General features: G+C 44.4%; 2 protein-coding genes and 1 long non-coding RNA gene across 3 annotated transcripts; all 3 read right to left on the bottom strand.

Moving 5' to 3' along the window:
- Window positions 1–23247: 23247 nt before the first annotated feature.
- On the bottom strand, window positions 23248–34101 carry LOC115545771 (NACHT, LRR and PYD domains-containing protein 12-like; the record flags this gene model as incomplete). The annotated part of the gene is made up of 9 exons (XM_030359197.1): window positions 32547–34101; window positions 32195–32486; window positions 31545–31718; window positions 30375–30548; window positions 29842–30015; window positions 29308–29481; window positions 28638–28811; window positions 27351–27397; window positions 23248–23726 (listed from the first exon to the last, which is right to left on the bottom strand). Coding segments are annotated over exons 1-9 (3243 nt in total), but the record flags the coding sequence as incomplete, so codon positions are not given.
- Window positions 34102–34925: 824 nt separating this feature from the next.
- On the bottom strand, window positions 34926–35473 carry LOC115546113 (uncharacterized). Its single transcript, XR_003977197.1, has 3 exons — window positions 35437–35473; window positions 35151–35220; window positions 34926–34965 (listed from the first exon to the last, which is right to left on the bottom strand). It is a non-coding gene; the product is annotated as an uncharacterized LOC115546113 (long non-coding RNA).
- A 21734-nt stretch (window positions 35474–57207) lies between these two features.
- LOC115545770 (protein NLRC3-like) lies at window positions 57208–58498 on the bottom strand. The gene has a single exon (XM_030359196.1). It carries the CDS (start codon window positions 58441–58443, stop codon window positions 57208–57210), a length of 1236 nt encoding a protein of 411 aa, XP_030215056.1. The 5' UTR covers window positions 58444–58498.
- Window positions 58499–60948: the final 2450 nt, after the last annotated feature.

Genomic DNA, 60948 nt, shown 5'->3' with positions numbered 1-60948 from the left:
CGGACGTTGCAGAGCCTAAACAACGTCAATATTCATCCTAGAAACACGAAGTCAAGCCAACTCACATTGCACTACAGCTGCAGGAAATGCATTATATAGTTTTTATGTTATTTAATTTAAACTTTTTAGCGTTTAGTTGATCAATGTATTAATCCTGCAGTGTATTTTACACCAATACCACACCGGGTTTCATTAGCGTCATCATGCGCATGCCCAGAACCACTAGGTAGCAAAATCAGGAAGCAGAAATTGGCAGAACACGTGTTCGTCAAAAAGCTCTAGAATATTTAGTTGCAGGTAGATCTGGTCGGGATTTAGTTGTTGAGCGAACCTTGTATTGCAACGGAGATTTGTTAGTGAACATGTTATCTCTGCTCTATAAGGTGTCCGGCCGCCATCCCCTATTCACGTGCTTTTGTGCATTGGAGAACCTGCTCAGCAAGCTGCAGTCTGCAACTTCTGCGGGAGGTATGTAAGTATAACAAAAAATATTCTCTAACGATGCATAGCTTTCTGAGATGTATATAAAGCTTCATTGGTTGACTTGCTAACTACTAGTTAAAACGAGCAGTGTTGGTATGGAAACGGTGGTGCTATTATGTTTTCTCTGCAACAAGTTCTAGCTTGTTGCAGAAAGGTGTTTCGCCCAGAGTTGGTGTCGAGCCGCCTCAAAGGTTAGCCTTGTTTCGCTTGAAGAGTTGTAACCACGTCTTTAGGGGTGCAACGGATCAAAAAACTCACGGTTCGGATCGTTCCTCGGATCAGAGTCACGGATCGGATCATTTTTCGGATCAGCAAAAAAAATAAAAAAATAGCGTTTGTGATTGCTTTAGCCCGGTCTGATTGTGGAGGAAGGGGCTGCTTAAATGCCGCGGTGATGAGCGGTTGTTGAGCCGCTTTCGGTTTCACTCCTGTCAGTGAAACACCGGGGTGATGTCGCTGTAAATGCGTGGCCATGCTCTATGTGTTTTTCTTTATGTTAGCAATCGCTATGTCAGCTACGTGTTACGTCTGTGTGGTAACCTAGGCGACAGGTTTGTGTGGCAGCGCGAGTATATGGAAACAGACGTAGCACTGGAGGCAGCAGTTATCGCGTTACAGTAGTCACCGAAGTCTAGCCTACTTTTATTTTCCATGCCCACTGTTCTTCATGTTGTACGCTGAGGACAATAAATCACAACGAGCCATAGGACTGTTTGCTTATTGAAAAGGGAACTGTTGCAGACTTTTACCCAGAGCGTGTTAGCTCTGTCCCTGGAACTAGCAGGAATGGTTACGGCTGTGTGTGGACTGAACATGCGCACAATTTTTTTTTTTCATAAATCAATCCGCGGATCATGCGTGTGCCGAACCGAAATAGATGATCCGAACGGATCACGGATCAATGATGATCCGTTGCACCCCTACACGTCTTGTAAACAAGCTTAAAGAGTAGGACACAACTTTACCATCATTTTCTGTAAAAACGTCTCTTGCCGGTGAAGGAGGGGAGTAATCTACAGAAAGAACAAGATAAGAATTTAGGTTGTGTTTTTGTTTCGAACCATAGTGTCTTCTTGACTTCTATACAATTATTTGTTTTTAACCATCATTCCCTTGCAAAACGTTACCGTCATAGGTCACAGGGGGTGAAGATATTTGTAGTGGGCTACGCCGTGGAATGGGGGATTCTATCTGGGGTGGAGGAGGAAGGGAAGTCCTGAAATGTGGACCTTGTCCTGCCTTTTTCCCATTTCGTTTCTTTGTTTTCTTTTCACCTGAACAGAATCATATTAGCCGAAAGTAAATAACAGTGTTACATGTTTACACATTGTTTAGAATTGCTGCTTGCACTTTTAACACTAAGTTAATATAGTACACAAGGATGTGCAGATATACCGGTGTGAATACATTTTTGGGGTTTGACGATGATGCGCCTCCCATTGTCCTCATTTCCTGTCTCCACACAGGACTTTGTCTCCGCTCTCTTGTTCCTCCTGACGGCCTGATCCCAATCATCTAAACAGTCAGGTGGGCCAAAACAATTAGAAATTACACTCTTTTAAATGTGTTGCATATCACCACTTGTTATTTGTCGCCCATTAACACACCTGTTGAGGAAAATATTTTTATTGGCCTTTTTAGCCAGGTTTTAGGATCGGGCAAATCTTTGTCCTTTGCCCTCTGTGTGGGCTTGTGGAGTGGCCAGTAGCTGCATGTCTTCTGAAATGGAAAACAAAATAGTTTTGCAGAACTTGCATAGAATTTTTTACATGATTGACATAAAGGTTTTTCGCATGTACTTACATCTCCCTCTTTTAAAATCCAATTACTGGCCACTATGCCAACAGTCCTTTCCCCCAAAAATTCGACGATGCTATACATTCTGTAATCAAGAACAGAGAGGTTAATTTAAAACAGTAAAGAATTATTGTGTCTGTACAAGAAATTGCAATGATAATACACTGAGCAAATGACAACATACTGCAATGTCATGAAGAATGGCCATGAAGAGGATTTTTTCCCCAACAGGAATCTTGATTGCCTTTCTTTTCAGGTTGTCTTTTTGGATCCATCTCAAAACGGTGTCATTGTTCTTGTACTTCAGTATTCCGATTAATGTGGAGTCACAAGGGACACTGAAAAGTGGTTCTGGGTGCTGGTATACACGGCAAAGCTGGCTTCCATCCCTCTCCTCTATGACCTCGCAGCATTCGCGGCGATTCAAAATAAAAGAAGAACTGGACCTCTGCCTACCATGCTCCATTGGCTGTCCAGCGCATTCCTCCAGCCTTTTCACCACTTGTGACAGGGGGCATCATCCACTCCTTACCATCCTCTTTATTTTCTTGAGACAATTTTCAAATTTAAAAGCGCTACAATTGTCCAATCCTCCAAAGGTCACGGCATCCTCCACAATGTGCAACATTGAGTGCACGTTGTAGACCAGAAACTGGTTACCATAAAGTTCTCGGCCTCTCTCAACAAAGAATCGGAGGAGATCAGCAGCATATCTCCAGTGTTGCTCGACCAATGCTGGACTTACAAGTATGTTCATTGCCACACTGAATGTCATGAAGTGGCTGAAAAATTAATCTTTAAGAACCCCCTTCAGCACAATCTTTCCTGTATATAACATAAACTGCCTATGTTCCGTTGCCTTCCATCTCTCAAGCTCTTTAAGATCTCTCGGTTTGCGAGCGAAGCTGGAAGGGATGTGTGGACGGAGGTTGGTGAGCCTGCTGCTGACCTCCTCTATTTGGGTTGCCGACATCTTCAGGCCCTTCATTCCTCTGCACCACATGAAGAGAAGCCTCTTCATTACACCCAAGCATGCCTGGTGCATGTAATCGATGGGAAATGCACTGATCATGTTTATGGGTAAATCCAAAAGCGGGGTGCTGCCGTGATGATGCTTGCCCTGTGTCTGTTGGCGGAAGGAGTCGTCACTACGAGCCACCACCTCTGTGTCTTGGTAAGTAACCTTCTCATACCACTCACCCCTCTGCACACACCGGTCACACCCATAATAGCCTGTGCAAAGTTTTACATTCTTCACAAAGGCCTTTGCAGGAGCATCGCACACAAAACATAGAATGTTGAATTTTATTGTTTTGTTCCTATGTTGCAGGCCACTGGACAGGAGGTTGTTGACATCCATCACCATGTCTTCCAGGAATTCCAGATTCTGTGGCTTCGAACCTCCACAAGTCAGGGTGATGGGGAAGAATGACACTGGTTTTAAATGGACAGCACAAAGGATGGGCCACATTGTTCTTCCTGAGCTCTTAAACAGAGGTAGCCCATCTACGTTGAAGGAAAGGTCAACACAGTCCGGGACCTGGTCTGCTGGGTATCTCAATAGAGTCTGTTGCAATTTGTCCTTGATAGGAAAATGGACATACTCCATACCAGACTTTGAAGTGATCCTGACCTCCCTGGGTGTCTTCAGGAGTGTCCTGGTGGTGGAAGGCAGGTCAGTGTGTCCGTGACCTCTCAAAACTTTCAAAAGGTCATCAACAGCATTGTGTTTCACCTGAAACTGGCAAGCCCAGCTAGCGAGGTCAGATGCGAGCGATGCCGGACCCTGGTCGGACGCCTCCAGGTCATCCCCAAAAACCTCTTCCTCCTCATCATCAGAGGGATCAACATCCATCCAGTCATCGAGGTCATCCTCCAAAGCAGAACGATCCTCAAATGACTCATCCAAGTCCAAGGAGTTGTCCATGTCACCAACAGGCGCAAGAACAACGGATGGACTGCTGGACAAGCTGGCATCAGCCACATGGTGTTCTGTGACACAAACACTGGCAGTGCTTTCAGCTATCCTATTCATCACTTGTTTAGCAGATCTCCATGAACGGAGGTACTGCCTTGCCCATAACTGTTTCTCCTCACTCATCCTGTGAAATAAAATGTTTCACATTTTAACGTGTGATTGAGGTTTCAATACAATCTAGCCATAAACTGTCTTATAGCAGGCTACAGACCAAAGATTTGTGATGCAAATGCGGGCTTCAGACCAAAGATTTGCGATGAAAATACATGCAACAGGGTTCACACCCATGCAACTTCTATCAACATCACCACCGTTTCCATAACGACACCTTTACTATACCACTTGTTTTTACTAACTAGCTTCCTGGTAACGTTAACCAATAAAGCTGTAGCATACTTGGCATACTTGTTACGCGACTGATGTTTTGCAAACAGTAGCGTTTCATACGCAAAGTGGATAATTATTTTCTCCTACTCTCCTAATAATATCGTGAAGCCTCTGCTGGCCTTGACTGACGTGAGTGGCAAGACGTCATCAGCACTGAAGTAAAAGTGTTCTAAAACCTCATCTCATCTCATCATCTCATTTTCGTCCGCTTATCCGGGGTCGGGTCGCGGGGGGAGCAGCTCAAGCAGGGGGCCCCAGACTTCCCTTTCCCGGGCCACATTAACCAACTCTGACGGGGGGATCCCGAGGCGTTCCCAGGCCAGTGTTGAGATATAATCTCTCCACCTAGTCCTGGGTCTTCCCCGAGGCCTCCTCCCCACTGGACGTGCCTGAAACACCTCCCAAGGAAGGTGCCCAGTGGGCATCCTTACCAGATGCCCGAACCACCTCAGCTGACTCCTTTCTAAGTAAAGGAGCAGCGGCTCTAATCCGAGTTCCTCACGGATGGCTGAGCTTCTCACCCTATCCCTAAGGGAGACGCCAGCCACCCTTCTGAGAAAACTCATCTCGGCCGCTTGTACCCGCGATCTCGTCCTTTCGGTCATCACCCAGCCCTCATGACCATAGGTGAGGATAGGAACGAAGATCGACCGGTAGATCGAGAGCTTTGCCTTGCGGCTCAGCTCTCTTTTCGTTACAACGGTGCGGTAAAGCGAACGCAATACCGCCCCCGCAGCTCCGATTCTCCGGCCAATCTCACGCTCCATAGTACCCTCACTCGCGAACAAGACCCCGAGGTACTTAAACTCCTTCACTTGGGCTAAGGACTCGTTTCCTACCCGGAGTAAGCAATCCATCGGTTTCCTGCTAAGAGTCATGGCCTCAGATTTAGCGGTGCTGATCCTCATCCCAGCCGCTTCACACTCGGCCGCCAGCCGATCCAGTGAGTGCTGAAGGTCACAGGCCGATGATCCCATGAGGACCACATCATCTGCAAAAAGCAGTGACGAGATCCTCAGACCACCGAACTGCAACCCCTCCCCACCACGACTACGCCTCGATATCCTGTCCATGTATATCACAAACAGGATTGGTGACAAGGCGCAGCCCTGGCGGAGACCAGCACCCACTGAGAACGAAACTGACTGGCTGCCGAGGACACGAACACAGCTCTCGCTTTGGAAGTACAGGGATTGGATGGCCCTGAGGATAGACCCCCTTACCCCATACTCCCGCAGCACCTCCCACAGTTTCTCCCGGGGGACCCGGTCATACGCCTTCTCCAGATCCACAAAACACATGTAGACCGGATGGGCATACTCCCAGGCCCCCTCCAGGATCCTTGCGAGAGTGAAGAGCTGGTCCGTAGTTCCACGTCCGGGGCGAAAACCGCATTGTTCCTCTTCAATCTGAGGTTCGACGATCGGCCGAACCCTCCTTTCCAGCACCTTGGAGTAGACTTTACCAGGGAGGCTGAGAAGTGTGATACCCCGGTAATTGGCACACACTCTCTGGTCCCCCTTTTTGAACAGGGGAACCACCACCCCGGTTTGCCACTCCTTTGGCACTGTACCCGACTCCCACGCGATGTTGAATAGGCGTGTCAACCATGACAGCCCCTCAACACCCAGAGCCTTAAGCATTTCTGGCTGGATCTCATCAATCCCTGGGGCTTTGCCACTGCGGAGATGTTTGACTACCTCAGTGACCTCCACCAGGGAAATTGACGACGAAACACCATCAACCTCGAGCTCTGCCTCCAACATAGAGGGCGTGTTATTCGGATTCAGGAGTTCCTCAAAGTGTTCCTTCCAACGTCCGACGACCTCCTCAGTTGAGGTCAACAGAGTCCCAACCTTACTGTACACAGCTTGGATGGTTCCCCGTTTCCCCCTCCTGAGGTGCCGGATAGTCTTCCAGAAACACTTTGGTGCCGACCGAAAGTCCTTCTCCATGGCCTCTCCGAACTTCTCCCACACCCGCTGCTTAGCCTCCGACACGGCAGCAGCTGCAGCCCTTCGGGCCTGTCGGTACCCTGCAACCGAGTCAGGAGTCCTCCAGGATATCATATCCCGGAAGGCCTCCTTCTTCAATCGGACGGCTTCCCTGACCACCGGTGTCCACCACGGTGTCCGAGGGTTACCGCCCCTTGAGGAGCCTAAGACCCTGAGGCCACAGCTAGCCGCCGCAGCTTCAGCAATGGAGGCTTTGAACACCGCCCACTCCGGCTCAATGCCCCCAACCTCCACAGGAATTCCAGAAAAACTCCGCCAGAAGTGTGAGTTGAAGATACCTAGGACGGGGGCCTCCTCCAGACGTTCCCAGTTCACCCGCACTACTCGTTTGGGCTTACCAGGTCTATCCGGAAATTTCCCCCATTCCCTGATCCAACTCACAACCAGATGGTGGTCGGTTGACAGTTCCGCCCCGCTCTTTACCCGAGTGTCCAAAACATGCGGCCTCAGATCAGATGACACGATCACAAAATCGATCATTGATCTTCGGCCTAGGGTACTCTGGTACCAGGTACACTTATGAGCACCCTTATGTTCGAACATGCTGTTTGTTATGGATAATCCATGACTAGCACAGAAGTCCAATAACAAACGACCGCTCGGGTTTAGATCAGGGAGGCCGTTCCTCCCCACCACGCCTCTCCAGGTGTCTCCATCGTTGCCCACGTGGGCATTGAAGTCACCCAGCAGAACTACGGAGTCCCCTACTGGAGCCCCATACAGGACTCCATTCAGGGTCTCCAAGAAGGCCGAGTACTCTGAGCTGCTGTTTGGTGCATACGCACAAACAACAGTCAGAGTTTTCCCCCCTACAACCCTTAGGCGCAGGGAGGCGACCCTCTCGTCTACCGGGGTAAACTCCAACACCGCGGCGCTCAGCCGGGGATTTATGAGTAACCTCACACCCGCCCGGCGCCTCACGCCCTTGGCAACTCCGGAGAAGAATAGAGTCCAACCCTTATCCAGGAGTACGGTACCAGAGCTGAGACTGTGCGTGGAGGTAAGCCCCACCAGATCTAACTGATAGCGCTCCACCTCCCTCACAAGCTCCGGTTCCTTTCCCCACAGCGAGGTGACGTTCCACGTCCCCAGAGCCAGCTTCTGCCGCCCGGGTCTGGTCCGTCGAGACCCCTGACCTTCGCTGCCACCCATGTGGCTGCGCACCCGACCCCAACGGGTCTTCCCACAGGTGGTGGGCCCATGAGATGAAAAGAGGGGGGGTGCCACGTCGTTTGTTCGGGCTGTGCCCGACCGGGCTCCGTGGCAAACCCGGCCACCAGGCGCTCGCCATCGAGCCCTCCGTCTGGGCCTGGCTCCAGACGGGGGCCCCGGGCTTCCTCCGGGCCGGGTCACATCTCCTCTTATTCCGATATTCATTGAGGATTTTTGAACCATTCTTAGTCTAGCCCCTCACCTGAGACCACTCTGCCATGAGAGACCCTACCAGGAGCACAAGGCTCCAGACAACACAGCCCTCAGGTTCACAGGGACACGCAAACCTCTCCACCACGATAAGGTGACGGTTCCAGGAGAGGGTTCTAAAACCTTGTAACTGCAATTCAACTGTCTTATGACGACTTGCAACGTTCAATTCACACTGCTGCAACTTCTATCTACAACGGTTTTGTTACGTTGCATTGTGAATCTTTGTTCTGAATTGGCTTTTTAAGGCTGACAAGGCTTTATACACATACCGGACAAGAATGAGGTCAACGGGGACTGGAGGGAATGATCTATGATGCAAAAAGAAATGCATAGGAAATTAATGTAATTGTGTTAAACTTTTAAACAGTACAGTTCATGATACATATACAGTGTGAAACAGTACAGGACTAGGCCTAGGTTTTGTGCAGGTAAAGAAGATGGGAATGTGTAAATTCATCTTAAATCAAAACTGAAAGGTACTACAAAACATTGGGCCAGGTGGTTTAATGGCACCATATTCTGGATTTGCATGACCTTTATATTGCAATTGCAAATTGCATCTCTAGTTCAGGATTACTATTATTAGCCTATTATAGTGATTGGTGGATTTCTTTAAAATTGACTGACAACAAGTGATCTCTGGTCGATTTTTATTTCATTTTTTAGAACTTGACGTCACACAAGCGTCAATCGAGTACTCGTTCATATTTCCTCCTAGACTGGGTATGATATATTTTTTCGTTGGATAAGTCCCGGATTCTCGCCTCTGATTGGTTAGAAGGGCTCTCCTTTAAATCGTGTTTCGATTAGTCCTAGCTGTTTGCGGGAGTTTATTGTAAGGATTAGGGGTTAACCGATTTGAACTACGCCAGTTGATCGCGCCTCTTGTGCTGATTGAAGAAATTGACGGCAGCCTCCCCAGACCGACGCGCAATCTACGATTCCCAGGCTAATTTCCTCCTATTCCCGCCAACACTTCACGGTGGGGACCCAGACCTACTGATACGTGGTCGTTTTCGCTTGAAATTCTCAATAAGGTAAGTTAAGATTAGCATTGGTGGCATTTAGTCTGCAGACAGAGGGACACATAGCTAACCAAATGCTTATGAACTTCTTGCAGTTTGGTACAACACCTTCTGCCAACTGCTACCTATTAGATTTCGCTACCTACTTCGGCGCATGCGCATGACATGCGTAAAATTGTAAAATACACATACTATACCCCTGAAATCTCCAATAAAGGCATTTTAATACAGCATACAATTATGCTCCCCATATTCTTATGTGTCAGGTAGCGTATTTCATCTGTAGACCAACTGCCTCTATCAAACGATGCTCCCACTACAGAATCACGTTATTGTACACCACTAACCCCATGTACACTGTAAGAATATGGGGAGCATAATTTGATACTGTATTATAATAACGTCTTTATTGGAGATTTCAGGGGTACTGTATGTGTATTTTACACCAATACCACAACGCGGAATCAATAGCGTAATCATGCGCATGCGCAGAACAGACCAGGAAGCACAATATGATCGGTAGCAGAAATTGGCAGAACACCCTGCTTGACGGAGTAAAAGAAGACATGGCGAGGAACGGAAAGCTACGGTATGTAGATATCCTCTGCTTAGACAAAGCTGTTTTTTCGCGCCTTGTGGTACTAGCACTACCATTGCAAGCTCGTGCAACAGCATTATAGTTAAAACAAATAAATGCAACGTTACGACTGCACGCGACAGAGGCGAGTGCCTCTGCCTCTTTGTTGATTCCCGCCCGATTTCGTCGATATTAGCAAGTTGTGGTCATTGCACATCCAAAAGGCAACCAAAATTAATTCCATCTTAAAACTGTTAAAGCCCGTTAAATCATAATTTACCCTGAATGACAGGATAAATGTGACGTCAAGTTACAGAGGCTACAGCTGGCTCACAATGTCATTTTATAGCATTGCCGATAGCCCCATCGGCCTGTTAAGTTGGCTAAGTAGCCTGCTAAAGTTTACACTATTCTTGCTGTCTTCATCATACTTCGTGGTGTTGACTTAAACAATTACTACACTTGAGTATTAAGTGAAATTTGCCTCTGCCTATAAGCACTTATCATTTGAGTAACATTAGTGTTTAACTAGCTAGTTCATTAGCCATTAGCACCGCCTAGCTAACGTCTGGTTATCGTTGTCATGGTAGTACTATAGCTAATTTAAGATTTCGCGAATGTCATCGTTATTAGAATGGTCTATACTACTAACATTAAAAATATAAACATTGGAAATAAATAGCTACTTCAAATTAACTTACCTTACCTAATAATTCTAGTAATAATATATTTTCGAAATTCTTCTGTATTCTATCTCTTTTCTCTCCTGTCTCAAAACCCACAAAGACAAATTTGGAAGTACAGGGTATTTAACTGTCTTTATTGCACGAGACCTCTAACTTTGGAAATACTGGGTTTAACTGTCTTTATCGCACGAGACCTTTAATGCCTGGTTCTATAAACGCCATCACATTCGTGGGGACAGTATGGCCCCCTTACTTAGTTTTTATGGCATACCAACCAACAGTGAGTAAACGGGAAGGGACAGAACCTGAGGATTTGAGCCAGCGTTTCAACCTTGTTTCTGTTCCAGTGTTCCTTTTGCGTCACGTTGTGTGATGATATAATATACAAACCCAAGTATTTGGGTTTATAATACAGTAGGCCTATATAATAAATGATAGGGTCCTTCAGATGAGATTTAAAAGTATCGAGATATATATGGTATATTGTGAAAAAAAAATCCCTCATCGCACAGCCCTACCAACATGTGCCCTTCTGTGGATTAATTCGTTGTAAAACAGGGAACGAAAAAGCTTGAACTGATGGCAAGATCCAGTATGAAATTAAAGTTTTAATTTCAGACATGTTAGATATCAGCCTTTAAGGCATTCTGTTATTCAATTTCATTTTAGTTCAATACAACCACACAGAATCGACCATGATATTGCAATGTACTGTGTAAATGCAAAAAAAAAATACAAATATTAAAATAAAACGTTAACATTGAGATTCTTATTTCATGGTGTCATAAATTATAACAATAGAATTACAACAAAACAACAAACTGTAAAAGAAAGTGTGGAAATGGCGCCATCGAAAATCTTTTTTTCTTTTTTCAATTTTTTATATTTTAAAGCAAAATAAGATTTAGGTAAGCATAGACATCGAAAAGGAAAGCTTGCATTAACAATGTTTGGTCTCCTCTTTGCCAAGTATTGCAGAGGGCAGCATGGAGATTACTTGGTCCCTTCTCACATCTTGTGCAGCTGTGAGCTACAGGCATAAAATCAAGACAGATTTGGTCAAACTCAGTAAACTAGACACAATTGTTCTTGTATAGCTGTCCTCACACACTTTTTCATTTCGCTTGATATGTTATTCAACTGCTCCTCGTGTGTGTGTGTGTGTGTGTGGGTGTGTTTGAACAGAAAGTATTAAATTAGTACCTTTTTTCTTTTTCCAGGGACCGAACTGAAGACGCTGGGATCCACCATTTAAGAGACATCCGGAATCAACAGGACATCTTCACAACCCTGACTCGGCAGCGACCGTTGAGCCAGCATCTCTGCAGCTTAAGGACAACTTCAGCTTGATCGAAAACTGGGGGGCAATTCGTATAATAATAGGATAATCTGGTGTTTTAAGGTTTATTAGTCGGCGGTTTAATTAATGTATCAAAGCAACACAGCACTCGTGATCGTGGGGTGGTTATCTGGGCCACTCGACATCAGAACCTCGAGTTTGCAGCCTCAACAAAACACCCGTGATTATATCATTGCCCAACCCCACTCTCACTCACACAATTTCAAATTGCATTGATGACCTTATTTCAGCCTTGGTTACCGAATACTAAGATTAAACTCAGGTTGATTGTCAGGTCAGTCTTATCCTGTGGGTCAGGCACTGCTGTTATTTTCTTGTAACTTAAAATTGCAATAGACAGCATTAATATTAGTTTGGATTGGATTCTGATTAGCAGTCACTGTTTAGCTATACTCTCCACCTCAGCCTCTCCACGGCCTTTATGCTCTGTCCTGGTTGACCAATGTAAACCTTTAATGTGGTTTGTTCACTTGAATCCGTGAAACGCATGAATTTTACTTCAAATGTTTTGTTAATAGAAAGAATTGTCGTGATTTGGTCCCTGTATATGCATTTGAAATAAATGATTCATCAATTCAGTATCTGAATATATTTCATTTCTATTTTTCAACACAATGACAGAGTTTGTGGAAATGAGAATTGTTATGTAGTTCTGGATGGTCAACACAGTTGAGCACAAATATTTGTTGTGGGAATTGAGTCATCACTAAGTAGTAAATAAACAATAAAAGTGGTGACATTTTCTGATTTAACCTAATATTTGTGTTGGACACAAACAGCCAGTGTAATTCTGAAGTTTGACATCACGGTAAGTAAATGACCACACCACTACGTAGCCGTGACATTACTTGCGTTACCAAGCGGCCACGTTAGCAAATGACCACACCACTACGTTGTGGCAACGTCACTCACGCTACCAAGTGGCAACGTTAGCAAATGACCACACCACTACGTCACGGCAACGTTATTAACGGTACCAAGCGGCAACGTTAGCAAATGACGACACCACTACGTCGCGGCAACGTTATTAACAGTACCAAGTGGCAACGTTAGCAAATTACCACACCACTACGGCGCGGCAACGTTATTAACAGTACCAAGCGGCAACGTTATTAAATGACCACACCACTACGTTGTGGCAACGTCACTCACGCTACCAAGTGGCAACGTTAGCAAATGACCACACCACTACGTTGTGGCAACGTTATTAACAGTACCAAGTGGCAACGTTAGCAAATGACCACACCACTACGTTGTGGCAACGTCACTCACGCTACCAAGCGGCAACGTTAGCAAAATTACCAAGCCACTACGTCGCGGCAATGTTATTTGTTTACTTTATGGCAACTTCCTGTAGGCAACGTCATGGCGATGTTGCCACAACGTTGCCAGGAGGTAATGTTGCCATGACCAAATGGCGACGTATAGGCAACGTTGCCGTATGGTCGTGTGTTAGCTGGGTTAGAATTAGCAATAGTTTGGGTTAAAAGTCCTGTCCATTTTTTATCTATTTTCTTCTTCTTTTATTGTCTTTTCTTTTCAAATCTATACTCAGTTGTATAAGTGATTGTGTTTATTGGACCTAAGAATAAATCTACCTGACTACATTTGTAGTAGGTAAACTCAATCGTTCGAGTCCTTTTCCCTGTCGACTCCTCGACACAGGCAAAGCCGAACGACGCGCTCTCCCAGCTGATCCCATCACGGGGAGTGGCGCATTGTACAGGCAATGGTTGATTGTGACTGACGTGTATAGGGGGTGACAAGGCAAAAAGATACATCATCATTTCGTATTAACTATTATCATTTCGAGAGACTTTGGTCCCGCTACACGGACGGGTCTGAATTCGTATTAAAGTAAACTGTTGTGAAGGGACTTAACAGAGTGACCTGGGTCGGACCGGATTAAGACTGAGCCGAGCCGGACCGAGCGCCTCCGTGAAACCGACGATTCACGGAAACAAGCGGGCTCGACCTAGGTTGGTCCCGGGGAGCGTACACGCGACACCCGGACTCACAAAACACACTCCTGCGGAGCGGTGTGTGTGTGTCGTACGCGATCGTTCCAATAAATCACCGCGAATGCGGTGCCAACACTCGACACTACACATACTACACACCTCCAGGCAGTCCTGCTCTTACCTTTGGACAATAAAGCCTATAAACTTGGAACTCTGACTGGACATTTCCAAAACCTCCTCTTCAACTACTAACCCTAACGATTTTGTAATCTAATTCAATTGTAATATAACCCAGAATAAGGTTATCTTGTAATATAGCCTACGTTCTGTGTTCATATATCCGGGACCCAGAGTACCAAAGTTAGTATACATGTAATGTGTATGCACGGTCATCTTCTCTAACTTTATCTAAACTGAATACACATTAGCTTGCCCAGAATATGAGGCTTTAAATTATACCAATGACATAACTATACTCACTTTGGTTCATGTGTGGATCATCGGTCCACTGACACAACAGTTCTCCTGACTGCCAAAGATCCCTCTTGGCTTTCCAACTGAATCGATTTAAAATGACCAAGAATCTGTCGATGCACCGATTCAAACGTTGCAAATCGGTTGAGTGAAGCTTTAGCCTGCAATGTCAACAAATTTCCTCCTGTTTCGATACGGATCCATAAAATGAAACTAAAGGAATTGGGCGTAACTCGGGGTGTGTTTGCGTATATTTGCGCCTGCGCCCAGCATCTTGGAAGCAGTTAAAGGCGCGTTCACGGTCCTGGTGACAACGAGACGGCTCGCCAGTGCTTACGCGTGTTCCCGACAGCGTTCATGTGCACTGCGTTGGGAATCTAAAAGTTCTTCACAGCAGGTTTTTTTTATACTTAACTAAACAGAACTTAGTAGCATCAGTTTCAAGTTTGAACGCCTTTATTTCCTAGGAGCCTATCACCTATCCTTTTATTTATGAGAAGAACATACAGTATTGCCACTGTACGATCCGGGTTCAGGGTCTGTGTGACACATCAATCATGAATCTATCAAATGGCAGGACTATGGCTGCACGGACAAACAGACTTATATCTATTTTCTACCCCAGGGCCATACAGTTGAACGTTGCCAACACCTGACCTCGTACTATCACGCACACGCACATAACATGTGGCAGCTACTGGGGAGCTTTGCAGTTCCCTACGACCCATCTATTTATTTATCTATTTATTTATTTTATTATATTAAATATTTATTTATTTTTCTAAGGAATTGTGCAATCTTTTTTGGTTGCATGTTTTTTCAAGTCATTCAACTTCACTTTAAGTTTTAGTTTAGGTTAGATTTATATTAGATGTGTCAGTTTTAGTTAGATTTATGTTAGATGTAAGATTTATATTAGATGTTAGATTTATATTGGATGTTAGATTTATATTAGATGGATCAGTTTTAGTTATAGATATAGATATATATAGTGTCTTTTTTTATCAGACTGTATACATTGTTTATGTTTGTTCCTTGTCCTCTTTTTTTCTTTAAGCACCAGGGGGGAGCTCTCCCAAATTTCGATTTACCTGGACCTGTACCTGTACTTTGACAATAAAGATCATTCATTCGTTCATTATATACACACCAGACACACACACATATGTACACAAACAAAAACACACCCACACATCGTTCATTAATCTCTAAAAACACACACACACACACGCACAGACATATGTACACACACACACACACTCATCATTCATGGACCTAAACACACAGCAGGTCAGTGCCGGTGGTAAGCAGCGGGTAACAGTGTCTCTCGTGGTTCATCTTTCAGCCCTCTCTGTGTTCAACTGGGCTGCTGAGCGTCAGATTAGAGGGGGCCGCTTGGGTCTGGGGGGTCCTCACAGTCCTGACGTTGTGGAGGACCAGCTGTTAGGGGGACGTTTGAATACCTGTGGACCCATGGACGTACCTGTAGTGCATCGGGTTGTTGAGCAGCAGCTGTTGGTGCTCTGAGGGGTCAACCCGTTCAGTGGGATTGCAACACTTTGAGATTGGTTTAAATGCTCCACTGTACTCCGAATTATTCATTTTATTGGGCTTCTGAAAGGTTCAGCACGATAAACCATTTCCTTTGGGTTAAGCAGGTTGTACAAATATTTAATCTCTAATGTAAAATCTGTTTTCAATGTTGATGTTAGGGGGGCTGGAGGTGCGAGCAGGCAGGTAGGACCCAAACGCAGACGGTATTGAGGGAAACGGCACTTTAATCAAACCTAAAGGCTAAGGCACAGGAATCAGGGAACTCGGGAGACAACAGGGAACTCGAGAGGGAACAAGGAACACGGAACACGCAGGACTAACCACCAACACTAACCACAGCAAACCACAATGACAGCACACCGAACAAAGGAAAGACGAGGGCCTAAATAACAAACACAACGAGGAACAGCTGAGACACATTAGGGGAGGGAACAGCAATCAACACAGGAGGGAAACGCAGGGAGACACCCACACCCTGACAGTACCCCCCCCTTAAGGGTCGACTCCCAGGCGACCCACGACAAGCAAAAAACAAAGAAAGTCAAACCCAAAACGGGTGGGTGGAGGGGCGCCAGGAGGGGGGAATCAAAAAAAATGGACTGCGGCAGAGCCGAGGGACGTCAGGCGGGCGTCCAGAAAACTGCCCCAGGGCATGGCAGGGAGCCTCAGGGGGACGGCCTGGGGGGCAAGCAGAGGCAGAGTGAAGGCGGAACCCTTCAGGAGGCCGACGGCAAGGACGATGAGGGCTCAGTCCCTCATGAGGCCTGCAGTGGCACAGAACCCCCTCAGAAGGCCGGCAGCGGTGAAGGCGGAACCCTTCAGGAGGCCGGCGAAGGCGAGGTAGAGGGCGGGTCCCCTCAAGAGGAAGGCCAGGTAGAGGGCGGGTCCCCTCAGGAGGAAGGCCAGGTAGAGGGCGGGTCCCCTCAGGAGGAAGGCCAGGTAGAGGGCGGGTCCCCTCAGGAGGAAGGCCAGGTAGAGGGCGGGTCCCCTCAGGAGGAGGGCCAGGCAGAGGGCGGGTCCCCTCTGGTGGAAGGCCAGGTAGGGGGCGGGTCCCCTCTGGTGGACAGGGTAGAGGGCGGGTCCCCTCTGGTGGAAGGCCAGGCAGAGGGCGGGTCCCCTCTGGTGGAAGGCCAGGTAGAGGGCGGGTCCCCTCTGGTGGAAGGCCAGGTAGGGGGCGGGTCCCCTCTGGTGGACAGGGTAGAGGGCGGGTCCCCTCTGGTGGAAGGCCAGGTAGAGGGCGTGCCTCCCCTGGACGGTCTGGAGGGCGGACCCCCTCCGGTGGAAGCAGAGGCCGGTACCCCTCTGGAAGGAGCAGGGGGCGGGCCCCCTCAGGCAGGAGCGGAGGACGGACCACCTCAAGCAGGCGACGAGGCCGGTACCACTCTGGAAGGCGAGGAGTGGGCTCAGGAACCGGACAGGGCTCGGGGACCGGAGTCAGTGCGGGAGCTGGAGTACCAGGAGGAACCGGGTGGTTCCCCAAACCCTCCCAGCGCTCCATTGTCTTATTTATTTTGGCTAGTAAATCCTCCAACTTACGGCTAAATTGAGCGTCCGCTGGGTCCAATCGTGGTGCTGTCATTCTGTTAAGGGAGCTGGAGGTGCGAGCAGGCAGGTAGGACCCAAACGCAGACGGTATTGAGGAAAACGGCACTTTAATCAAACCTAAAGGCTAAGGCACAGGAATCAGGGAACTCGGGAGACAACAGGGAACTCGAGAGGGAACACGGAACACGTAACACGCAGGACTAACAACCAACACTAACCACAGCAAACCACAATGACAGCACACCGAACAAAGGAAAGACGAGGGCCTAAATAACAAACACAACGAGGAACAGCTGAGACACATTAGGGGAGGGAACAGTAATCAACACAGGAGGGAAACACAGGGAGACACCCACACCCTGACAGTTGATTGATGGTACATTGTTTTACTACAATATTTTAAATATTTTCAACATCGTTATAAAGGAATTTGATATTAGTTTTCATTTTGCCATGCCTGACATGGAACGTGATTTAAAGCAGATTTAAGAACATAATCATAAATTATGATAAGTGTTCTATGGGAAAGGGTAAAGATGTTGTGAATGACTTCAAACTGATGTTCTTTGTGTTCTCTTGGGAACAACAAGTCAACATGTTCAGTTATTGAAGATACCTGTTTATGATTTGTAATTGCTCAGTCGATCAACTGAACCTTCTCATGTCTTCAGATGATTCTTCCCATTTGTTCAATTTTTAATTCTCCAAGTCTTCTGGAGTAATTTCCTCCAACACAACAGTGGAGTTTGACTTTTTTAACCACACATGCATACACAAAAACTAAAAGTAAGTAATCTGGTGAGTAATATATACACACACACACAGGGCCGTTGCACCAAATCCTGGGCTCCTATACAAGAGGTACTGATGCCCCCCCCCCCCCCCCCCGAATTCCCCCTACCAGCCCCCTGCGCTCAACTGTTGAGGGGGGCATCAGTCACTGTGCGACTCCTAACACTATGGGCTGGTGGATGATTCAATTTTTTTTATTGCCATGGGCCCCCCCTCTGCCTTGGGCCCCCCCACGACTGCCTCACTTTCCCCCGCAGTCCGTCGGCCCTGCACACACACACTCACATACACACACTCAAATAGACACGCAAACATACACACACACACACACATTACAGAGTTACAACTATGTTTATTTATTTAATCTAGAAATCTCTGTTTTCTAGATTAAGTTCCTTCCATCATGAAACATAGATAATATAACTGGCATCAGAGTTAGTGAGAAGCTTCTACTGTTAACCCTCCAACGTGGTTCAGGACATGGGTTTAACTGATGTAAATCATATACAGTTCAAGTTATGCGAGGGCGCACCATCATTGACGGATGGATTCAACACCAGTAAGACACCAGTGGGACACCAGGGGGACACCAGTGAGACACCAGTGAGACACCAGTGGGACACCAGTGAGACACCAGTGAGACACCAGTGAGACACCAGTGGGACACCAGTGGGACACCAGTGCGACACCAGTGAGACACCAGTGAGACACCAGTGAGTCGTTCTGCCATTCCTCCAGAACAAACAAAGGACTGAGGCCTCCTCAGTGCTGCCCCTGCTGGCCGGACCTCCACACTGCAGTCATGTCCAGTAGCTAGACGATAGCCCAGAGCAGCGTAGGGCGTGGGGGCCGCGCCCCCAACGCTGGGCCTTCTCTTTAGTCCTGGGGGGCCCTCCCTCACAGCAGAGGGCTCCTCAACGCTGGGCCTTCTCTTTAGTCCTGGGGGGCCCTCCCTCACAGCAGAGGGCTCCTCAACGCTGGGCCTTCTCTTTAGTCCTGGGGGGCCCTCCCTCACAGCAGAGGGCTCCTCAACGCTGGGCCTTCTCTTTAGTCCTGGGGGGCCCTCCCTCACAGCAGAGGGCTCCTCAACGCTGGGCCTTCTCTTTAGTCCTGGGGGGCCCTCCCTCACAGCAGAGGGCTCCTCAACGCTGGGCCTTCTCTTTAGTCCTGGGGGGCCCTCCCTCACAGCAGAGGGCTCCTCAACGCTGGGCCTTCTCTTTAGTCCTGGGGGGCCCTCCCTCACAGCAGAGGGCTCCTCAACGCTGGGCCTTCTCTTTAGTCCTGGGGGGCCCTCCCTCACAGCAGAGGGCTCCTCAACGCTGGGCCTTCTCTTTAGTCCTGGGGGGCTCTCCCTCACAGCAGAGGGCTCCTCAACGCTGGGCCTTCTCTTTAGTCCTGGGGGGCCCTCCCTCACAGCAGAGGGCTCCTCAACGCTGGGCCTTCTCTTTAGTCCTGGGGGGCCCTCCCTCACAGCAGAGGGGCTTCAGACCCCGGGGGCCGGCTGACCTCTGTTCAGGATGGTGATACCCCAGTAATACCCCCCCCCCCCCCCCCCCACTGATCCTTCAAGGGCCCCTAAATGGGCTCCTAATGGCTGCTGTTGATTCTGCCTTTGCATGGTTTGTTTGATTATTCTCGATAATCGGTTAAATTTGACAACGTTCCGCTCTGTACTTAAATGAATCGATCAATAAAAGGTTGTTTGTGCCTTAACCAGGAACGACCACTAGAGGGCAGTGTTTCTAGCGTCTTCATTTACACAGAAGGAGGAGTTTCGATTGGGTGTAGACATGACACGGTTGGCATGGAAACTAAACACCTCTCACGTTGTGAATCATTAATTGGATGAAGACCGCTGGAGGAGGAATGAAGGAAACAATTCAATGAATCCAACTTAGACACGTCTGTAAATAAACAGATGAAGGGAATCAGAGTATTGTTCCTACCCTCCAGCAAGGTGTGTGTCCACTGTGATCTCCTCAGACCGTTGCTATTTCTTCTCTTATCACTGATCACAGTTATGGTTCAGGAGCCCAGACGGTCAATCATTACTCCCAACCCTTTTAGAACCGGTTTAATGCTAAATCTGTGTGTGTGTGTGTGTGTGTGTGTGTGTGTGTGTGTGTGTGTGTGTGTGTGTGTGTGTGTGTGTGTGTAATAATGGCCTCAGGGTCTTACCGAGCAAAATGTTAGTTGAATAGCAACTAGACTTGAATTAGCCTTAGAGGTAATAACTTACTCTAGCGTTGTGACAAATTACTGGTAAGTGTGCGTGTGTGTGTGTGTGTGTGTGTGTGTGTGTGTGTGTGTGTGTGTGTGTGGCATACTCCTAAATATCTAAATTCAATCTTCCTGACGTTTGTACTTTTATAATTTCATACAAGAGACAGCACACGTGTTCACAACTAGGATGACCTGATGAAAGTAAATTACATTTTTAGATACAGTCGTGATGAATGAGTGTGACCTTTTATTTGTCCAGAAGGGTGAGCATGTGTCAACTGGAAAAAGTTCCCTATGTGTATTGCTCCGTGTTAGTTTTTTTGTTTTTGTTTTTTTCCCGCTATTTTTTTAAAACCCTATCATATTATCAAGCAAAATGTGGCATTATTTACTAATAAAACGAGAATGATCATCGGCTGAACACACAAGAACATTCAGTTGGATCCACTGAGCTGTTTATTACAATTATTACTCATTAACAAAAACAACAGAAAAATAGTCCCTTACATGTACACAATAAACACAAGGACTAAAACAATAAAAGCAGCAGACATTACAAATCATCAACAGGTGTGCACATATCTTTAATAACTGAACATCAGTGTTGGGCAAGTTATTTAAAAATAATTAGTTACAGTTAGTTACTTCTCCCAAAAAGTAACTAAAGTAGTTACTCTGTTACAATTATGAAAGTAACTAGTTACTGTGGAAAGTAACTATAGCGTTACTTTCAAGTACATTTTTTTAAATGATCAAATGTGTCAAATGATTTGGACCCCACGTTCACCCCCACCCCTTTTTAATGGAACTCAAAATACAATTTCATGTTCATGCACGGAAGCATGGAATGCACGGAAGCATGCAACGTTGAACAATGTTTGAATTACTTGACACCGACGTGGCATAATGTGCATTTCACGATTACACTCGTTCCTTTAATTTCTTGGAGGGAAAAGTAATGTCTATACTATACTTCCATTTAAAGAAGGCTGTTTTTGGATTATTAGGGCTTGCCATTCCTGTTTCACGTTGACTCACTTGTGTCGTTGTCTGTCTGACTGAGCGTGCTTTCGAATGTGTTTAAACAACACCCGCCCAACTCTACCTCTGATTGGCTTACCGTGACATGTTACTCTACCTCAGCCAATCGTTATCATTAATGAGATTGTCTCGTACCCACCCACTAACCAAGGAAGTCTAGTCTGATGAAAAAACTGCTTCAATTATAGTGACGCGCCACATTTTTTGGATGTAACGGTAACAGCGTTATAATGATGGGTAGAGTAATCCATTAGATTGCTCGTTACTGAAAAAGTAACGCTGTTATGAACGCTGTTATTTATAACGCCGTTATTCCCATCACTGCTGAACATATTCTGCGGCCGTTTGGTTCCAAACAGAACACAAAAAATCAAGACTCAGCTTAAAGTATTTTACAACATGCAACATTAACCCATAAACCTCTTGGTTATTACACATAGTTATAAAATCTGCTTTAAATCAGGTTCCTTGTTGGGATCATGACCAAAATTATGATATCAGAGCCTTAAGACCAGAACTGGTGACGTCTAAAAATATTCAAACATTTAGCATCAATAGGTATTTTATATACATTTCAAATAATGAATGTGTTTATCTAAATATGGAAGATCTTAAAAGTCTTTTCATGGTTTATCATCCCATACTTTCCAGAAGAGAGGGAGAGCGAAAGAAAAAGAGAGAGAGGGAGACACAGAGACACAGTGAGACAGAGAATGAAAAGAGAGACGGAGACAGAGAAACAGAGAGAGAGAGAGACAGAGAGATTGAAATAAAAGGGAGAGAGAACAAGAGGGAGCCGGAGATAGAAAACGAGAGATAGATAGAGAGAAACGAAGAGAGACAGACAGCGGGAAAGAGAAAGAAGAGAGAGAAAGAGAGCCAGAGGGATAGAGAGAGAGAAAAAGAGAGAAAGTGAGAGACTATAACTGCCATAGAGATCAGTCATCTCAGGCCTCCAAAGCCCCTTCATCAGAACCCACTCATCCTCTAACACAAAACTGTGTGTTAGAGGTGTGACTAATGTTTGATAGTAAGCATTATTTGCCCTTAACACCTATATTCAGAAACAACACTGACTCAAAAGGCTATTGGCCTAAGCAACACCAGTAGAGGCATATAGTTTTCCCATTTTAAACCTGCAAAAACATAATTATATATTTATGTAGCATTCAGTCCAATGCTTAAAATATATCTGTGGCATTCAGTAGGCCAATGCTGTGATAAAGTGTGTAAAGTATGACCAAGTGTTGCTTTCTGTTCAATAGATAGATCTTCATCAATCCCCTGTAGGAGAAATTTGTTAATGTTGTCCCTATAAAACAATAATGGTAAATAAAAATATACAAAACATGTCGGTAACTCTGAAGTCAAACCGTCCAATCGGAAGGCTCTACCTAACCACTCCCCCTACTCACTTCCACCAATGCAAAGCGAACAGAACTGAGTAGGGGAGGGCAGAGCCTAACTAGTTTGTGAACGAACCAGAGAAACGCAACGCAAATTCAATGTGAACATGTATGAGGCTTTAATAAAATCCCGGATGATTTTGAAATTCCGCCCGGTCACATTTTTTAAAAGTGTCTCAAAAAGAGGGCATGTCCGGGCAAAAGAGGACGTTTGGTTACCCTACGTACGGGGTACCCATTTGATTCCTACCTGTTCCACTGTTCAATAGCGGCGGTGGTGAATTGGTCGGCGCTATCCTGGTAATTTCTCTGCGTGAGAAATACGAAGTGTGGCGTGTGAGCGTGTGCAGGGGTTGAATTGCGTGTGTCTCACGCCGAATGCATAAGACTTGAGAGCCCTGTGTGTGTGTGTGTGTGTGTGTGTATGTTGTTTTTTTCTACAACAGACACAGAGACGCTGAGGCACCCCACTGACCCCCCCATACCCTAACCCCAGGGAGGAGGTCCTCCTGGGTGAAGGAGGACCAGAAGGTGTGGATGTGTGTCAGTGTGTCTGAGGACCCTCCTCCACCTGGGGACACTCTGTAGAAGGACAGAGAGCCAGCAGGCCGGTCCAGATACACTCCTACTCTGGTAGAGCCAGCGGCGCGGAGAGGGAGGGCTGTTGTTCTACCGTTGTATTGGGCAGAGTAACGATCATCATCACAATAAAGAGTCCAGGACTTCTTGTTCCGTCCAAGCAGGCTGTCATCACCCCCTCCTCTCCTTGTGATTCCTCTGTATGTCACTCCTATCCTAACACCTCCTTCCCTCTCTACCTCCCAGTAACAGCGGCCAGTCAGAGCCTCTCTACCCAACACCTGGTACCAGAAGTCAAATCTCTCTGGGTGATCCGGATACCACAGGTCCTCTCCAGCCCGTGTCACCTTTCTGTTGTCCTCAGACAGAGAGAGGTATTTGTGGGCCGTGTTGGGGTCCAGTGTGAGTTCACAGGCATCTGATGGAGAACAAGACATGATTATCTGCTGAACCATTCTTCATCGTCATCATCATCATCATGACTAGTACTGTTCCCCTGCATTCTTCTTCTTTTTATTCTCTTTCACTCTTTTTTTGGGCGCTCTCTCATCTTCAAACATCAACATAGAACTATAGTGGAATCTTGTGCTGTCGATTTTCTAAGCAATAGTAAACATTATGTTGAAGTCATTTAAAGTTTAAATTGATTGGAAATCCCATGTCTGTGTGAGTGGCTGTCCCAATCAAAACATTGAAACGAGGACAAATGTATGAAGGGCATTTACTACCTCAATAATAACACAACATGAACATATTTATACATCAACATAATAAGCATGATGCTTATTACTCACATGAAGTATCTAAACAAAATTTGTAATATATTTCAAGATATTAAACTTTTGGGTAACCCAATACACACACATTGCAATCAACCTTCAAAGTATGGGGTCAGAACAGTCTCATTAATAATGAATGCACAGAGAAGGATTCACAAATGTGTTTTCTGATTTATATATAAATTACTCTACTCTCAGAAATACATTTCAATGCACACATAAATGGATATCGGTATGTATAAATGTAAAATAAATCCATAAACAAAAATAAGTTTCACAAACACATTTCTGATCCATACACAAATGTACCTTGTTTTAAATAAATGTAATATAAATCCATAAATATATTAATTTAAAAAATATTTGCAATTTTCATCACAATGTATTTGGATGTTGTGACATTTATATACAAACTGTTAAACTTGTATTTACAAGACGTTTTTCATTTGTGAACTTATTTGCATTTGTGCGTGAACTGGTCTGTATTTATGTGTGGATTTTTGAGACTCTCCTGACGTCGCTAGATCCACAAATGCAGTTTTTTCAACAAGGAACTCTCTGTAGCCAATTAGATGCCTCCCTCGTTTTCAGCCAATCACATGGCTGCAGTTCCGACCTCTGAGTCCAGCCTCCGAGCCTCCCGGTTCTCTGTCAAATGTCTACTCTATCGGAAAGAACATGGTTTTTTGAATGATCGTACATAACAATCTCTAGGTGGTGAAGAAGTAAATGCTGCGTCACGTTTAGCTACACACTTTTTCCATCTAGTTTCGACTGGGTTTTGGGATTATCGGTGCCGTTAAAGTAGTAAACGGCACCGACGTAAAAACCCAGTCACAGCAGTCACGTGATTGGCTGAAAACGAGGGAGGCATCTGATTGGCTACAGAGACTTCCTTGTTGAAAAAAATGCATTTGTGAATCTAGCGACGTCAGGGGAGTCTCAAAAATCCACACATAAATACAGACCAGTTCCCACACAAATGCAAGTAAGTTCACAAATGAAAAACGTCTTGTAAATACAAGTTTCACAGTTTGTATATAAATGTTACAACATCCAAATACATTGTGATGAAAATTGCGAATATTTTTTTAATTAATATATTTATGGATTTATATTACATTTATTTACAACAAGGTACATTTGTGTGTGGATCAGAAATGTGTTTGTGAAACTTATTTTTGTTTATGGATTTATTTTACATTTATACATACCGATATCCATTTATGTGTGCATTGAAATGTATTTGTGGGAAGAGAGTAATTTATATATAAATCACAAAATACATTTGTGAATCCTTCTCTGTGCATTCATTATTAATGAGACTGTTCTGACCCCATATCAAAGGGACACCTGTGTAAACCACAGACTGAACGAGCTGAGCTCACATACAGGCTGGAGATGAACTGATGAACCATAGAACTTACACATACTATACATACATAGACATGTACTCATACATACACATGCTTACCTACACATATATATACGTATCGTTTGGGTCACTTGGGTAGGATTCGTATATATATCATCATATAGACACAGACAGGCTGGAAATTAACTGTCAAAACTTTTACGTATGTATGTATGTATGTATGTATGTGTGTGTGTGTGTGTGTGTGTGTGTGTGTGTGTGTGTGTGTGTGTGTGTGTGTGTGTGTGTGTGTGTGTGTGTGTGTGTATGTATGTATGTATGTATGTATGTATGTATGTATGTATATAGGGATGGGCCAAATGATTCTTTTCCTGGAACTAGTTCTTTCAGTTCAGTTCACTATAACGATTCGTTCGTTTGATTCGTTCGTTTTGATTCGTTTGTTACGTCAGATTACATAATTTGACAGGGAATCTCACAGGTTTCTGCCCCCCCCCGCGAGACGGCCCTGAGCATAATTTAAGCAACTTCTAGGCTCTACCCCCCGTGAAAATCGACAAGATATACTATATTGCATAACCAAACGTCCCACCAATATTTATACCACTTGCTTACTCTCTATATATCATTCATGGTTTTATATTTATAATTTTATTTTACTTTACATTTAATTCTTCATAATTCAGGCATTACAGAACTTTCATGGTCATAAATAAAAAATACCAATTGCAGTTTAATTTCTTTGTTTGTTCTTGAATTGACGTAGAATGGAGCAAAGTCTATTTTCGGAAATGTAGGGGGATATATGACTGGCCCCACGTCGAATGGTATGACCCAAGATACGTCAGACAGAGAAAGCGCGCAAATTCGACGGTACCACCTTGTCATTTGTTTACCCAGGTGCCATGGCAACACCATTGCTACCTCTCATTGGCTGAATCTTTGAGAACGTAGACTCAATTGATATAAGGTCGCGGGAAGACGAAGCTCTGTTCGTCAGTATATTTTATTTACGTGACCATATTTTTGTTTCATGTTAAAAAAAAGAATCAAAGAACCAGTTCTTCATGTTTTGGGGAACCAGTTCTTGTCGTTCACGTTCGGGATTCGTTCGTTGTGAACGAATCGGTCGCGACCGACTCATCCCTAGTAAGTTAGTTAGTTAGTTAGTTAGTTAGTTAGTTAGTTAGTAAGTAAGTAAGTAAGTAAGTAAGTAAGTAAGTAAGTAAGTAAGTAAGTAAGTAAGTAAGTAAGTAAGTAAGTATGTATGCATGTATGTATCAGTGGAGGCTTCTCCCTTGAGGAGAGGGAGGAAGATCCTCCCTAACATTGTTGAGAATAAAAAATCTAGATTGCCCAGACTATTGTAATGAATGAATGCCCTTAAATATGACTACTTTATTGCCTTTGAATATATAATGTTTGTTTCCCTGGGTAAAGGGACATTAGCACCCCCTATCGCCTTTTGACAATTACTTCAGGGAGGAACGTCCTCCCTCCGCCTCCGTTGACTCCCATTCATTTTCCCGAAAGTACTGGCGGCCGGTGGATAACATGGGTTTCAATGGGAGAGAGGAGGAAAATCCTCCTCTGAGTGGGTGGGACCTTAAGGGGTCTGATTCGCGCAAAAATCTATCCGTCTGCGATATGAACCAATAAGCAGGATCCCTGGATGTTGAGCAGTGTTGCCAGATTGGTCCGATTTCCCACCCAATTGGGCTACTTTTAATCATGTTAGGCTGGAAGAATTATCATTGGGCGGGAAATCTGCCCAATCTGGCAACGCTGTCGATAACAAACCCGGTCTGCGATACTCTTTTTCACAGTATGTATGTATATATCAATGTATATATAAATATATATATACATAAACTTAAGAGACACTTACACTTCTTTAGAGCTGGTTTCAGCCTCCACACTCCACCATGCTCCACACTGGGGGGGAAACAAAGTGAGAGCAGCATGTTGAAACATTCACCTTCATCATCTGCTGTCTCATCACTTTGTACACAACATAAGTTACAGCTGCCTTTTCAAACCACTTCATCTAGCAGTGGCTTGAATCCTTGTAGGAGACTTTGTTCCCAGTGTTGGGCAAGTTACTTCAAAAGCGTAATGCATTATTTATTACTTGTTACTGTCATTTCAAAATAATTAGTTACAATACAGTATTACTGTCTTTGAATTGTAAGGCATTACACTACTTTTACATTACCTTTGCATTACTTTCACCAAAATAACAGGAAATATGGATTTGGTGTTCTCAATAGATCTTCTTGTGTTAAATGCAACTCATTACACAGTAGGAGGTGATGTGGTTGGCATAATGACTGAGCTAGGCTTAAGGCTAACACATGTACAATATAATGGTTGCAGTTATGGCTCATGGTGCAATACATTTTATAATAGAAATACTCTTTTTACATTTCTATCCCTTTATTTGTTTTCATTCACAGAGAATTCATAGCATAATGAATGACATAGCTAGACCTACATAATGGCTATGGCCATAGCCATAGGTCCCCCCCCCCGTCAACCACTCAGCGCAGCTTCAACTTGGGAAGTGAGACGGAAGCCAGTAGCGCAGCTTTGGATTCAATTGTAGTGTAAAAGACTGTTCTGTGTTTAGTTTGGAAAAGGAGGTGTGTCCCTCGTGAGTTGCCGTAGGGGGGAAGTTCGGGGAAGTGTTACGGCTGATGTGTTGTGCGGGTGTGTCTGAGATTAAAGTGAAGCGGAGTTGGCTGCTGAACACACAATCTCGTCCCCGGTCCCGTTCATTGTTTTCTATAATACTACAGTATAGGCGAACCCAGAACGCTCGGCTACAGTAGCATACCCATCTCGCAAATGTAGAGTCCGACTCTGCTGCTGATGTCATCTTCTCCTCTAGCAGTAAGACGAAGTAAACATTTGCGCAGGTTTTTTTCTCCTCTGCGAATCTCGCGGTGTTGGCGAATTTGTATAAAAACAACACACCCGTTAATTTCGGGTTAAAAATGCATTGTAACGCGCGTTACTGAGATTTGTACAGAGTAAAATATTACCTTTTTTTTTTCTAATGCCTTACATTACCGCGTTACAGCAAAAAGTAATACATTACAGCAATCACATTACTTTTGTAACGCGTTACTCCCAACACTGTTTGTTCCTTAGTGGTGTGCTGCCCTCTCCATACCTGAGAGTATCCAGTCTCCAGCGTGGATCCTCCAGTCCAGCAGAGAGCAGCGCAGCTCCTGAGTCTCCTGGGTGATTGTAGCTCAGGTCCAGCTCTCTCAGATGGGAGGGGTTGGAGCTCAGACCTGAGGCCAGAGAAGCACAGCCTTCCTGTGTGATCAGGCAGCCAGACAACCTACACACACACACACACACACACACACACACACACACACACACACACACACACACACACACACACACACACACACACACAAACCATCTAAATTAACCACATTCATATAATGTATTCATTCCATATGGAGGACAAGTACAAGTTTTATTGATACTTTATGGAAAAAAACTGTCATACTGTCCAAGAAATGGAAGAGGAAGTGGGGAGATGACATCATCCCAGACAGCAGAATTTCCTTAAATTGGATATGAAACAGGATCTTAAACAAATGCTCCTTCCTCAATAGCTACAACTCAGATGATATATTGTTCGGTTAGAGTCAGGAGAAGTCTGCTGTGTTTGGTAGGCTAAAACCGTTTCTTCACAGGTTCTGACATTGTGTAGAACCAGGGAGCGTTTTGTCAGCAGGGAAAAAGATTAACAGAAATGGATCAGACATGAGCAGCACTTACTGGAGTCTAGAATAACCTGTTTGAAGTAGAGGCTGATGACTGACCTGAGAGTTTCCAGTGTACAGTGTGGACTCCCCAGTCCAGCAGAGAGCAGCTTCACTCCTGAATCCTGCAGATCATTGGTACTCAGGTCCAGCTCTCTCAGACTAGAGGAGTTGGAGCTGAGAACTGAGGCCAGAGCTTCACAGCATCTCTCTGACAGCTCACAGGCATTTAACCTACACACCAATAAACAGAAACATGTTAGTTACTGTGATTAAATGTTATGAGAAATGTCATCGGTCTTTTTACATACATGAAATACTAAATTATATGAATAAGCTGGTTCTTTAAATATTAAGACATGGATGTCTAATAAAATGATAAATTATTAAAAAAGTTATCATCATAATAACTAGAGTTTTCGCGGCCGCGTTGCACACGCTCAACCTCTAGTTGTAATTAAACCCATAGCAATAATGTGGAACCCCAGTCAATAATGTAACAAATTTCTGAGCGATTTACAGAAATGCATCGGACATGAGCAGCACTTACTGGAGTCTAGAATAACCTGTTTGAAGAAGAGGCTGATAACTGACCTGAGAGTTTCCAGTGTACAGTGTGGACTCCCCAGTCCAGCAGAGAGCAGCTTCACTCCTGAATCCTGCAGATCATTGGTACTCAGGTCCAGGTCTCTCAGACTAGAGGAGTTGGAGCTGAGAACTGAGGCAAGAGCTTCACAGCATCCCTCTGACAGCTCACAGCCATTCAACCTTCACACCAATAAACAGGAACATTTTTAGTAACTGTGATTAAATGTTATGAGAATTGTTACCAGTCTTTTTACACACATGAACTACTAAATTATATGAATAAGCTGGTTCTTTAAGTATTAAGAGATGGTTGTCAAATAGATGTTAAATTATGAAAAATAAATCATTATAATAACTAGAGTTTTTGCGGGTGTGTTGCACACGCTCAACCTCTAGTTGTAATTAAACCCAGAGCACTAATGTTGAACCCCAGTCAATAATGTAACAAATTTCTGAGTGCATAACAGAAATGCATCGGACATGAGCAGCACTAACTGGAGTCTAGAATAACCTGTTTGAAGAAGAGGCTGATAACTTACCTGAGAGTTTCCAGTGTACAGTGTGGACTCCCCAGTCCAGCAGAGAGCAGCCTCACTCCTGAATCCTGCAGATCATTGGTACTCAGGTCCAGCACTGTCAGACTAGAGGAGTTGGAGCTGAGAACTGAGGCCAGAGCTTCACAGCATCTCTCTGATAGCTTACAGCCATTTAACCTTCACACACAATAAACAGGAACATGTTAGGTACTGTCATTAAATGTTATGAGAATTGTTACAAATCTTTTTACATACATGAAATACTAAATTTTATGAATAAACTGGATCTTTAAATATGAAGGATGCCACATAGATATTAAATTATTGAAAAAAGTAATCTCACTACCATATAATAGCAGGCCTGTCACACAAGTTACTCGACGAGTTGGTCAAAGCGCATGTGCCAAGCAGCCCACAGCTCACACAAACACACACACACCGCATGCACACGCGCGCGGACAACGGCAAGATCGAGATAACAGCCCCGCCATCGAAACACTCACCCAGCTGAGACGTTATGGCTAAAGACTACACTTTTTTGTTTTTATTATTTATTTTTAATATTACTCGCTTCCTTGAGCATCCCGCAATGTCGTGATATTGATATCCCAGACTGTTTTAACGGCCCCGCCATCGACACACTCTCCCAGGTAAGACGTTCCCGGCCCTTGCATGCCCAGCCCCCTAAACCCCCTGTTGATTCTACTGATGTCTGAATGACATCGATGTCCGCATATACATGTAAAGGATCAAGTGTTAATCACCCTCAGGGTGGAATCTCCTGATATACAAATGCGGCGAAAATGCAGAGGAAATGATTCTGCTTGCTTCATAACGTACGGAGGAAATTATTATGCTTGCTTCATTATGTAATAGGTAAAGCAAAATGTTATAGGTTGTGACATTATAGGCAAAATGTTATATTATTATTATATTATGCGCTCAGAAAATGTGTTACCGACTGGGGTTTCCACATTATTGCTATGGGTTTAATTACAACTAGAGGGTGAGCGTGCACAACGCGCACGGAAACTCTAGTAATAATAATAATAATAATAATAATATAACGTGTATCTAAACTGTCATGGCAACTCAAATAAATACATGATGAGTTATCTTTTGAAAATAATATACTCATGTGGTGTAATTGTTTGCATTTTGAGTAAAACTGACCTGAGAGTTTCCAGTGTACAGTCTGGACTCCCCAGTCCAGCAGAGAGCAGCTTCACTCCTGAATCCTGCAGATCATTGGTACTCAGGTCCAGCTCTCTCAGACTAGAGGATTTGGAGCTGAGAACTGAGGCCAGAGCTTCACAGCATCTCTCTGACAGCTGACAGTTATTCAGCCAGCACACAAAATAAACAGGAACATGTTAGGAACTGTAAGTAAACTAACATAAATCTTCAACTTATTACGTAATGAAGGAATTTTACTGGTTACAATAATAATCACTTAATCATTAGATGTATAAATGTTAATTATGTATTGGATGTAAAATGTGGAATAAATGTTGAATTGTGTTTTCAAAATATATTCTTAAATGAATACTACCTCTATATTCTAGTATTCTGTGTGTACGGAAATTCATTATGCCTTAATAGTACACCTGCAAGATGTTTTATATATTATTCTATCTTTTATATTCTACTAGTATGTTTATTCTGTTTTGAGTAGAATAGTAATACATTTTGTTATATAATATAATATAATATAAAGCTCTTATGAACCTACAGGGATCTTTTGCATATTATTTTAACTTTATATTCCTAATTTATGCATATTGTATTATGTGTATCATAATACATGTTATTAGTGAACCTACAGAGATGTTTTGGAGGCTTTGACTACTGGCAGCAGCCTCGGAAGACCCTCCTCTGAAGCAGAGTATTTCTTCAGGTCAAACACGTCCAGCTCCTCGTCTGATGTCAGTAAGATGAAGACAAGAGCTGACCACTGAGCAGGGGAGAGAGATTCTCTTGAGAGACTTCCTGATGTCAGGAAATGTTGGATCTCCCTCACTAGAGAAAGATCGTTCAGCTCATTTAGACAGTGGAACAGGTTGATGCTTCTCTCTGGAGAGAGATATCCATTTAACTTACTCTTGATGTAAGACACTAATGTGATGTTAGTTTCCTTATTGGTCAGTGAGGTAGTTCCTGTCTGTCCCAGCACACCTTTCTTAATCTTAGTGATCAGTGATCTACTTTTTTTCTGTGCCAGCAGATCTCGTAGGACAATCTCATTGGTCTCCAGAGAGAGGCCAAGGAGGAAGCGGAGGAACAAGTCCAGGTGTCCGTTCTCACTCTGTAAGGCCTTCTTCACAGCATGCTGGTAGAGGTGGAGGAGTTCATCTTCACCAGAGGTTGGTGCTTCTTCTGAGAGCAGATTGACCCCCTTGTTGAAGAAGGACAGAAAGACGTAAAGGGCAGCCAGAAACTCCTGGATGCTCAGATGGACAAAGCAAAACACCTTGGCTTGGTACAGCCCACACTCCTCTTTAAAGATCTGGGTGAACACTCCTGTGTACTCTGAAGCTAATTTGATATTGATGTCACACTCTCTCAGGTCTTCCTCGTAAAAGATCAGGTTGCCTTTCTCCAGCTGGTAAAAAGCCAGTTTTCCCAGAGAAACAATGATCTTCCTGCTTTTTGAACTCCAGTGTGAACCTGTTTCAGCTCTCCCATGATACTTCCAGCCCCCCTGTATGGACTGAACCCTCAGGAATTGGATGTACAACTGAGTCACGGTCTTTGGCACCTCTTCTCCTCTCTTCGATTTTTTGAAGATGTCCTCCAGAACTGTAGCAGTGATCCAACAGAAGACTGGGATGTGGCACATGATGTGGAGGCTTCGAGATTTCTTGACATGAGAGATGATTTTGCTGGCCAGTGTCCCCTCTCTGAATTTCTTCCTGAAGTACTCCTCCTTCTGTTGGTCGGTGAACCCTCTCACCTCCGTCACCATGTCAACACACTCAGCAGGGATCAGATTGGCTGCTGCAGGGCGTGTGGTTATCCAGATGCGAGCGGAGGGAAGCAGGTCGCCTCTAATGAGGTTTGTCAGCAGCATGTCCACCGAGGTTGGCTTTGTGACATCAGTCCAGGTCTGGTGTTTCTGGAAGTCCAGAGGAAGTCGACACTCATCCAGACCATCCAAGATGAAGACAACTTGGAACAGGTCAAATCTGCAGATTCGTGCTTCTTTGGTCTCAATAAAGAGGTGATGAAGAAGTTTGACCAAGCTAAACTCTTTCCCTTTCAGTAAATTCAGCTCTCTGAAAGTTATGAGAAATGTAAAGTGTATGTCGTGGTTGGCTTTGTCTTCAGCCCAGTCCTGAGCGAACTTTTGTGTTAAGACAGTTTTACCAATGCCGGCCACTCCAGTTGTCATAATTGTTCTGATTGGTTGATCTCGTCCAGGTAAGGGTTTAAAGATGTCTTCACATTTTATTGGTGTTTCCTCCTTGGCCAGTCTCCTGGAAGCTGTTTCAATCAGTCTGACCTCATGTTCCTTGTTGACCTCTCCACTGCCTCTCTCTGTGATGAAGAGCTCTGTGTAGAAGTCATTCAGACATCTGGGCTGTCCTTCTTTAGCGATTCCCTCAGACACACACTTGAAATTCTTCTTCAAAAGAGACTTAATTTTGTGTTGGAACTCGACAGCAGCAGATCCTAAATGAGAAAACAACAGAAGACATCCAATAGTGGATGGTGACATCAGTGGAAGCATGTCAATATTTCCTGTAAAATTATCAACTTCAAGATATTAAGTGGCTTCATTACTTGTGGTTACAGAAGCTGGTCGTGACAAGGACTGGTTAATTTATTCCGAATTTTGAGTATTATTTTCAAATAATTTGATTGGTCTAAAGAAAATGATAATAATGACAGTGAATCAGTGGAAGGTGACTTGATATGGTGATATAACAAGATAGTGCTACATCTCTTCCACTGAGTTATTCTTTTGTTGATTTGCAATTTAATGTTTAACATTCTTTAACCATGATAGACCCACAATAACCCAACATATCTAGATCAAACCATTTAACCTCATAACCCTACATATCTGGATCAAACCATTGAACCTGATACCCCACAATAACTCTACATACCCGGATCAAACCATTTAACCTGATACCCCACAATAACTCTACATATCTGGATCAAACCATTTATCCCCCAAGAGAAAATATATTGAAAAGTTAGAAATGTAGAAATCTCACATTGTGTAATTTAGTCTGAAGAGTGCAAATAATGAGATCATACTGCTCTTCAAAATAAGAATTCATTCACTGTTTTTAAGATAATTATCTTCTGCGCTTCAAAATAATTGTCTCAATTGTCTTCAAAATAAGAGTCTCTTACCGCCCCCCAGTATGTCGGCCAGTTCCTCCTGGTTCATTTCCATCAGGCAGAGCTTTGTGATGTCCACCACTCCCTCTATGGCACGCCTCCTCTGCTCCTCGTTCTTACCATCCACCTTCTCCTCCTCCTCCTCCTGACTCTCTGAGCATTGTGGGTAATCTGGGAAGAGATCCCTCCAGAGCTTCTTCAGCTCCTTGTCTAGAAAAGCATGTGCGTTCTCCTCAGCCCTCTGGAACAGAACAAGCATCAAGGAAAACTTTACTCTGAACTCACTGAGGACATCAGAAGCATCTGTCCTGGATTCACGTCCCGCTGGTCTAAAGAGGGAAGCCTGGAGACTATTAGCACCACAAGAGAGGCTTTCTAATGTTCATGTAGAGCTTAAGTCAAATGTCACGTTGGACACTTACACACCTTGATCAGCTCTGTTTGATGCTGCTGTACAGAATGAGCACTGGTAACAGTTGACCTCTGTTGGGGTTGTCTGGGGAGAGAACACACACAGTAAACATAAAAGAGGGGGGATAGTTCGGAGAAGAGAGAGAGAGAGAGAGAGAGAGAGAGAGAGAGAGAGAGAGAGAGAGAGAGAGAGAGAGAGAGAGAGAGAGAGAGAGAATATTTTTCCTAACTTGTAAGCAGTGTCGGTGGAGTCTGATAGCATTTAACTGGTCAGTTTTCATCGTCTTTTAGAAACTCCTACCTCTCCTCTCTCGAGGGGCGTCCATCTTTAAAGTTAAGAGGATTATCCATAGACCAGTCACTCTTCATTGAGGCACATCTGGGTCCAGGGGAGTCTACTCTCTCCTGCTGGACTCTTCTAGAAAAAAAATAACTTGGAATTATGGACGTTTGATAGATGGTGTATTTTTATAATCTCTGATGAATCCTCACCTCTTCCGAATAGTCTTATATCCATCTTTAAACTTTAACGGAAGTTCAATAGAGTGGTCACTCTTCAGGGAGAGACAGCTGGGTCCAGGGGCGTCTGCTCTCTGCTGCTGGGGTCTTCTAGAAAAACAAGAACTTGGATTCATGGACGTTTGATAGATTGTGTATTTTTACAATCTCTGATTGCAGTATATAGTGCCGCACACTTATACTGTGATGTTGATGTTAGTAATGTGTAGGCGGAGTGATACGTTTAGGTGAGGGGGTCTAGTTCCTGATCTACGGTACTACATGTAATGCAGGCTACACGTGTGTGTAATAAAGTAACGTTCTTGGAGTTAAAGACAAGCCCATGGAGGTCCGTCATGTATGTCGAGTCACCCGGTCATGAAGAACTATAACATGGTGTCAGAAGTCGGTCCAGTTCGTAGAGTATGAGTAGGAGACGGAAGGAGACCTGCAGCGACAGGAGACGGTATGATGGAGCAGTTCAAACTACCATCGCCACTAGTGATGACATGCAACCTTGAAGAAAACTGGAGAAGATGGAAACAGCGCTTCCAAATCGACATGACCGCGAGTGGTGCAGAGGGTAAGGACGAGAAGATCATGGTTGCTATCTTACTGCACGCACTATGAGAGGAGGCTCTTGATGTGTATAATAATAATACATTTAATTTAGAGGCGCCTTTCAAGACACCCAAGGTCACCTTACACCTTACACCTTATAATACACTCAGCCTTCCTGAAGAAAAGACTATGAATGATGTCCTCACGGCATTTGAAGCCTATTCTCTGCCCAAGAAGAATACAGTGTTTGAAAGGCACCAGTTTTGGGCGCACCCTATGACAGTCTCTGGCTCCATTGATAAATATGTGACGGAGCTCAGACAAAAGAGTAAGGACTGTGAGTTTGGCGCAGCGGAAAATAACATGATCAGAGACAAGATTGTGTTCAGTATGGATGACCAGCGTCTTAGAGAGACTTTTAAAGGTCCCATGACATGCTATTTTATGTATTCTTTAATATAGGTATTAGTGGGCAACTAACACAGTATTTAAAGACGTTCCCGAAATTCAGCCGTGGTGCAGAGTTACAGCCACTCCGAGCCAGTCAATACATATTATCACGGCCAAAAGCTGTGTGCGCCACCAGACGATATTATGAATCACAAACGACTTTGTCGGGTTCTGCGACGTCTCTGGTTCTTCCACTTTCACATCAACCTGAAGTCGACTGAACCGGGCGCTGCCTGCTGCCGGCTGCCCGCTGCCGGGCGATGGTGCCTCGCGGCAACCGGCGGCATGTCGCAGTTCATGTACTTCAGCGAGTCAAAGCCAAAGTTCCTTTCCCCCAATTCCTTCTCAACCATAGCTCAGATAAACCCCACAACAGTCTCGTTGGGGAAATACAAGACACTTCAAAGAACCGACAAGAAACACTTGCGTTACAGTGTGTGTATTCACACACACACCAGAGATGGAAATTAACTTTTTTGCCGACCAGCAACTGTGGCAGGTAGATTTAATAATCAACCAGCCACTCATGTTTTTTACCAGCCACTTTTTATACGCTTTATATCTTTTTTAATATACGCGTACATTTTAAACAATATAATAGTAACAATAGATAAGAAAAGTGTTTTTCATACACATCAGTTGGTGTTACGATGACAAGTTTGGGGATAATTCATCTATACAAAGTATTTTCATTAAAAAACGAATTGACATATTCATAATAAAACAACATGCATGGCTACACCATCATAAGTCAATCGGAACATTTGTTGTTTTATATTTACATGTGACTGGATACAAATGTGTCCACACAGACATGGTAACTAACGTATGATAGTAAGCATTATATGCCCTTAACACTAATATTCTGAAAAAAACACTGCCTCAAAAGGCTATTGGCTTAAGCAATACAAGTAGAGGCATATACTTGAACTTTATACTCTGAACTTTTAAACGTTGCAAACGTGCAAAAACATAATTATATATTTATGTGGCATTCAGTCCAATGCTGAAAATATATCTGTGGCATTCAGTAGGCCAATGCTGTGGTAAAGTGTGTAAAGTATGACCAAGTGTTTCTTTCTGTTCAATAGATAGAACTTTATCAATCCCCTGTAGGAGAAATTTGTTAATGTTTGTCCCTATAAAACAATAATGGTAAAATAATAAATACAAAACACGACGGTAACTGAGTAAGTCAAACCGTCCAATCTGAAGGCTCTACTTAACCACTCCCCCTACTCACTTCCACCAATGCAAAGCGAACAGAACTGAGTAGGGGAGAGCCTAGCCTAACTAGTTTGTGAACGACCAAGAGAAATGCAACGCAAATTCAATGTGAACATATATGAGGCTTTAATAAAATCCCGGACGATTTTGAAATTCCGCTACACATTTTTTAAAAGTGTGTCAAAAAGAGGGCATGTCCGGGCAAAAGAGGACGGCTGGTTACCCTACGTACGGGAAACCCATTTGATTCCAACCTGTAACACTATTAAATAGCGGCCCAAATTGGTGTGCGCTATCCTGGTCATTTCTCTGTGTGAGAAATGCGAAGTGTGGCGTGTGAGCGGGTGCAATGTGTGCATGGGTTGAATTGCGAGTGTCTCACGCCGAATGCGTGAGACTTGAGAGCCCTGTTACGATATTATCCCGGATATTGACAGTCGCAGTTCAGCAAAAGAGGCGTAGAAGAAGAAGGGGGCCGGATCTTGACAGTAATGGTTGTGGAACTGTGCAGCGCCGTATAACGAATGTATTAAATATGCAAATTTAATCGGACCTGACTGGAAAGTATTACCCGACACAGTGGCGGGTGAAGTGACACAATTCATCCGCCACCATACAAATCCACCCGCAAATGGCGTGTGGCGGGTGTTAATTTCCATCCCTGACACACACACACACACACACACACACACGCACACACACACACACACACACACATGTGGCGCTCGCACGGTCGAGTCTCATTGGCGGGCCAACGTCTCTGGGCGGGCCAGGCAGAGTAAGGGGAGGAGCTGAGATTCTTGGTGACGTCATGAATACAGACATTCCAAATCAGCGCACTTGAGCCTCCGTTTTTTCAAAGGCGAGCAGAACAGCTAGTGCTCGTTTTACACCAAACGCAAGTTTTAGCCATTGGAGGACCATAGGCAGGTTATGAGAACTCATATTTATGTTAGAAAACCTCATAAAGTGAGATTTTCATGTCATGGGACCTTTAAGAGAGTCAAACCTTACATTAGAAAAGGCCATTGACACTTGCCGTGCAGCAGAGGCCGCCAGAGCTCAAATACAAGCAATGAGCGCAGCCACTCAAGAGAGATCTGTACATGCGGTGCATGAGAAAAAACAAGACAGTCAACCACGATATGGATCACAGCAATCTTTTCAACACACACAAAGCAGTGGGCATGTGAACACATGCAGTAAATGTGGAAAATCACAACAGCCCAAACAAAGCCCAGCATATGGAGTTTCTTGCCATAATTGTGGTAAACAGACCACTATGCAAAGATTTTTGGGTCGGGTGAAGCACAGCATAGAAGAACAGTGCATGATATCAGTCCAGAAATGTACACTCTGTTTATTGTAACAGTGAACATTGACCAGCTAGACTCCAGCCGTGACAAGTCCTGGTACTCTGAAATACGGTTTGACAATATGCCCGTTAGGCTCAAATTGGATACAGGAGCAGAGGCCAATGTCCTACCACTGAAGACGTTTAGGTCCATGAAAAGGAAGGCCAGACGTGAAAGGAGAGCACACCTGCAGCTACAGCCTACAAAAACCGTGCTGGTGGCTTATGGAGGGATGAGGCTGAGGCCAGAGGGGTTGCTCACACTCACGTGCTCCACACCCAAAGCTCATGCAAGTCTGCCGTCTTACATATCAAGACACTCATCCACACCTACCCTAGGAGGAGATGCTTGTGAAGACTTGCACCTGATAAAAAGGCCGGACATCAACAACCTGGACGTGAAACATCCAACTACAAAGGAGGAACTGATAGCTCAACACCCAACAGTCTTTGAAGGTCTGTGGGAGTTTGCCTGAGAATATCACATCCACACAGACCCCAAGGCTACGCCAGTCATACACGGCTGCAGAAAAGTACCACTGGCCGTGATGGACAGACTCAGAGACACTCTTGATGACCTGCTACAAGCAGATGTGATTGCACAGGGGACTGAGCCAACACCATGGGTAAATAGCCTTGTACTCACGGAAAAGAAAGATAAGAGGAAGTTAAGGGTTTGCTTGGACCCCACTGATTTAAACAAAGCAGTACTAAGAGAGCACTACTCCATCCCCACAACAGATGATGTTTTATGCAAGCTTGCGGGTAAGAAGATATTCACAGTGCCGGATGAGAAGGACGGCTACTGGCAAGTAAAGCTTGACAAAGAGTCCTCGCTGGTGTGCACGTTTAACACACCGTGGGGGAGATACAGGTTCAAACGTTTGCCGTTTGGAATCAAGTCAGCCAGCGAAGTTTTTCAACAGCGCAACTGTGAAGCCTTCTGTGACATCCAAGGAGTACACATCATAGCTGACGATATGATCATCGCTGCAGCTACAGAAAAAGAACATGATGAGATACCACAGAAAGTGATGACCAGGGCAAAAGAGGCAAATGTGAAATTCAACAAGGAGAAAGTACAGTACAAGGTGAGCAGCGTCAACTATATGGGCCACGTCGTCACTTCAAAGGGTGTGAAAGTAGATGATGCAAAAGTTAAAGCCATAGCCGAGATGCCTCCACCCACTGACAAAGCGGGACTACAGCGGATGCTAGGCATGACAAAATACCCGGCGCAGTACATCCCAGGCGAAGCCACCATAACAGCGCCGCTGAGGCAGCTGCTCAGGAAGTACAATGGTCCTATGACAGCCACGGTCCTATGACATAGTGACACCTTCTGGTCAGCACTACAGGCGCAACAGGCGCCACCTGAGGAGAACAACACACAGCACCCAGATGACCTCAGAAACAGACTCATTAGATGATGAGCAAGTGATAGCAGATAGTGATGACATCAAGCTCTCATCCACGTCACAGCCATCTCAGACCAGATGTGGACGACTTGTTAGACCACCTGGGAGGTAAAGGGACTTTGTGATGAACCGGCGGTAATGGTCATGCCCTAACTGACCTATCCTGTTTGTTTGTTTAAAAAAAAAAAAAAAAAAGAGGTGTATGGAAGGAATTGTTAATTCAACAAATGATAAATGTTTAAGGTACTGTTAATTAATGTAAAAGATGAATGTTAAGGGAAGAAATGTTATTTTCCTGTTCCTAGCTGAGAGTATAAAGGCATGTTACTGTAGACAGTAGACATTGATGATTTGCACCAACAGAAGCTACAAGCATATGTGTTTTGTTAAAGCATATCTATAAGTTCATGGTAGCAGTAATAAGACACACAGTTCAGTTATAAAGAGAAGTTTATTACAATAAGAGTGAAGTGTAGCTTTCAGGTTGAGAAACGGGATGTAGTATATAGTGCCGCACACTTATGTGCGGCACTTATAAAAATACTTATGTATTTTTATAATCTCTGATAAATCCTCACCTCTTCCGAATAGTCTTATATCCAGCTTTAAACTTTAACGGAAGTTCCATAGACCGGTCACTCTTCAGGGAGACACAGCTGGGTCCAGGGGAGTCTGCTCTCTGCTGCTGGGGTCTTCTAGAAAAACAAGAACTTGGATTTATGGACGTTTGATAGATTGTGTAATCTCTGATTGCAGTATATAGTGCCGCACACTTATACTGTGATGTTGATGTTAGTAATCTCTGATAAATCCTCACCTCTTCCGAATAGTCTTATATCCAGCTTTAAACTTCAACGGAAGTTCCATAGACCGGTCACTCTTCAGGGAGACACAGCTGGGTCCAGGGGAGTCTGCTCTCTGCTGCTGGGGTCTTCTAGAAAAACAAGAACTTGGATTTATGGACGTTTGATAGATTGTGTATTTTTTACAATCTCTGATTGCAGTATATAGTGCCGCACACTTATACTGTGATGTTGATGTTAGTAATGTGTAGGCGGAGTGATACGTTTAGGTGAGGGGGTCTAGTTCCTGATCTACGGTACTACATGTAATGCAGGCTACACGTGTGTGTAATAAAGTAACGTTCTTGGAGTTAAAGACAAGCCCATAGATGTCCGTCATGTATGTTGAGTCACCCGGTCATGAAGAACTATAACATGGTAAATCCTCACCTCCTCTTAGACTTAGACTTATTTCCATCTTTAAACTTTAAAGGAAGTTCCATAGAGTGGTCACTCTTCAGGGAGACACAGCTGGGTCCAGGGGCGTCTGCTCTCTGCTGCTTGGGTCTTCTAGAAAAACAAGAACTTTGGAGTTAAAGACAAGCCCATAGATGTCCGTCATGTATGTTGAGTCACCCGGTCATGAAGAACTATAACACTGACAAATCCTCACCTCTTCTCAATAGACTTATTGCCATCTTTAAACTTTAAAGGAAGTTCCATAGAGTGGTCACTCTTCATGGAGACACAGCTGGGTCCAGGGGAGTCTGCTCTCTGCTGGAGTCTTCTAGAAAAACAAAGCTTGGATTTATGGACGTTTGATAGATGGTGTATTTTTATAATCTCTGTTAAATCCTCCTATAGTGAACGATTGTGTGTGTGTGTGTGTGTGTGTGTGTGTGTGTGTGTGTGTGTGTGTGTGTGTGTGTGTGTGTGTGTGTGTGTGTGTGTGTGTGTGTGTGTGTGTGTGTGTGTGTGTGTGTGAGTACAGGTAGAACAGTAATCCTCTTTAGTTAGTTAATGATTGATTAATGACAGCTCTTACTCAAGGTCCAGGTCTGTGTCCCGGATAGACTTATTTCCATCTTTAAACTTTAAAGGAAGTTCCATAGATTGGTCACTCTTCATGGAGACACAGCTGGGTCCAGGGGAGTCTGCTCTCTCCTGTTGCTCTGGGCTTCAACACAACACACACACAGCTGTTACTCAGACTAATGATGGAGTCATGATATATCACTGCTGAGCTCTGAGATGGTCAACAGTCACAGACAGAGAGATCCTCTTCTTACCTCTTAGCTTTGCTCCGGCGGCCATGTTTCCCAGACAGAGTGGTTTTAGAGGTAGGACCCCCCTCCTCTCTCTCCTCATCCATAGTAGACTGGAGACCTGGACACAAACACAACTACATGTTGTTTCTGTGGATTTTATTTCAGTACCAGACAGGAAATTACTGTAGACAGGGCAAACAAACATAGCAAGGAGATCTTTTGAAACGTATCAAACCAGGACACAGACCTGGACCTTGAGTTAGGGCTGGGCGATATAACGGTTTTAAAATTATACCAGTATATTTTTGAAAGCGATATGTAGTTGCGACAATATCGCCCTACCGGTATATCATATATTATTTTGATGTTGCCTTGCGAGCTCTATTTTATAAAGCTGACCGCTGCTCTCTGAGCCTACAAACCATGTTCAGCTGCGCAATCCCGCCCCCCCCCCCTCGTACGTAGCGTTCTCCCACCCACGGACGTTTCGCATCACAACAAAACGTTTCTCGTGAGCACGAGAAAGTATCTGGTGCGCACGAGAAAGTATCTGGTTCGCACGAGAAAGTATCTGGTGCGCATATCACTGTGTGAGTGTGTGTGTGTGTGTGTGTGTGTGTGTGTGTGTGTGTGTGTGTGTGTGTGTGTGTGTGTGTGTGTGTGTGTGTGTGTGTGTGTGTGTTTGTGTGTGTGTGGTCAGCGTGTGAGTGCAGTGTACGAGCGAGCGGTAGCGTGCATGTAAGTTTAGTGAAGTAATGAGCGAGTCCGGTTATGAGTAAAAGAATAAAGCACCCGGCAAGAATCGGTGGCCGCTTCATTCCGACCTATAAGCAGACCCACTGCCGGTCAAAGTGAAGGGTGTGTTGCCCCTGAGAGATCATCGTCCTGGAGGGAACGTGTCTGGGAGCCGACAGCAGAAAGTTGTAACACTAACCATCTCGTAGTCAGAGGCGGAGCACAAGAGAGTAGTACGTGCTCCAATAGTGCAAGATAAAAATAAAGCACATTGATTTGAATGATTTTAGCTTGTATGTGATTTATCGCGGGCACGGGCACACACAAGCTAAAATCATTCATATTATAGAAGAGGCTGTCAAGGAAAACAGGATTTTTTGTCTCCGATGACGTCTGTGGTATCACTCCGCAAATAGTCCGGTAACTTGTCAACTCCAGCGTCTTCGGTTGCTATGCGACGTCAACGTCTTTGGCGGACTATTTCTCTGCTGATCAACACTACGAATGCCGGTTACAAATAAATTGTAAAAAGACACACCATGAAGTTATTTATTAGTTTAGGCAAGTAGCCGTATAAGCGGGATAATGTATAGAACGTTGTCTGTCATTATTGAAAATAAGCCCCTTCAGGTCGGTGTCCTGTTCGCCCTGTCGGGGCTTATTTTCCCAATAATGGCCGGCGTTCTTTACATTATCCCTTACATAGGCTATCTGTTGTTAAAGCACAGCTGTGCTTCGTTGAGCAAAAAAAAAAGAAAACACTAAATAAATGGTTGATAGTGGCACAGAGTTAAAACTACACACTTTACCTGTTTTGTTCAAAATATCGTTATAATATCGTATATCGCCATTCGAACAGAAAATATCGAGATATGAGTTTTGGTCCATATCGCCCAGCCCTACCTTGAGTAAGAGCTTTCATTAATCAATCATTAACTAACTAAAGAGGATTAATTTTCTACCAGTACTCTCACACACACACACACACACACACACACACACACACACACACACACACACACACACACACACACACACACACACACACACACACACACACACACACACACACACACACAATCGTTAACTATGGGAGTATTTTAGGCGTACTTTAGAATATATTAATGCAGTTAGAATATATCGCCAATAATCTTAAGAAAACATAACATTAAGCAAACTGGACCTTAGCTTCTCTGAGACTTCCAATCCTTCTCCTCCCTGATATACATACACACAATATCATTATATTTTTCTAGATCTCATACACACTCTATCATTATCTATGTCTAGATCTCATACACAGTCTATCACTGTCTAGGTCTAGATCTCATGTTATCATTATCAGGTAAAATGAATATTTCCCTTTGACCTTAGCTCCGGCTGCGGTCCGAGGACCCGTTGGTACCGGGCCTTGAATTATTTCCCAGAAAAGGTAAAGATAAAAAATTATCATAAATATTCCATGTTTAGAACTAAGGCTAAACGAGTTATGATATATCCTACAACACATAGACTCCATACTTGTATTTGTAGTGGAGAAAATGGAAACATTTTGTGAAATATTGGTATATTTAATTTATAAAATTAGTTGCCACCTAGTTCATAATATGCAACTTTACTTACTCTTATAAATTGTAGTTTTTAATATTTATTAAATTGTTGAAGGGAGCCTGAGACTCAGGCATTTCATTGCTGTTGCTTTAATTCTTGTGAATATTAGTGATGGACTCAATGCTCGTGTCCTTGATTGAGGGATAATAATCATAATATGTCCACTTTAAGTACCTTAGGGACTCCAACTCACACCCTTGCCCATGAGTAGGCTTTAAAAGTGCATTGAAAGAGGTTTTTCTTAGAAGGTTTAACAAGAGCTAACTTAAAGGTTGGGTAGGTGATTTGCGAAACGCCAGCAGATTTTGAAAATACACAACTCAAATGGTCCTACCCCCTCTCCTTCAACGCTGACTCTGACTCCACCCATTCCAAGTACCTGGACGCGCAATCATGCACGAGCGCGAACAGAGATGCGCGAGAGCGAGCCAGGCTAGCGTAGGTTTTCGTTTAACAACATGGCACTACATTCAGCTGTAAGTTGCACCCAGTACCGCGGGAAGTAGGAGTGCTGGGGGTGCTGCAAGACCCCTGTCCGAGGCCCTGTCTTATCACAGAAAACGATCATTTCTAAAAACTCCGGCCAAAGTGGAGATTTCTGAAAACGCCGGTTATGTGTTGTCGTGTCAACGAGGAGAAACGGGATTTTAGGTTCTGAAGCGTCACATTATGCACCAGGAAATGCTTAACGTCATGTGAGCGCCCGCTGTACCGTATTGGTCCGAATATAAACACAAACCCCATTGTAAGACGACCTATATTTGGAAAAAAGATTTGAAGACCAGATCCGTTTTTTATGAATAAATAAATTGTATTCATTGAAATAATATACGAAAATAAAAAGGCATCGAATAAAACACTGCATTGCCACTAAACAGTAGTGCAAATAGGCCGTAGCCTACTGATGTGTACACCAAAGACTATTCCTGACACTCCTCTGCCCCGCTGTGTTCGCTCTGGCTGTGGTCGCTCCGAACTGTTTCGGCCCGTGGCAAAGCGAGTCATCCTCGCTGCTGTCCAAGGCATTTTGAGACGCAGCATTTATTTAATGCTCATATGACCTAGTGCTGAAAAAAGGTTATATGAAAAAGTGTGAGGGTAGCGGTGGTGCGCTAAACTTGTTCTGTGAGCAGCTGGATGTGAACGATCGATTTTCAACTGTGCGCGCATGCATGCACTGGTGTAATTGAGCTGCGCTGCTATACATCTTTTTTTATCAATGTAACGAGTTGCGAGTCTAGTGCAGGCTGAGTTTTTTTTTTTCCCAGCACCCCCTGCTGAGAATACGTTCTCGCTGCTATGGTTGGACCAGATGTTATAAACATTAAACGGTCACATAAATCATTACTATTTTTAGAAAATGTATGTTTGTTTCATATAATTGTATTGGAAGTCCTGGTTTTCACTAGGGTTGCCGCGGTGTGGACATTTTCACACCGAGTAATACACTCGTCTCCACACCGGTATTACCGAGTATAAACGGTATAAACTTTGAAACTAGGTCAACCGCCACACAAGCATCGGTTTTTTAGGATTATTCTTGATTTCAGTTTTTCTCTTTCAGCGTTTTTATTATCAATTACTCTCTGAAAAAGAGTTTTCCTTCTCTTTGCTGGTGGTGGTGGTGGTGGTGGGGATGGTGGCGTCTTGTCTGCCATGGAAATTGTCTTCTACTGCTAGGTCCAAATGTGGAGTAACTAGTTCCAGTAGCTACCGCAGGATAACAACAAACAGGAGCTTGCTCTGGGTCACGAGCTCTGGGTCACGAGTACTGCACGAAGGGGTCGCGCGCGGGGCGCGGGGGAGGGGGAGTGCAGTACGACCGTTTGATTGACGTACTTACTGTCCAATGCAACTCGGTGGCAATGGAAATGATTGGCTGGAGTTTTTCGAGCCCTGCCCGTTCCACAGATGATTGACTTGTTTAATTTTCATGTCAGTACTTCTAACTCAGTGGCTGTAAGCGGGTTATGATAAGGATTTCAAGTAATTTTGCAAAAATGGCCAAAAAAGCAAATCACCTATACAACCTTTAAGGTCTGTAAATATCTAGATATCTTTATATAGATACACGTAGTAATATATCTGTAATATATCTGTAATTGAGTGAGCACTGAGTGACGGTCGCACATTCCCAGTGCAGCACTCGGCGGCTATCTCCTGACGTCAGGGTAGCCCGGGTGTTCAGCCCATCTGTAAAAAAACATTGAAGTGGCCTACAATCATGGAGCCTACAATCATAGCCCCCCTCAAGCCCCTTCTATGTTTGAGAGAAGAGTCTAGGAGGTTCACGTCACCAGATGTCAACTGAATTCATGACTTTAGGCGGACCCCACACAGATTCCCACATAAAACCATTGATGCAGTCACAGCCTTAGAGACCCATGTGGGCTGTTTGTATATTTATGGTCTCAGTCTTTGCGATCAATTAGCCCCTCTTCAAAACCATTATTTTCCTGCTTCAATGAACCCCATTAGGAAGGCGTCTACAGCAAAAAAAATTCGGCAACGGACCATGCACAAGCCACAACCGTGTAGCACGTAAGAATTTCATACATGCTCCAAATACAGAAGATTTGAGTCGAGGCTCAGATCACACGTGCCTTAGCTTAGGCCATTTGGTAGTATATGGGTTGGTAGGTAACAGTGTTGGGTTAGTTACTCAAAAACTAACCCAACACTTACTAGTTACTTCCGTAAATTGTAATGAGATTACTTTACTAGTTCCTGCCTTTGAAAAGTAACCTCACTACTTATTACTTTACTTTCCCGTTCCTTCATTTACTGTAGATACAAGGACAAACATCATAGCCCTATCATCACTTAGTGTTTATTGTATAAATCTATACAGTATATAAACCATATGAAAGAACAATATCCCTTTCTGCACAAAGAAATGCCTCACTGTAAAATCCACAAACAACAGGATAAAGTAGGCTATGGTGAGGTCAATCAGTAGCAACACACAAGTTTAAAAAAAACACTTTGGGAGGCTTTGGGAAACATGATAACAAAAATGAAGTGGTCAATGAAAAATATAAAAAGGTCACTTTATCCCATACAATTAAAACAGAAGTGCACTTAACCGGAGGTCACACATGCTGTTACTTTATGTGGTCCAAAGGCTAAATGAACCTGATCTATTTCGCAAGCTATGACATCGAAAGTGTGTCTTCCTCTCACCCTCTTGCAGGCAAGAGCAGCCTTCTCAAGTTTTAAAGTAATGCTGTCTATCCAGTGCATCATTCCTAACTTAGGAGTGACGGTGTACTGGATAGACAGCATTACTTTAAAACTTGAGAAAAAAAAGTATCTTAGGAATCCTAAGTATCTTCAGTTGTTGGCGGACTCGAAAATTATTTTGAGCTTCGATTCCAGTCAGTATAACACTCGGAAAATGATTTCCTTTCGGATGTTGGCTTGCGAGTCGCGGGTATTCTATCTAGTATTTTTCTAAATCTGGGCGATTCAATAGTCGACAGGGGAAGCATGTTTTCTAAAATGACCCTGCAACCAGCCTGTCCTTCTGTGTCGCCTGCTTCTGCGAACACTCCTTCGCACAAGCCGCTACGTCACTCAAATCGATCACCATGGCAACGTGCAGCACGCATGCACGCACCACAACACATCAGGACTTTACCCGCAGGCAAACACGGCTTGGGTAACGCAGGAGACACGTTACTATAGTCTAGTAAAGTAAGAGTAGTTACCGATATTTTGAATGTAACGCATTACTTTACTTCGTTACCAAAAAAGTAATATTGCTACTGTAACGCGTTAATTTGTAACGCGTTACCCCCAACACTAATGGGTGAAGATACGTTGTGCTGAGGAGGGGGAAAGATCAGCCAACAATCCGCCCCTTGTCACCAGGCTACGTCGATTTTAATCACTTGGAAGTGAGGTAGAGGAAGGATAGGATCAACGAGTAGTGTTAGCTCTAGCATGCCCGAATCCGGGGTCTGTGGAGGGGGCATCGAGAGGCTGGTCTGTGGGGGGGGCATCGAGAGGCTGGTCTGTGGGGGGGGCATCGAGAGGCTGGTCTGTGGGGGGGGCATCGAGAGGCTGGTCTGTGGGGGGGGCATCGAGAGGCTGGTCTGTGGAGGGGGCATCGAGAGGCTGGTCTGTGGGGGGGGCATCGAGAGGCTGGTCTGTGGGGGGGGCATCGAGAGGCTGGTCTCAGGGCTGCTGCCCCCCCAGACCAAGGTCGTCTTCATTGACCGAGCCTTCGCTCCTGGGCTCTTCAGAGGGGATTTGCTCCGACACGTTATGGGCGTTCTGCGTGACCTCGAGGGATCCATGGCCTGTGGCATCCTAGCAAGGGCGAGCAAGACTTGTGGCTGCTCTATGAGAGCAGCCACCAACCACAGGCCTCCTCTCATTAGTCTATGAGAGCAGCCGCCAATCACAGGCCTCCTCTCATTAGCCTATGAGAGCAGCCACCAACCACAGGCCTTCTCTCATCAGTCTATGAGAGCAGCCACCAATCACAGGCCTCCTCTCATTAGTCTATGAGAGCAGCCACCAATCACAGGCCTCCTCTCATTAGTCTATGAGGGCAGCCACCAATCACAGGCCTCCTTTCACAAGTGGTTCACTTATGGTTATATTTTATTGCCTTTGCCCCTCTGGAATTCAACAGTGGCTGTCCAAACGAATGTAGTAGGGGTGGCCCAGAAGGGGGGGGGGGGGTTCACAGCATCTTTGTATGCATTAAAAATAACAAATACACCAGTGACATTGTGAAGAACCTGATCAGACAGCGAGTGACCAATTGCAAATCACGGTAAGAGTATGATATCACACTCAACAGAGAATACAACCTTGGAATGAATTGTAACTTTCTAACTTTGGTAAGGTTAACTGGAAAATGTTTAAGCCTTCTCTTCTTCATTCCAATCCTTTCTGGAAACCCCCTAGGCGTTAATGTTGTTAAGAGAATCTCGGCCTCAAACAATTAACAAGAAAGGGTGTGTCTGATGACTCACCTGCTGAGAAGGGCCAGGTAACAGGCTGAGCCGGCCTGGTGAGGGAGGGAGAGACAGAGGACACTTGTTTTCCCTCGTGACAAGCACTTGTTGTGGACATTTTTCAGCTCACTTAAAGTATGCAGGGATAAAAGGCATCTCTAGGCCAAAATAAATGTTGGAATTCTATATAAACGGGCAACAGTATTCGTGTTGTAGTATTGCAGTGTAGTAGTAGGTAATGTCGCCAATAGGTTAACCTGCTGATGATCAGGACTTAAAAGGTGATTTGGTTTGCTAAATCTCCAGTGCAATACATTACTCCTGACAGTAAAAATTACATCTGTGATACATTAGCCACACATACCTTAACCATACATCCTACCTTAGCCATACTTACCTTAGCCATACATCCTACCTTAACCACACACCTAGCTACACATCATCAGCCTACCTACACATACCTACACACACCTCCATGCAGTCCTGCTCTTACCTTTGGACAATAAAGCCTATAAACTTGGAACTCTGACTGGACATTTCCAAAACCTCCTCTTCAACTACTAACCCTAACGATTTTGTAATCTACTTCAATTGTAATATAACCCAGAACACTAAGGTTATCTTGTAATATACGTTCTGTGTTCATATATCCGGGACACAGAGTACTAAAGTTAGTATACATGTAATTTGTATGCACGGTCTTCTTCTCTAACTTTATCTAAACTGAATACACATTAGCTTGCCCGGAATATGAGGCTATAAATGATACCAATGACATAACTTTACTCACTTTGGTTCATGTGTGGATCATCGGTCCACAGACACAACAGTTCTCCTGACTGCCAAAGATCCCTCTTGGCTTTCCAACTGAATCGATTTAAAATGACCAAGAATCTGTCGATGCACCGATTCAAACGTTGCAAATCGGTTGAGTGAAGCTTTAGCCTGCAATGTCAACAAATTTCATCCCGTTTCGATACGGATCCATAAAATGAAACTAAAGGAATTGGGCGTAACTCGGGGTGTGTTTGCGTATATTTGCGCGCGCGCCCAGCATCTTGGAAGCAGGTAAAGGCGCGTTCACGGTCCCGGTGACAACGAGACGGCTCGCCAGTGCTTACGCGTGTTCCCGACAGCGTTTATCTGCACTGCGTTGGGGATCTAAAAGTTCTTCACAGCAGGTTTTTTTTATACTTAACTAAACAGAACTTAGTAGCATCAGTTTAAAGTTTGAACGCGTTTATTTCCTAGGAGCCTATCACCTATCCTTTTATTTATGAGAAGAACATACAGTATTGCCACTGTACGATCCGGGTTCAGGGTCTGTGTGACACATCAATCATGAATCTATCAAATGGCAGGACTATGGCTGCACGGACAAACAGACTTATATCTATTTTCTACCCCAGGGCCATACAGTTGAACGTTGCCAACACCTGACCTCGTACTATCACGCACACGCACATAACATGTGGCAGCTACTGGGGAGCTTTGCAGTTCCCTACGACCCATCTATTTATTTATCTATTTATTTATTTTATTATATTAAATATTTATTTATTTTTCTAAGGAATTGTGCAATCTTTTTTGGTTGCATGTTTTTTCAAGTCATTCAACTGCACTTTAAGTTTTAGTTTAGGTTCGATTTATATTAGATGTGTCAGTTTTAGTTAGATTTATGTTAGATGTAAGATTTATATTAGATGTTAGATTTATATTGGATGTTAGATTTATATTAGATGGATCAGTTTTAGTTATAGATATAGATATATATAGTGTCTTTTTATCAGACTGTATACATTGTTTATGTTTGTTCCTTGTCCTCTTTTTTTCTTTAAGCACCAGGGGGGAGCTCTCCCAAATTTCGATTTACCTGGACCTGTACCTGTACTTTGACAATAAAGATCATTCATTCGTTCATTCATTATATACACACCAGACACACACACATGTACACAAACAAAAACACACCCACACATCGTTCATTAATCTCTAAAAACACACACACACACACACATGCACAGACATATGTACACACACACACACACACACACACACACACACACACACACACACACACACACACACACACACACACACACACACACACACACACACACACACACACACACACACACACACACACTCATCATTCATGGACCTAAACACACAGCAGGTCAGTGCCGGTGGTAAGCAGCGGGTAACATCAGTGTCTCTCGTGGTTCATCTCTCAGCCCTCTCTGGGTTCAGCTGGGCTGCTGAGCGTCAGATTAGAGGGGGCCGCTTGGGTCTGGGGGGTCCTCACAGTCCTGACGTTGTGGAGGTCCAGCTGTTAGGGGGACGTTTGAATACCTGTGGACCCATGGACGTACCTGTAGTGCATCGGGTTGTTGAGCAGCAGCTGTTGGTGCTCTGAGGGCTCAACCCGTTCAGTGGGATTGCAACACTTAGTGATTGGTTTAAATGCTCCGCTGTACTCCAAATTATTCATTTTATTGGGCTTCTGAAAGGTTCAGCACGATAAACCATTTCCTTTGGGTTAAGCAGGTTGTACAAATATTTAATCTCTAATGTAAAATCTGTTTTCAATGTTGATTGATGGTACATTGTTTTACTAGAATATTTTAAATATTTTCAACATCGTTATAAAGGAATTTGATATTAGTTTTCATTTTGCCATGCCTGACATGGAACGTGATTTAAAGCAGATTTAAGAACATAATCATAAATTATGATAAGTGTTCTATGGGAAAGGGTAAAGATGTTGTGAATGACTTCAAACTGATGTTCTTTGTGTTCTCTTGGGAACAACAAGTCAACATGTTCAGTTATTGAAGATACCTGTTTATGATTTGTAATTACTCAGTCGATCAACTGAACCTTCTCATGTCTTCAGATGATTCTTCCCATTTGTTCAATTTTTAATTCTCCAAGTCTTCTGGAGTAATTTCCTCCAACACAACAGTGGAGTTTGACTTTTTTAACCACACATGCATACACAAAAACTAAAAGTAAGTAATCTGGTGAGCAATATATACACACACACACAGGGCCGTTGCACCAAATCCTGGGCTCCTATACAAGAGGTACCGGTTCCCTCCCCCCCCCCCCCCCCCTGAATTCCCCCTACCAGCCCCCTGCGCTCAACTGTTGAGGGGGGGGGGGGGGGGGGTGGTAGACAACTATTGTTGACGGGGGGGGGGGGGGGGGGGGGGTAGACAACTATTGTTGACGGGGGGGGGGGAAGACTCGGCCGTGTGCGACTCCTAACACTATGGGCTGGTGGATGATTCAAATTTTTTTATTGCCATGGGCCCCCCCTCTGCCTTGGGCCCCCCCACGTCTGCCTCACTTTCCCCCGCAGTCCGTCGGCCCTGCACACACACACTCACATACACACACTCAAATAGACACGTAAACATACACACACACACACACATTACAGAGTTACAACTATGTTTATTTATTTAATCTAGAAATCTCTGTTTTCTAGATGAAGTTCCTTCCATCATGAAACATAGATAATATAACTGGCATCAGAGTTAGTGAGTGGGAAACCAGTGTCCCACCAGTGGGACACCAGTGGGACACCAGTGAGACACCTGTGAGACACCAGTGAGACACCAGTGAGACACCAGTGAGACACCAGTGGGACACCAGTGGGACACCAGTGAGACACCAGTGGGACACCAGTGCGACACCAGTGAGACACCAGTGAGACACCAGTGAGTCGTTCTGCCATTCCTCCAGAACAAACAAAGGACTGAGGCCTCCTCAGTGCTGCCCCTGCTGGCCGGACCTCCACACTGCAGTCATGTCCAGTAGCTAGACGATAGCCCAGAGCAGCGTAGGCCGTGGGGGCCGCGCCCTCACTCTCACCGCTCCCCTGATCCTCAGCCCCTGGGAGGGGTCCTCAACGCTGGGCCTTCTCTTTAGTCCTGGGGGGCCCTCCCTCACAGCAGAGGGCTCCTCAACGCTGGGCCTTCTCTTTAGTCCTGGGGGGCCCTCCCTCACAGCAGAGGGCTCCTCAACGCTGGGCCTTCTCTTTAGTCCTGGGGGGCCCTCCCTCACAGCAGAGGGCTCCTCAATGCTGGGCCTTCTCTTTAGTCCTGGGGGGCCCTCCCTCACAGCAGAGGGCTCCTCAACGCTGGGCCTTCTCTTTAGTCCTGGGGGGCCCTCCCTCACAGCCGAGGGCTCCTCAACGCTGGGCCTTCTCTTTAGTCCTGGGGGGCCCTCCCTCACAGCAGAGGGGCTTCAGACCCCGGGGGCCGGCTGACCTCTGTTCAGGATGGTGATATCCCAGTAATACCCCCCCCCCCCCTACTGATCCTCAAGGGCCCCTAAATGGGCTCCTAATGGCTGCTGTTTATTCTGCCTTTGCATGGTTTGTTTGATTATTCTCGATAATCGGTTAAATTTGACAACGTTCCGCTCTGTACTTAAATGAATCGATCAATAAAAGGTTGTTTGTGCCTTAACCAGGAACGACCACTAGAGGGCAGTGTTTCTAGCGTCTTCATTTACACAGAAGGAGGAGTTTCGATTGGGGGTAGACATGACACGGTTGGCATGGAAACTAAACACCTCTCGCGTTGTGAATCATTAATTGGATGAAGACCGCTGGAGGAGGGATGAAGGAAACAATTAAATGAATCCAACTTAGACACGTCTGTAAATAAACAGATGAAGGGAATCAGAGTATTGTTCCTACCCTCCAGCAAGGTGTGTGTCCACTGTGATCTCCTCAGACCGTTCCTATTTCTTCTCTTATCACTGATCACAGTTATGGTTCAGGAGCCCAGGTCAATCATTACTCCCAACCCTTTTAGAGCCGGTTTAATGCTCTAAATATATGTGTGTGTGTGTGTGTGTGTGTGTGTGTGTGTGTGTGTGTGTGTGTGTGTGTGTGTGTGTGTGTGTGTGTGTGTGTGTGTGTGTGTGTGTGCGTGCGTATGCGTGTGTGTGTGTGCGTGCGTGTGTGTGTGTGTATGCGTGTGTGTGTGTGTGTGTGTGTGTGTATGCGTGTGTGTGTGTGTGAGTCCAGGTAAGCCAGTTATCCTCTCCAGTATTTCAATGATTGACGATTTAATGACAGCCGTTACTCAGGTCTAGGTCTGAGTCCTGATTTGATCCGAGGCGTTTCTGACAGCGTGGATGCGCTTCAAAAGATCAGCTTAATGTCTGTTACTTCTCCTTCAAACTGTTTGTGCCCCCCACCCTAGTAATGGCCTCAGGGTCTTACCGAGCAAAATGTTAGTTGAAGAGCAACTTGACTTGAATTAGCCTTAGAGGTAATAACTAACTCTAGCGTTGTGACAAATTACTGGTAAGTGAGCGTGTGTGTGTGTGTGTGTGTGTGTGTGTGTGTGTGTGTGTGTGTGTGTGTGTGTGTGTGTGTGTGTGTGTGTGTGTGTGTGTGTGTGTGTGTGGCGTACTCCTAAATATCTAAATTCCATCTTCCTGACGTTTGTAATAATTTCATACAAGTGGCCCGCTAGTTCACAACTAGGATGCCCTGATGAAAGTAATTTACATTTTTCGATACAGTCGTGATGAATGAGTGTGACCTCTTATTTGTCCAGAAGGGTGAGTGTGTGTTTACTGGAAAAGGTTCCCTATGTGTATTGCTCCGTGTTAGTTTTTTTGGTTTTAGTTTTTTTCCTGCTATTTTTTAAAACCCTATCATATTATCAAGCAAAATCTGGGTTGAGTAGCAATCATCCTTGAATTTGCCTCAGAGGTAATAACTTGTGTGTGTGTGTGTGTGTGTGTCTCCCTCCTGATTTGATCTGTCTGCACTGAGGAGCCCAGCAGCTCACTCTTTACTCTCAACACCTTTAGAACCGTGTTATGTTCTGTCTCACTTCTAAACACTCTGTGATTTTGGTGAACACCTAAATCTCTGTAGTCCCTCCTTTCGTTGCATTTGTGTTTCTATATTTCCACACTACACGGACAGAACACGTTTCGCCACGGAGAAGATGAGGTACCGTTTCATGAATTTGTATTTTGTTCAGATGACTGGTGATGTATTCTTACTATATTAATTTATTATTACTAAACAAAGCTGTTTCCAGTACAAGCTCAGTGTTTACAGGTTTGTGGTGTTAAAGAGGTTTAATGAAGGAGTATGGATCAATAACTGGACATCAATAACTAGTTTCACCGTGTTTAGGGCGTTAATATACGGATCCTCTGGTACGGGAGCGGGACAGGACTGTTTGTTTGTATGGATGAGGAGAGAGAGGAGGGGGGTCCTACCTCTAGGACCACTCTGTCTGGGGAACATGGCCGCCGGAGCAAAGCTAAGAGGTAATTAGAGGATCTCTCTGTCTGTGACTGTTGACCATCTCAGAGCTCAGCAGTGATACATCATGACTCCATCATTAGTCTGAGTAACAGCTGTGTGTGTATTGTGTTGAAGCCCAGAGCAGCAGGAGAGAGCAGACTCCCCTGGACCCAGCTGTGTCTCCATGAAGAGTGACAGCTCTATGGATCATCCTCCTGACCTTAAAGACGGACACCCCTCCAGAGAGGAGAGGTAGGAGTTTTAAACAGGCGAACAAGAGGACCATTTACTTGTTGCCGCCTTATATTTACAAGTCAGGAGATATTTAGTGAAAATGTCCTTTGTGTTTGTGTGTGTGTGTGTGTGTGTGTGTGTGTGTGTGTGTGTGTGTGTGTGTGTGTGTGTGTGTGTGTGTGTGTGTGTGTGTGTGTGTGTGTATATCGTCCAGTGATATGTCACTTGCAGCGCTCCCTGGAAGGCACTCCCCACCCTCAACAGTTTCAGCCAATCACAGCACTGCTGCTAATTTCAACCTTTTCCCTCTTTCTGCATTGAGTGAGCTCGAATCTGGTAAGGTAAGTAGATATTTTACAACAGTATTTAGATTTTACGAATTGATAATATTTTGACAATATATATTTTTTTTAATTGCGTGTCCTTTGAAATATAGATGGAACTAACTGTTAAGGTTTTTCTTGTGTTTCTTGACTGAACAGACACCTCAACTAGGTCTCTTCTTCTTACTTTTTAAAGTCATGGTTAGCAAAAGTGAAGTCAATGTGTTAAAACAACTGCAGTGGTGGGCATTCAAATTATGGTGGCAAGTATGTTGACATCAAGAATATGGTTTACTATTAACGGGCAAGCCGTTGGCACTAGCTAACTTCCAGGAAGCCAATTCATTTTAAGCTAACTTTTTAAAGTCATGGTTGGCTCAAGTGCAGTCAATGTGGTAAAATAACTGCAGTGGTGGGCATTCAAGATATGGTAGTCTATGGTGGTCTCCAGAGAGAGGCCCAGCAGGAAGCGAAGGAACAAGTCCAGGTGTCCGTTCTCACTCTGTAAGGCCTTGTCCACAGCATGCTGGTAGAGGTGGAAGAGTTTATCTTCACCAGAGGTTGGTGCTTCTTCTGAGAGCAGATTGACTCCCGTGTTGACGAAGGACAGAAAGACATAAAGGGCAGCCAGAAACTCCTGGATGCTCAGATGGACAAAGCAAAACACCCTGCCCTGGTATAGCCCAAACTCCTCTTTAAAGATCTGGGTGAACACTCCTGTGTACTCTGAAGCTGATTTGATATTGATGTCACACTCTGCCAGGTCTGCTTCGTAGAAGATCAGGTTGCCTTTCTCCAGCTGGTTAAAAGCCAGTTTTCCCAGAGAAACAATGATCTTCCTGCTCTCTGAACTCCAGTGTAGATCTGTTTCAGCTCTCCCATGATACTTCCTGCCCCCCTGTATGGACTGGACCACCAGGAAGTGGATATACAACTGAGTCACGGTCTTGGGCATCTCTTCTCCTCTCTTAGATGTTTTGAAGATGTCCTCCAGAACTGTAGCAGTGATCCAACAGAAGACTGGGATGTGACACATGATGTGGAGGCTTCTTGATTTCTTGATGTGGGAGATGATTGTGCTGGCCAGCTTCTCCTCTCTGAATTTTTTCCTGAAGTACTCCTCCTTCTGTTGGTCAGTGAACCCTCTCACCTCCGTCACCATGTCAACACACTCAGCAGGGATCTTATTGGCTGCTGCAGGGCGTGTGGTTAACCAGATGTGACCGGAGGGAAGCAGGTCGCCCCTGATGAGGTTTGTCAGCAGCACGTCCACTGAGGTCGGCTTTGTAACATCAGTCCAGGTCTGGTTGTTATGGAAGTCCAGAGGAAGTCGACACTCATCAAGACCATCCAAGATGAAGACAACTTGGAACAGGTCAAATCTGCAGATTCCTGCTTCTTTGGTCTCAATAAAAAAGTGATGAAGAAGTTCCAATAAGCTAAACTCTTTCCCTTTCAGTAAATTCAGCTCTCTGAAAGTTAAGAGAAATGTAAAGTGTATGTCGTGGTTGGTTTTGTCTTCAGCCCAGTCAAGAGTGAACTTTTGTGTTAACACGGTTTTACCAATGCCGGCCACTCCTGTTGTCATAATTGTTCTGTTTGGTTGATCTTGTCCAGGTAAGGGTTTAAAGATGTCTTCACATTTTTTTTTTTTTTTAAGAATATCGAATATCTATATATTTTACCTTAAATGTAAACGGCCGGATACAGTGCTCTTCTTTTTGTTTTTTGAATTTAAATGTATCAAAGCCTGCTAGGCAACTACTCCCGGAAGGTTAGAGACACACTCGTCACAGTCACGGTAAGCTGCGAGGGGCTGAGCGGGAGTTATTGGAAACTATGCAATATGAATGAAACAGAACCCCCTCTCTATAGGCCTATAACCTATACAACAATCATGGCGACCCAACATTGCATATTTTTGTGTGTTACTGCACGCAGAGAAAGGCAGGAGCTGTTGACAAAAGTTGACAAAAGTCTACAAAAGTCCACAAAACCACTGGAACCACTTGGTTCACTGGAGAATGCGGGGCTGCTCACGGAGTCAGTGATGATCGAAGTGGGCCGATACTCACCGGTACGCAGTACCGGTACGTCTACATTAACCCTTTGGCGCACCGGCACTTTTTCTTGCGTACCGGCACTTGTCACAGGCTGCCGGTACTCTACTCGGTTTAAGTGCGTTTGCAGAGCGGGGTAAATAGCCGGTGGCTCTACTACCACTTGTTGAAAGGGCTATAGCGCCAGCTAGCGTAGCGGTCGGAGCCATGCTCTAGCAATATACTGAAGTTTGACGTCACGTTTCCATAGCAACTGGTTCTACACAAACCAAATTAACAAGGGGAAATCCTATCCTATGCCACATAAACCTTTTAAAATGTATAATCATGTGGCATAGCATAGGATTCTTGCCTCGACACGTTAGCCTATCATAGCAAGGTGATGATAGAGCTATGATGTTTGTCCTTTTATCTACACAGTAAATTAAGAAACGGGAAAGTAAAGTAATAAGTAGTGAAGTTTCTTTTCAAATGCAGGAACTAGTAAAGTAATCTCATTAATCTCATCTCATTTTACAACTTTTTAAATTAGGTTAATTGTCTTATAATATTTAGTCTGTGCACAAACTCTTTTATTTTTTTTTATCAAGATTGACATTCAGTATTTCTGTTAAAGCTACATTTTTTGTTTACTTATGTCTTTGGCTTTGAGTATTTGTCAACTCTGCTGACGTGTTGCACTAAAGTACAATTGTTGACACGTTATGGTTGATTCATTTACCATTTATAGATTACCTCACTGAATTCATTACCAAATTCACAGCTAACTTATTGTCTACCTCTGATCCCTTTCAGCCTCTCCCTGCAAAGGCAAGGTGAGATGCGGATTAAACAGCAGCTCCAGAACCTGAATTTTAACCACAGAGCCTATGGTGCCGTATGCGAACTAAAGCGAGTGTAGTCCAATAATTGAAATGGTTGTCCCCTTGATTAAATAGTTTTTGAAGCTCAGCATTACATTTTATTTTTTTTTCCTCAGAATTTTACAATGAATTTTTAACTGATTTGCACACGTCGCTTATATGTGAATCAAGCAGAGAACCTCTACGTGGTGATCCTAGTAACGACTCATAGTCGGCTAATCTCAGCAACTCAATTTCCAGAAGGAAACTATACACACTAGAAGCTATGACCAGCAGCAATATCAGTATCCTACAGCTGAATGCTGAGGGACTAACAAGAACGAAAGAGACCTTATCCGCCATCTTGCAGATAAACACAACATCAGCGTTATCCTACTTCAAGAAACTCATGCTGTGGCAGAAGAGAACCTTAAAATCGAAGGCTAAAATACCTTAGCCTTTGTACCAAGCAAACGCCATGGACTAGCAACCTATGCACGCGAGGGCACCCATGTAACATCTATCCAAAGATCACCAGAGGACAACCACACAGAATGGATCTGTTTCACTATCGGAGATGTATCTGTAGTCAATATATACAAGCCTCCGCCTGAAATAGTATCCATCCATCACCTCCCTTCGGTTACCTCCACAACTATCGCCTGCGGCGATTTCAACAGCAGAAACACCCTATGGGGCTACCCGGATTGCAATGCAAATGGAGAGACAGTCTCGCAATGGGCTGAAGCATCTGACCTCTACCTGCTCTATGACGCCAATGACGACAAGTTTTTCTTCTCTGGCCGACATAAGACCTGGACTAACCCCGATCTATGCTTTGTCTCAAACTCACTAGCGAGTTCATGTAAAAGATCAGTACTAGACAAATTCCCTCGATCTGGACACTGCCCAATCATAATCAGTACTGAAGTAGGCATGAAGATCAACAGCCTTGGGAAAAAGAGATGGAACTTCCGCAAAACCAATTGGAGCAAATTTACTACCCTAGTCGATTCGCTATCCTCCGAGCTCCCAGACCCCTCGCGGCCAGCATCTGAGACCTACAAGGCCTTTACATCAATGCTCAACTCAGCCGCTAAGACCTCCATTCCCCGGGGCAGACGTAACAGCTATATCCCCTGCTGGGACAGTGAGTGTGAGGCAGCCTTCCAAGCCTATAACGCCGCTAGT

The sequence above is a fragment of the Gadus morhua genome, chromosome 6, assembly GCF_902167405.1.
Source record: "Gadus morhua chromosome 6, gadMor3.0, whole genome shotgun sequence".
NCBI lineage: Eukaryota > Metazoa > Chordata > Actinopteri > Gadiformes > Gadidae > Gadus > Gadus morhua.
This window is presented reverse-complemented; position numbering and strand designations above follow the sequence as displayed.

Bases quoted from the DNA above. Each gene is read 5' to 3' on its own strand.
- LOC115545770 (XM_030359196.1), bottom strand. From the start codon at position 58,443: ATGACAACAGGAGTGGCCGGCATTGGTAAAACCGTGTTAACACAAAAG.